The sequence below is a fragment of the Apodemus sylvaticus genome, chromosome 2 (assembly GCF_947179515.1).
Source record: "Apodemus sylvaticus chromosome 2, mApoSyl1.1, whole genome shotgun sequence".
In the NCBI taxonomy this organism is placed as follows: domain Eukaryota; kingdom Metazoa; phylum Chordata; class Mammalia; order Rodentia; family Muridae; genus Apodemus; species Apodemus sylvaticus.
In genome coordinates, this window is record NC_067473.1 from 25,891,975 (window position 1) to 25,964,063 (window position 72,089).

General features: G+C 41.9%; 1 protein-coding gene and 3 pseudogenes across 1 annotated transcript; 2 read left to right on the top strand and 2 right to left on the bottom strand.

Annotated features, from left to right (window-relative positions):
* The first annotated feature begins 1,526 nt into the window (after nt 1–1,526).
* LOC127677790 (disks large homolog 5-like) lies at nt 1,527–13,895 on the top strand (annotated as a pseudogene).
* Nucleotides 13,896–35,191: 21,296 nt separating this feature from the next.
* Nucleotides 35,192–41,381, bottom strand: LOC127677324 (guanine nucleotide-binding protein subunit alpha-12-like; annotated as a pseudogene).
* A 2,833-nt stretch (nt 41,382–44,214) lies between these two features.
* On the top strand, nt 44,215–49,024 carry LOC127677791 (disks large homolog 5-like). The gene is made up of 5 exons (XM_052172791.1): nt 44,215–44,347; nt 45,222–45,381; nt 47,335–47,478; nt 48,113–48,296; nt 48,881–49,024. Exons 1-5 carry the CDS (start codon nt 44,215–44,217, stop codon nt 49,022–49,024), a joined length of 765 nt encoding a protein of 254 aa, XP_052028751.1.
* A 19,892-nt stretch (nt 49,025–68,916) lies between these two features.
* LOC127677325 (guanine nucleotide-binding protein subunit alpha-12-like) lies at nt 68,917–70,148 on the bottom strand (annotated as a pseudogene).
* Between the last annotated feature and the right edge of the window lie 1,941 nt (nt 70,149–72,089).

Sequence of the window (72,089 nt, forward strand, 5' to 3'; positions counted from 1 at the left end):
CACATCTGTGGTCACTTGATCTTTGACAAAAAGTTAAGCCCATCCGGTGGAAAAAGACAGCATTTTCACCATATGGTGCTGGTTCAACTGGCTGTCAGCATGTAGAAGAATGCAAATTGATCCATTCTTTTCTCCTTATACAAAGCTCAAGTCCAAGAGGATCAAGTACATCCACATAAAATCAGATATGTTGAATCTAATAGGGGAGAAAGTGGGGAAGAGCTTCGCAAACCTAAGCATAGGGCAAAATTCTAGAACAGAATACCCATACCTTATGTTTTAAGATCAACTATCAACAAATGGAAGCTCATAAAGCTGCAAGGCTTCTGTAAGCAAAGGACATTTTCAACAGGACAATATGGTAAACTAACAATTGATAAAAGATCTTTACTAACCTCACATCTGTTAGATGTCTCATACTTAAAATATACTATCAAGAATTTAGACTCCAAAAAAACCAAAAAACCCTATCAAAAACTGGAGTACAGAACTAAACAGAGAATCTCAACAAAGGAATCTTGAATGAATGGCTGAGAAGCAGTTAAAGAAATGTTCAACATCCTAAGTCATCAGAGAAATGCAAATTAAAGCAACATTGAGATTTCATCTCACACAAATCTCAATGGCTAAGATCAAAAATGCAGGTGACAGAAGATGTTGGCCAGGTTGCGGGTAAAAGGAAACTCTCTTCTATTGCTTGTGGGACTGCAAGCTGGTAAAACCATTTTTGAAATCAATCTGGCAGATTTTGAGAAAAGGGGAATAGTTTTACCTGAAGACCCAGCTATACCACTACTGGGCATATGCCCAAAAAATATTCCAACATATAACAAGAGCACATGCTGAACTATGTTTATAGCAGCCTTATTTATTATACCCAGAAGCTGGATAGAACCCATATGTCCCTCAACAGAAGAATGGATCTAGAAAATGTGGTTACATATGAAGTAATACTCACAAATTAAAAACAATGACTTGATACAATTCACAGGCCAATGGATGGAACTGGAAATGGTCATCTTGACTGAAGTAACCCAGACAAAAAAAGGAGCACACATGATATGTGTTTAGTGATAATAGATATTTGCCCTAAATTTCACAATGCACATAATATAGCCCACAGCCCATATGGAGCTTATAAGGAAGGGAGAGGAGGGTATGGATGCTCCAGTCCTCCTGCATTGAGGGGGACCAGGATGATCATGGGTGATGGAGGGATAGAGGAGGGGGAGGAAATAAGGGAGCAGTATCATGTAATGGAGAAGTTAGGAGAGAGGAACAGAGAAGGTCAGGAAATTGAGGAAAAATATGTAGGGGGGATGAGGAACTGGGGATCGCTATATGAGTTTTCCCTCTGGGAAAGGAAAAACTCCCTGAGCCCAAAAGGGATGACTTTAGCCAAAGTGCATAGAGAAGGGGAAGATAGAACCCATAAATGTTCCTGAGCAAAGGAAGAACAGGAAAAACAAATGGAGCAGAGACTGAGGGAACGGCCATCCAGGGACTTCCCTACCTGGGAATCCAACATGTCTGCAGACACCAAAACAGACACTGTTGCTCTGATCAAGAACCCCTTGCTGACAGAATCCTCAGGCGTGGCTCATGGAAGGTATGTCCAGCATCTGACAATTGGAACCAGTCAGTAGATTGAGCTCAGGGATCCCAGTGGGTGAGTTTGCAGAAAAGCTGGAGGAACAGGGGGAATTGCAACACGACAGGAAGAAAAACATCTGATGGCAGGGTCAACCATTGCTCCCAGAAGCAATTCAGCAAACTGAGCAAGGTACAGCGAGGGATCTATAGATGCAGATAAATTGTAGCAGATGATGGTCTTGCCTGACAGCAATAGGAGAAGAGGCACTTTGTCCTGTGGAGGTTTGATGCCCCAGTATAGTAAGATGCAGAAGCAGTAGGGCAGGAGAGAGTAGGTGGGTAGGGAAGCACCCTCATTCAGGCAAAGGGGAGGGTGAGAGCAAAAATGAGATTTGAGGGGTCTGTGTGGGTTATCCAGGAAGTGGCTTATCATTTGAGATGTATTACAATGAATAATTTATAAATAAATTTAAAACAATACACATATGCCAGCCATTAAACTTTAACAATGAAGACATAGGATCCAGATGCTGTGGTGAAAACCTGCCAGCTCAGAGAGACAGGAAGAACACCCAGATGACCTTCCTACTCCCCTGACCTCCCAGAGGGAGAGCATTCTTATCCCTCCCCACACTGTCTTACATATCATTCAACTTAGAGACCTTCCTAGTTCTTCCTACTTCTTTACTTATGTTCATTCTCTTCCAACTGCTTACCTGCTCTGCCTCTTGACCTAGAGTTGACCTTCTTTTGGTTTGCAATACAGGTGTGTGCTAGGGCTGAGCCACAGAATAAGAAAGTACAGTAAACAGAAAGCGCTTGGTTAAAGGTCGGTTCTAGGGCTGAGCCACACAAATATTTTTTCTTTTCAGTAAATAACACAATCTTGGGGTTTACAGTGTGAACAAATATCCTGCAACATAAGTTAGCAATGTTCCCTCCACTATAGAAATCAAGCTCTCTGTCAATTGTTCTGCTTGTTTCCAGGAATGTCTGAGTGCATATTCATGAGGACACAATGATCCCAAGGAAGATCAGAACTGGGCTCTTGAAGCTGTTGCACAAGGCCAATAGGGACCAAAAAAGCACCAAGGACACCGCTGATCATTATCACAAGGGATAAACTATCCATCTCTCTTCTCACATAATTTAATCCACGATGTTACCATTCCTGGCCTTGGCTCATTGTCCTAAGTGCTGCAGCATGGAAGGCTTCATGTTCAGGGGTTATCCAACAAACAACAGAAACACGGAATTCAGTTATACATGGATGATTTATTGAAGGCACACCACAAGTTTGACCAATCAGGGCAACAGATCAAAACTGCACTAGATATTTCTCAGCTACAGCTTTGTGTATAACCCCCCAAAGAGCTCATGCAAAAGTGCTGGAAATGCTGCCCTATGAGGACCCTGACTCAAGTTATTTTAGACATAATATTATATACTGGCCTTTAATTTGATGGGTTCTATGGAAAGCATATAGATGTAGAATTTCATAAGATTAACAAACCTCACAACATAGAGAACATAACATGGTCATGATGACCCTGTTCAAATTAAGATGTTTTTCTTTTGATTTATATCCATGACTAGGAGGTATATTACAGTAACAGTATGAAATATATGTCTGCTGAGTGATAAGTATGCTACAGCTATGTTATGGGGGCAAACCTGATCAAAAACAATTTTATCATTAGAAAAATGCATTTGTGTTACCTTACCATGTTTACACAAGTTCTGTGGCCTCAACAATGGCTCCTGTACGCAGAAAAGAAATTTTGTTTTCTACCTGAATGGAGGTGCTAGAGCTGTGTTGCACAGCCTTCTCAGTGCCCATTCCACCTCGCTCTGTCCCTGCAGGTGACACAAAATTGTCACTCCACCTTCCCTGTGAACCCGGTCTAAGCATACTAAGGCCAGGAGACACTGCTGGTGTCCCAGTCCTCATTTATTCTCCATTTTTCACAAATGTGGAAGATCATTTCCACTTCTCCTACTTCCCGGCAAGAAACACTTGTAGAGAGAGAATGTAACTATTCTCCACAGTTAAAGACCTTCTGTGGAAAACAGTATCCCAGACCTCAAGCAGTACTACAGAGAAATAGTGTTAAAAGCTGCATGGCATTGGTACAGTGACAGGCAGGTAGATCAATGGAATAGAACTGAACTCCCAGAAATGAACCCGCACACCTACGGTCACTTGATATTCCACAAAAATGCTAAAGCCATCAAGTGGAAAAAGGGTAGCCTTTTCAACAAATGTTGCCGGTTCAACTGAAGGTCAGCATGACGGAGAATGCAAAATGATCCATTATTTTTTTTATTCAATATAATTTTTTATTTACATTTCAAATGATTTCCCCTTTTCTAGCCCCCCACTCCCCGAAAGTCCCATAAGCCCCTTTCTCTTCCCCTGTCCTCCCACCCACCCCTTCCCACTTCCCCGTTCTGGTTTTGCCGAATACTGCTTCACTGAGTCTTTCCAGAACCAGGAGCCACTCCTCCTTTCTTCTTGTACCTCATTTGATGTGTGGATTATATTTTGGGTATTCCAGTTTTCTAGGTTAATATCCACTTATTAGTGAGTGCATACCATGATTCACCTTTTGAATCTGGGTTATCTCACTTAGTATGATGTTCTCTAGCTCCATCCATTTGCCTAAGAATTTCATGAATTCATTGTTTCTAATGGCTGAATAGTACTCCATTGTGTAGATATACCACATTTTTTGCATCCACTCTTCTGTTGAGGGATACCTGGGTTCTATCCAGCATCTGGCAATTATAAATAGGGCTGTTATGAACATAGTCGAGCATGTATCCTTATTACATGGTGGGGAATCCTCTGGGTATATGCCCAGGAGTGGTATAGCAGGATCTTCTGGAAGTGAGGTGCCCAGTTTTTGGAGGAACCTCCAGACTAATTTCCAGAGTGGTTGTACCAATTTGCAACCACACCAGCAGTGGAGGAGTGTTCCTCTTTCTCCACACCCTCTCCAACACCTGCTGTCTCCTGAATTTTTAATCTTAGCCATTCTGACTGGTGTAAGATGAAATCTCAGGGTTGTTTTGATTTGCATTTCCCTAATGACAAGGAGGGAAACTTCACCCTGGAAAAAGCAAGATAGTAACCTTTCATCAAACCCAAAAGAAGTTAAGCAATCAAATTTAAAAAATAACGTCAAAAATGATAGGTAGTAACAATCACTATTCCTTAATATCCCTTAACATCAATGAACTTAATGCCCCAATAAAAAGACACAGACTAACTGACTGAATACGTAAACAGGACCCTACATTTTGCTGCTTACAGGAAACACACTCAGGGTCAAAGACAAACACTACCTTAGAGTAAAAGGCTGGAAGACAATTTTACAAGCAAATGGTCTCAGGAAACAACCTGGAGTAGCCATTTTAATATCAGATAAAATTGACTTTTAACCCAAAGTCATCAAAAGAGACTCTGAGGTACACTTCTTGCTGGTCAAAGGAAAAATACAACAAGAATAACTCTCAATCCTGAACATCTATGCTCCAAATGCAAGGGCACCCTCTTTCGTAAAAGAAACTTTATTGAAACTCAAAGCACACATTGCACCTAACACATTAATTGTGGGTGACTTCAACACTGCACTTTCCTCAATGGACCGATCAGGAAAACAGAAACTAAACAGGGACACAATGAAACTAATTGAAGCTTTGGACCAAAAATGACCCATTATTATCTCTTTGTATTAAGCTCAACTCCACGTGGATCATGGATCAAGGACCTCCAATAAAACCAGACATACTAAAATTAATAGAAAAGAAACTGAGGAAGAGCAATGAGCACATGGGTGCAGTGGAAAATATCCTAAACAGAACACCAATAGCTTATGCTCTAAGATCAAGAATTGACAAATGGGACCTCATAATATTACAAAGTTTCTGTAGGGCAAATGACATATCAATCAGACAAAATGACAACCAACAAATTGGGAAAAGATCTTCACCAACCTTATATCTGACAACACTAATATTCAATATATACAAAGAACTCAAGAAGTTAGACTCCAGAGAGCCAAATAATCCTATTAAAAATGGGGTACAGAGCTAAACAAAGAATTTTCACCTGAAGAATTTTGAATGGCTGAGAAGCACCTTAAGAAATGTTCAACATAATTAGTCATTAGGGAAATGCAAATCAAAACGTCCCTGAGATTTCACCTCACACCACTCAGAATGGCTAAAGTTAAAAACTCAGGAGTTAGGAGGTGTTGGCGAGGATGTGGAGAAAGCAGAACACTCCTCCACTACTGGTGGGATTGCAAGCTGGTACAACCACTCTGGAAATCAGTCTGGCTGTTCCTCAGAAAACTGGGCATGATACTTCCAGAGGACACTGTTATACCACTCCTGGGCATATACCCAGAGTATTCCCTAACATGCAATAAGGACACATGCTCCACTATGTATATAGCATCCTTATTTATTTTTTTTTATCCCAGGATGCAGGGTTGGTTCAATATACGGGAATCCATCAATGCAATCCACTACATAAACAAACTCAAAGGAAAAAAAAAAACACATGGTCATTTCATTGGATGCTGAAATAGCATTTGACAAAATTCAGCATCCCTTCATGCTTAAAGTCTTGGAAAGAACAGTAATTTAAGGCCCATACCTAAAAGTAGTAAAAGCAATATACAGCAAACCTGTAGCCAGCATCAAACAAAATGGAGAGAAACTTGAAGCAATACCACTAAAATCAGGGACTAGACAGGGCTGCCCCCTCTCTCCTTATCTTTTCAATATTGTACTTGAGGTACTAGCTCGGGCAATTAGACAACATAAGGAGGTCAAAGGGATACAAATTGGAAAGGAAGATGTCAAACTATCATTATTTGCAGATGATATGATAGTCTACCTAAGTGACCCAAAAAACTCCACTAGAGAACTCCTACAGCTGATAAACTACTTCAGCAAAGTGGCAGGTTATAAAATCAACTCAAGCAAGTCAGTAGCCTTCCTATACTCAAAGGATAAGTAGGCTGAGAAAGAAATTAGGGAATTGACCCCCTTCACAATAGCCACTAACAGTATAAAGTATCTTGTAGTCACTCTTACCAAACATGTGAAATATCTGTATGACAAGAACTTCAAGACTCTGAAGAAGGAAATGGAAGAAGACCTCAAAAAATGGGAAAACCTCCCATGCCCATGGATCAGAAGGATCAATATAGTTAAAATGGCCATTTTGCCAAAAGCAATATACAGATTCAATGCAAAACCCATCAAAATCCCAACTCAATTCTTCACAGAGTTAGAAAGAGCAATTATCAAATTCATCTGGAACAACAAAAAACACAGGATAGCTAAAACTATTCTCAGCAACAAAAGAAAATCTGTGGGAATCAGTATCCCTGACCTCAAGCAATACTACAGAGCAATAGTGTTAAAAACTGCATGGTATTGGTACAGTGACAGGCAGGAGGATCAATGGAACAGGATTGAAGATCCAGAAATGAACCCACACACCTATGGCCACTTGATCCTCGACAAAGGGGCTGAAAACATCCAATGGAAAAAAGATAGCCTTTTCAACAAATGGTGCTGGTTCAACTGGAGGTCAGCATGCAGAAGAATGCGAATTGATCCATCCTTGTCTCCTTGTACTAATAAGCTCAAATCCAAATGGATCAAGGACCTCCGCATAAATCCAGCATCCTTATTTATAATAGCCAGAAGCAGGAAAGAACCTAGATGTCCCTCAATGGAGGAATGGATACAAAAAATGTGATATATTTACACAATGGAATACTACTCAGCAATTAAAAATAAAAAATTCATGAAATTCTTAGGCAAATGATTGGAACTGGAAAACATCATCTTAAGACATGAAATGCTGTCACTGATAAGTGGATATTAATTAGCTCAGAAGCTCTGAATTCCAAGACACATTCACATATCAAATGATTCCCAAGGATAAGGAAGGAGAGGGCCATGGTCCTGGAAAGTCTTGACGCAGAAATGTAGGGGATTACCTGTACAGAAGAGTCGGGGGGGGGGGGGGTTGTTTAGGGAATGGGTGGAGGGAAGAGGGCTTATGGAATTTATGCGGGGGGGGGGGGGGGAGAACCAGAAAAGGTTTTTTTTTTTTTTTAATTTCCTCTGCCAACTGATTTCCAGACGCTTGCCAACACTATGATGTGGGCAACTCTTTCTCTGCTGACATCTTGAGGCAACTTAAAATGCTAAGAAGAAGACTTTGTGAGTGTAGCCCCTAACATTCATCCACATATTAATTTGCCCTGCAGGCTCTGGATGTGATTTCATGCACCTGTACATAAGACAGGAAACGTTTTGACTGCATATTAAAACTTGAGTGATATCTCAGTAGATAATCTGAGATGTTAATGTCTCATATTGCTGATTGAGGGAAATGTGAGGCAGGATGATACATTTCTGAGAAGGGTTTGAAAAGAAAATCCTCAGTTAAATGCACAGGGATTCCTGAGGTTATGTCAATCAAGCCTAGAGCAAACCCTGGCTTTGTAAGGATGATGGGCTCAAAGGCTATTACCCAGGAGAGTCTCCAGGAAAGGGCACCTCAGCTTCCTGTTAAGTAATGGAAGAAAATTAGTGGGGAGCAGAAGGCTATAAGCCATAACATCAGCAGTCCCTTCTTGAACATTCTATTGTCTCCTGGAGAGTTCTTGGCATGAGCTGTGATGTCACCAGTGTTGTAGCAACAGCACAAGTCCTGCGGTTTCTCAATCAGTGTCTAGAGCATACATTGATAGACATGTTTGCCTGAATCAGAAAACTTTTTCGGAGAACCAATGTGGACGCAAGAGAGATAAGAGAGAGGAGGAAGGAAGCTGGCCTTTCATCTGAGAGTAATAAAGGACAAAGGAGGTGGTCATGGAGGATGTGGAGTAAGTACTGGGAAGTGGATATTGAGCTTCCTACCAGGGTGGTGTGAGCTGGCCTTTCTAGCAAAACGACAAAGGAATTGAAGCTTCTTGAAAGCAAAAGAGATTCCAGGATTTTCACAACTCTTGAACATTAAGGATATCAGAACATTATTTTTCCATCTCTTAAAGCAGGATATGGCAAGATCAAAGCTGGAATGATGTGAACTCCAATTTTTCTCTTTCACTGGGTATTATGGTTGTTACTTGGGGGCAGAATGAGACCATCAGGAGTCACAGAGGATCTAACCTACACCAATTTAGGTGCAGGGCATCAATGCCTTCACTACCATGCTTCTTTTAGCTTCAATTTCTCTCTGACAGTAGTACAAGGAAGAGAGTTGTGCCCCCTGGCCATCACCTCTTGTTCTCAGAACTACTCTGACCTCCTCTCCCTCAAAGTTCCCCTTAGCTTATCATTGGTTGTGAGTGGCAGGTATTATTGTACTGTAACTACACCCAGACAGAGACTCCACCCTCTGGCCACTGCTGGAGTGTTTGGTGTTTCAGTAGAGGAAATAATTGGTCAGTGTGTTAGCCATGTTCTCCCCATGTAGGACATTTTAAGGCCATGTTCTGGGCCAAGAGTAACAGGGTAGGAGATCTGAACATCATGAATTCATCATGTAACTTGAGAAACCACAGAACTGAGAACTCTGAGGACAAGTTGCACTCTGTGTATTTGTTAATAAGCCAGGAGAAGCCATCTCTGTGGTCATCATAAGAATACATAGGGAGACAGAGGACACACATGGCTTCTGACATCTCCTAGTCTCTATAGAGTGATGGGAGAACTGAGATCCACTGAGGATGCATCTAAAGCCTGAACGAAACTCTGTGTGGTGTCATGGGGTTCTAGGCCTGTGGTCTACTTTATAGGCCTCAGCGTAGACTGTCTGCATTCTATGCATTCCCAACATTTAAGTTCACTTGTGTTCTTTTACCTATAGGGTCTGGCAGGCAGACATCATCCCCTGCAACTGTCCTGAGCAAGAAACAGGCCAAGGAGGAAGAGGAGAGGCTGACCAGAGAGCTGCAGCTTGTTACCCAAGAGAGAAATGATCTGAGAGATCGCTTGATCTATGTCACAGAGGGAGCCATGAACAAGAGGTATGCATTGCTCCAAATGCTGTGGTGTTTGTATGGAGTCCAAAATGCCACACTTGTCTTTTTAAGATGGTAAATCATAGGAAGATGTATTTTCATGATATCCCTGGGCAAAACCTCATGTCCCTAAACCCTTATTGGAGGAGAGGCAGAACCTGCAGTTTTCACAGGAGTAAGATGGGAAATGGAATCCTCTGCATCCTCCAGGTCAAAAGTGGGACTTGCTGTCTGAGTGAAGATTCAGGGATACAGAAAATGGAGAGTGAGTTCCCAGAAAGCATTTTGAAAGCCCTTGAAAGGAGGTGCTTTTGTGAGGTTTTAGGAGCTGAGAGTTTGCTGTGAGTGTTTGTACTGGACTGGTAGGTGACTGACTGCTGGAAACTGCTAGATGCAGAAGGCGGGGCCTAGTCCCACATTGTTCATCTCAGTTCTTGACTAGATGCCTGAGGATCTGCCTGTTCCTCTTTTTCTGTGTGTCTTATACTCTGAGACAGTAATGTTGTATTTCTTCTGCATATCATTGTGTTCTCTCTGCTTCTGTCTCAGATTCACTCTCTCTCATTCTGTGACTGTGTGTAATTTTCTCCCTCTCATGTTTATACATGTCTGTTTTTTTGTGTGTACATGTGTGGGGGTGCACATGATTGTGTTATCTCCTGAGAATGAATTTTTGAATGTTTATATTCCTCTCTACTCTTTGAAATTCAGGGATCTGTGAAATCCAGGATACTCTGAGACAGTAATGTTGCATACACTTCTTCTGAATCTCATCCTATTCTCTCTGGTTCTGTCTCTGTCTTTATTTCTCATTCTGTGGCTCTCTGTCCTTTTCGCCTAATTTGTGTGTGCCAGTCTATGAGTCTGTTTGCTTCCACATGTACATACATGTGCTTCTGTTTTGTGTGTTTATATTTACCTCCACACTTAGGAATCTTGGGCTCTGTGTTTTGGACTGAGGATTTAAATGCTGTTTCAAGATGATCTGAGTCCTGATGTCTGGGAGCCCCCACTTTAAATAGTTCTGGTCAGGCCAGGCAGAGGTAGCATATGGCTTTAATCCAATCACTTGGGAGGGAGAAGCAGGCAGATTTCTGAATTGGAAGCCAGCCTGGTCTACAGAGTGATATCCAGGACAGCGAGGGCTACACAGAGAAACCCTGCCTCAGAAAAAAATAACGAGAGAGAGAGAGAGAGAGAGAGAGGAGAGGAGAGGAGAGACGAGAAGAGGGGAGGAGAGAAGAGGGGAGGGGAAAAAAGAAGAGAAGAGGGGAGGGGAGAGGACAGGAGGAGAGGAGAGGAGAGGAGGGGGGAGGGGAGGGGAGGGGAGGGGAGGAGAGGAGAGGAGGGGGAGGGGAGGGGAGGGGAGGGGAGGAGAGGAGAGGAGAGGAGAGGAGAGGAGAGGAGAGGAGAGGAGAGGAGAGGAGAGGAGAGGAGAGGAGAGGAGAGGAGAGGAGAGGAGACAGATATTCTTGTGGTTAAAGTAGGAATCAAATTAAATAGCATTGATCCTTCCCTTCATGGGCACACTTATGCATACAGTTGCATCTCTTGGGCAGATTATAAAGAGGTCATTATGTATGGTATCACCTCAAGAATTATGTGTAATGTCTGCCTCTGAAGTATTAGTTATCCAGTAATTACAATCCCTGTTGTCAAAACAGGGAAAATATAATCACAGGTGTCTAGTTGGCAACAACCTGTGGCCTAGGCTCTTGAGAGCACAAGGGGCTAGACTGCCCCTCCAGAGCTAATGAGTAAACACAGGGAGCCAGGGCACCCTCCATCAGGATACATAGCTTATGCTGTCCTTGGGAAAGGATAAAAAGTTTCCCAAGTTGAAAAAGCATGTAGAATCCAGGAACTGACCTTCCTGTTCTGGGAGTACAAGACCCAGTCTGTATTCATGTGTTCTTAGAACAGAGGAGTGGCCCCTGGTTATGGAAAACAGTAGCAGAATGGGGCAATACCAGAACAGGGAAGTGGGAAGGGGTGGATGAGGGAGTTGGGGGAGGGAAGAGGGCTTGTGGGAGTTTTGAGGAGTGGTAAGCCAGAAAAGGGGAAAACATTTGAAATGTAAATAAAAAAATACATCGAATAAAAAAAAAACACATTTTCAGCCAGGCCATGGTAGCACACACCTGTATTTCCAGCATTTGGGAGGCAGTGGCAGATGGATTTCTGAGTTTGAGCACAGCCTTGTCTACACAGTGAGTTGCAGTACAGCCAGGGCTACACAGAGAAAACTTGTCTCAAAAATACAAAAAAACACAATATATATATATAATATATATATTATATATACATAATATGTATAATATATATATTATATATATATAATACTTATATGTATATGTGTCTTGGTTTCTGAAAAGGTGTTTTAAAAAAACACATGTTCATGGAGTTCTATCTTCCTGGGGACAGGCCATACTACAGACCAAATCCGTTATATGAAAAACTGAAGTTAAAGGAGAAGGAGATTATGACATTTCTACACACCTTAGAGAAGGAGAACATTGAGGCCAAACAGACCTTCCAGGATCTCAAGAAGGAGATTAACTTCTATCGGTAAGTACTGTTCATGGAGGTCACCAGGTGTGGAATGGCCATTTCTGAATTCCTTGTTCCTGGACTGGAGAGTCTGCAGGTCTGATTCTATCCCTCTGCCTTTTAGCCATCACTGTGCCTTGGGACTTCTCCTGTCAGTTTCAAAGTTTGTAAGAGACTGTTACTCATCCTAACATTGTCCAGGCATCATCAGGAGCCTCTCATTAGAAGAGTGATTCAGATCATGAGAGGGTTATGGTACAGTTCTAGGTCTGTGGGGCTCAGGGATGGTTTTACAGAGCTAAATGTGATATAACAAAAGGATACAATGCCCTCCTCTTGGTTCTACTGACTGCATTGAGGGTATCTGCAACCTACTAATTGATGTTGCTGAAATGCTTTGGGCTGTCATGGATAGTTTCAGATTCCACGTTCTTTTGGAGAGACGTACAACCTTATTGGTGTTAGGGCTGTAGCAATCATTTTTTTCTTCCCTCAAGTTGCTATTTGCTGTTTGTGTACCTCTCAAGAATGTATTGAGATGTATTGCATTAGGTATTCCTGGGAACCTAGGTCCTGGTGGGGTTAATGAGACCTTGATGTAGGAATGGGAGGAGGAGCCTGCAGGATCTTACCATGAAGATTGTGTCTCTAGCAACCTGCACAGCCGGCTCCTGCTGCAGAAGAACATTATGAATAAGAGATTGGTTACACTGAAGCAGGACAACAAGGAAGTACATGCTGATTGGACCATCATTCAGCAATACCTGATTGACTTGAACCTGAATGTAAAAGATGAACAGGACAAGACCAGCATCCTCCAGGGCCAACAACATCAGGTAGGTACAAGCAGCTCAGCCTGGCTTATACTGACTGATAACATTTTCCCACTGCATCCATCTTTGCTTTCACACAGCACCATTCTAATGCACAGTCGCAAGCAGCCACCCACCTCATGAAATGTAGTTGGTCATTTCTAGGTCTTTTGACATTCTGGGTAGTGAACCTCTTGAGATAAGCTGAAATATGGCAAGTATACCTTTCTACTCCTCTTTATTATGAAGACCAGTAAGGGTGATAGATCAATATCCTACAGCATTCCTACACCTGCTCATGATAGGTGGGCTGCTTTGCAGAGCTTTGAGTAAGTTCTGGGTCCTGTGACAGAGGGCATGTAAGGGTCATATGACTTCCCAAGTGGTTAGCACCTTGCAAGATTTAAAATTCAAACACTAATAAGAAATATGTTATTCTCCTTGTCTTTGATCTGTGTGGCATGTGGCATTTTTCCTTTCCTCCAGTAACCCAGTGATGTCTCTTCCAATTGCCCATTTCTTGGTGTGCCCTGATAAAAATGAGTAGCAGCTTGTCAATCCATGTAATAGGTTGATGTTGCTGGATATTTTGCTGTGCCTGCACTTATATCAGCAATGGTGTCAGTTAAAAGATCAATGATAACATTCCTGTTGAGATGTTGAGAGGCAGCAGCCTGACAGCTGACATTTAGATTCCCAACAAGCCTCTGTCTTAATAACTGCCTTCCTCTTCTAGGATGCAGAGAGTGTAGCAAGAGCTGAAATTTCCACAGCCCAGGAAGAGGGCTTCCTGCAGAATGAGTTGCCACTTCCGGAAGCCCCTGATGAGCTCCATCCTCAACAGTCACAAAATTCCTTGGATGAGTCTTCTACCACATAATTCACTTCCTCAGGTTGAATAGGCACTAACTACCTAGCCTGTGAGTCAATCAATTCAGGAATTTATTCCCTTTCCTGCACAAACAATACCCCTTGGGGGAGAACTGAGGTGACTGCCCTGCAAACACATGTCCAAGAGAAGAAACAGACTGTATGTCCCTGTTGTTGAAGGTGCAGTGAGAGAACTCTGGTTCATATAATTTACTGTTAGAGGTTTGGTTGCTGTTTGGTTTTCTTGCTGTTTTTATGTTATTGGATATTATATATTATTTTTATTGCTTTTTTCCTTATGCTTTTCACTGTTTATAGTAATTATCTTTAAAAGCCTGTTTTTGAAATGTATTTCTCATGAATAAAAATTTATTTGTAACTCCTCATTTTTGAGACCATTTTGCTTATTCAGGTTTTCTGTCCTATCCTGTAGACATAGACCTCACAACCACAGATGGATCTCAGTCAGCCCCAGGAATCCTGACTACAGACTGATTTCAAAGCCCACTAGGGTATGCAAGAAAATGGTCTTTTGTATGAATAATGTGGCTTCTCCCATGGATACACACTTTAGTGTGTAATCACTGACATACTCGCTCCATGCTGTCATGTATTCTCCTACCCCTAAAGTATAGAACTCTATTAGAATGGAGACTGCAGCTCCTATCTATTTAATATAGCCCATGAATTTCTACCTAGAGCAATCAGACAACAAAATGACATCAAGGGCATACAAAATATAAGGGGAAATGTCAAAGTATTGCTATTTACACATGATATGATAATATGTTTAAGTGATTCCTAAAGATGTACAAAATAACTATACCTGATAAACACCTACAGGGAAAGTCTCTTGATTCATAATGAACTTAAAAAAGTCAGTAGCTCTTTTTATTGGAAGGATAAAGAAGCTGAAAAAATTAGGAAAGCCACAACATACAGCACCCAGAATTAATAAACTGTATCTTGGTATAAGTTTATGCAAGCAATGAAAGACCTATAAGACAAGATTTTCAAATCTACACTCCAAATGCAAGTGCACCCTCATTCGTCAAAGAATCTATACTAAAGTTCAAATCACACATTGCACCTGACACAATAGTTGTGGGTGACTTCAACACCCCACTCTCCTCAATGAACTGATCAGGAAAGCAGAAACTAAACAGGGACACAGTGAAACAAATTGAAGTTTTGGAGCAATTGGATTTAACAGATATATATAGAGAGAACATTTTATCCTAAAGCAAAAGAATATATATTTTTCTCAGCACCTCATGGTACTTTCTCAAAAATCGACCATATAATTGGTCACAAGACATACCTCAACATATATAAGAAGATCAAAATAATCCCATACCTCCTATCAGATCACTATGGAGTAAGAGTTGTCCTCAATAGCAACAAAAACAACAGAAAGCCCACATACACAGGGAAGCTGAACAATACTCAATGACACCTTGGTCAAGGAAGAAATAAAGAAATCAAAGACTGTTTAGAATTTAAAGAAAATAGAGGCACAACATACACAAATTATGGGACACAATGAAAGCAGTGCTAAGAGGAAAACTCATAGCCCTGAGTGCCTCCGAAAAGAAACTGGAAAGAGCATACATTAGCACCTTAAGGACACACCTGAATGGCCTGGAACAAAAAAGTTAATTCACCCAGAAGCAGTAGAAGACAGAAAATCATCAAACTCAGGGCTGAAATCAATCAAGTAGAAACAAAGAGAACCATACAAAGAAAAATCTGGAAAAAATTATCATGAGAAGGAAAGAGCTCCCATGGTCAGAGTTAACAAGGATTACCATAGAGAAAATGGACATCTGAGGAAAAGCAACTTACAGATACAATACATTCCTTTCAAATCCCAACACAAATACAGGTCTTGATAGATCCCTTCTTCTGTTCATATGGATAAACAAAAAGCACAGTGTCTTAGTTAAGTTTTCCTTTACTGTGAAAAGACACAACGACCAAAGCAACTTTGTTATAAGAGGCAACATTTAATTGGGGCTGGGTGTCAGGTTCCGAGGTTCAGTCCATTAGTCCATTATCATCATTGAGAATAGAGCAGAGTCCAAGATGGTATGGCACTGGAGGAGCTGTGAGAAGGAGCTGTGTCTTCTTCTGCATGCAAACAGAAGACTGTCTAGTTTATAGCTACATGGAGGGTCTCAAAGACCAATATCACTGTCACACACCTACTCCAAGGAGGCCACAACTTTTAACAGTGGTATTGGCTTGGTCAAACTTATTGAAACCACATATTCCACTCCCTGGCTAACATACGCTTGATCAAATGGGTGAGTCTATTGTTTCCATACCTATCCAGAGCATAACAGAAAATATTCTTAATCCAACTCAGAGGTCCCATAGATCATAAGAGGTTCAAAAATATTAAAAGTCCAAAAATTCAAAGTCTCTTCTTACATAAGCACAATCTCTAAAGTGTAATCCCCTATAAAATCAAAAGATGTAAATCACAGGCATCTAATATAACAAGATATATATATCACCATTTAAAAAATGTCATACTGAGAAAGTACCAGATTAAAGCAAGACAAAAACACAGCCTCTCAAACTGCAACTCTAAGTTTTCCTGGGTTAACATCTATGTTACAAATGAATAGGCACCCACATTCATAAAATAAACTTTACTAAAGCTCAAATCATGCATTGCATCTCACACAATAATAGTGGGAGACTTCAACACCACATCCTCATCATTGAACTGATCATGGAAACCCAAACTAAACAGATACAGAATGAAACTAACAGCAGTTATTGACCATGTTATAACAGATATCAAAAGAATATTTTATCATAAACCAGAAGAATATATCTTCTAAGCACCTCATGGTACCTGCTCCAAAGTTGACCATCCTCTCCATCACAAAACAAGCTACACCTGATACAAGAAAATTGAAATAATTCCATGTATCCTATTGTATCACCACAGTCTAAGGCTGGTCTACAATGGCAATAAAAACAACAGAAATCCCACATACACGTGTTAGCTGAATTATACCCTACTCAATGATAACTTGGTCAAGGAAGAAATAAGAAAACATTTTAGAATTTAATGAACATGAAGACACAACATCCCCAAACTTATGGGACACAATGAATGCAGTCCTAAGATGAACACTCAAAGCTCTGAATGTATCCATAAAGAAACTGAAGAGAGCATACACTAGAAGCTTGACAGTACACCTGAAAGCTCTAGAATAAAAAGAAGCAAATATATCCAAGAAGAGTAAATAGCAAAATCACACTTGAACTAGCAAAAGACTCATTATCAGTGAACATCTTTTGTCCCCCACCCCATTGCCTTTTATCCCCAACTTGTTTAGTTTTGGATGCAGGGTCTCAATACACTGTAGCCCTGGCTGGCCTGAAACACTGAGATCCATTGCCTCTGCCTCACAAATGCTGAAATCATAGGCATGTGCCACCATGGCCAGCTCCAAGTTGTATTTCTATGTTTACTTTTTATGTGTATGAGTGTTTACCTGTATGTATGTATGTATGTATGTATGTATGTATGTATGTATGTATGTACACTGCATAAGGGGCCTAGTTCACACAAAGAGCAGAAGAGGCACCAGATTCCCTGAAACTGGTTCTGGGAACTAAACTCATGTCCTCTACTAGACCAACCTGTGGTCTTAGCAGCTAAGCTGTTCCTGAAGCCCACTCCAACATGAATTTTTATAACTTAGTAGTAGGATGAATAGGGACTTTAAGGACTTTAAGAAATACAAAGAGGAAAATTCATAGCCCTGAGTTCCTCCATAAAGAAATTAGAGAGATCTTACTCTAGCAGCTTAACTGATCATCTGAAAGCTCTAGAACAAAAAGGAGCAAATACACTCAAGAGGAGTAGATGGCAGGAAATAATGAAATTCAGGATGCAAATCAACCAAGAAGAAAGAAACAAAATTATACCAAGAATCAACAAAACCAGGAGCTGGTTCTTTGAGAAAATCAACAAGATAGATAAATCCTTAGCCAGACTAACTAGAGGGCATAGAAACACTATCGAAATTAACAAAATAAGAAATGAAATGGAAGAAATAAAAACAGAAACTGAGGAAATATAAAAAAAAATTCTACTCAGATTCAGATTCTACTTAAAAGGAATGTATTCAAAAAAAGTGGAAAATCTGGATGAAATAGAAAATTTTTCTCGACAGATACCACTTACTAAAATTCAATCAGGATAAACCATCTATATAGCACCATACCCCCCACCAAAGAAATAGAAGCAGTCATTAGAAGTCCTGCATGCAAAAATATCCCGGGACAGATGATTTTAGTGCAGAATTCTATCAGAACTTCAAAGAAGATCTACTACCAATACTTATCAAATGCTTTCAAAAAAAAGAAACAAAAGGAAACAAAAGAACATCATCGAATTCAGTCTATGAAGACACATGTATACTGATTCCAAAACCATAAACAGAGCCAAAAAAGAAAGAAAACTTCAGACCAATTTCAGTTATGAATATCAATGCAAAAAATACTCAATAGAATTCTCACAAACTGAATCCAGGACCACATCAAAACAGTCACTCACCTTGATTAAGTAGGCTTCATCCAGGAATGCAGGGATTGTTCAATGTATGGGAATCCACTCTATAAACAAACTCAAAGATAATAACCACATGATTATCTCATTAAATACTGAAAAAGCACTGGACAGAAGAAAAACCCATTCATGTTACAAGTATTGGAGAGAACAGGAATCCAAGCTTCATACCTACATATAAGAAAAGCAATATAACGCAAACCAATAGCCAACATCAAACTAAATGGGGAAAAGCTCAAAGCAATCCCATTAAAATTAGGGACAAGGCAAGGCCCTACCTATTTAAAATAGTACTTGAAGTTCTACCCAGAGCAATAAGACAACAGAAGGAGGACAAAAGGATACAAATTGGAAAGGAAGAAGTCAAAATATCACTCTTTGCAGTTGATATGATAGTATACTAAAGGGACCCCAAAATTTCTACCAGAGAGATCCTGCAACTTCAGCAAAGTGGCTGGATGTAAAATTAATTCTACTAAATCATCAGCCACTCCTCTACTCAGAGTATAAATTGGCTGAGTAAGATATTAGGGAAATTATACCTTTCACAATAGTCACAAATAATATAAAATATCTTGTTATGACTCTAAACCTCTAATGAAGCAAGTGAAAAATCTGTTTGGCAAGAACTTCAAATCCCTGAAGAAAGAAATCAAAGAACTAAAAGATGGAAAAATGTCCCAAGCCCGGGGATCAGCATGATTGACAGAGTAAAATGACATCTCACAATCTTGCAATCTACAGGTTTACTGCAAACTCCAGGAAATTCCAAGTCAATTCTTCAGAGTTAGAAAGAGAATTTCTCAGATTAATTTGGAATAACAAACACAGACACACACACACACACACACACACACACACACACACACACACACACACACACAAGATAATGAAAACTGTTCTCAACAATAAAAGAACTTCTGGTGGAATCACTATCCCTGGCCTCAAACTATGCTATAGAGCAATATTGACAAAAAATGCATGGCATTGGAACAGGCACAGGCAAGTAGTTCAATGGAATAGAATTGATGATCCAGAATTGAACCCACACACCTATGGTCACTTGATCTTTGACAAAGAAGCTAAAACAATCCAGTGGAATAAAGACAGCATTTCCATAAAATAGTGCTGGTTCAAGTGGAGTTAAGAATGTAGTAGAATGCCAATTCCTCCATTTTTCCCCTCGCCCCCTCCCCTGAGTCCCACCCCCCTCACAGAGATATTTTATTAGACATAAATTACTTGGTCAAGAGTTTGAATCATTAACTGCTCAGACTAGTCCAACCTGCTGCTTAGAGCAGCTATGAATACAGAGCAAACACAAAACTGTAAAATCTTAACTTACTTTAAGCGATTTTGTTCTCCAGGGTGAAGTTATCAGTCACCAACATCAAAAGGTTGCGCCAAGAATCCTCTGCCTCCTCTATGCCCAGAGCCTTAATGGGACAGGGAGGAGCCTGGAAGCAGCAGGGAGCTACACTAGGGTTGGGGAGCAGTGGCTGATGGTGCCTTCCTGACCTTCTGGCACTAGGCAGGTCCCTAGGCCATTGGAACTGGGGACAGGGGAGGGTAAAAAGGACCAGACCTGTGTCTTCCTCCAAAGAGGCCTGCTGCTGCCTCCTTCTCCATGGAGATTACCACACTATGGATTCCTGGGATACCTGTCAGAAGCTGTGATCTTGGCAAGGACACAGGAGGCTGGGCATAAGTGATGTCCAGGCAGCTTCCATAGAGCTCCAGGACCCACCCACAGCTCAGGAACCAACCAATCACTTCTGCATGCAGAACGTCCTGGTTGGCTGTTTGCTTGCCACTTTTCCAGGTTGAATTCATGCTACTTAGCATGGGAGCACAGCTGGCTTTCCTTAAGTAGGTTTCCATGAGTAAAAATGGAAATACTACTATTCCAACGAGTAGCACCTTTACTCACTGGAATCCGAGATTCTCTTCTACTGCTGTCCAACAAGGCCAACCTCTGCTACATATGCTGCTGGAGCCATGTGTACTCTTGGGTTGTTGGTTTAGTCCCTGAGAACTCTGGGGGCACTGGTTGATTCATACTGATTTCCTTCTATGGAGCCGCAAACCCCTTAAGCTCCTTGGGTCCTTTCCATTGGGGACCCTATGAGAACCACTACTTCAGAGACAAGAACTCAGTGGCTACTCAGTCCACAGAGTTGGATGTCTCAGCACTGAAGACACAAGACACAAGGCTCTCCTCCCTCCCTCACCCCACTCCCCACAAGTGTCTCTGATCCTTTATATTGAGATCATGTTGGAAGGCTGAAGAACCTTGAGTAAAATATTGGGGGAGCATGGCAAAAGTAATGATAGATGCACTCAGGAAAAACTGAAGGTTGGCAGGCACACATTGGGCTTTCCTTGAGCCTCTCTACATATGGGCTGCCTATTAGATGGGGCCACCCAATCTGAGGATGGACGTTCAGCTAATCTCTGGAAACATTCTCACAAACACAATCAGAAATATATTTTTCAGGTCATTCTAGATCCCATTAAGTGGGTAATGGAGACCACCCATCACATGCTTTCCCCTTTGACACCCAACCACTTCCTATGTTACACTTAATTTCCAAATAAAAACAATAAAAGTGCTTGGAATGTAACTGGGAGGTGCTTGCCTGGCAGGTATGAAGTCCTGGTTTGAGGCCCAGCCCCACGTAAGTTGGTCATGATGGTACACAGATGTAGTGCTTAAAGTTGGGATGTTTACTAAGCAGTTCAGAAGTTCAAAGCTATCCTGAGCTACATATTTACTGATCCTTTCTTATATAAAACAAGCTGGGTATCTATGAGAACCTGTCCTAAAACAAACAAAAAGACAACGGTATTGTAATTTTTCCTAACATGATATAACTATCCCCATACAACCTAAACACATTAATTATTCTCCAAGAAAAAAATAGTGAAGCCCCTTTTGGAATGTTTACAGTTTAAATATACTAATATAGATTAAAAACTTAAGTACTCATATCAACTCAATGCTATGTTATATAATAAAAGGAAAGCAAGGAAAACATGGATGTTATATACAAGAAGACACACATAGGCACACATAGACATCTATCCTATGTATACATGTACAAATGTATCCTTAACAAAATGGGACAAAATCACTCATGACATTTATAGTCCTCATTTCTGTAAATGGTCCTATGGCCACAGCTGGTATTATCTCCTTATAGCTTAATTTTTTGTTTTCTTGTTTTATTCTTTATTTGTGAATGTGAGTGTAGGCACACATGTGCCATTAAAAATATGTGGTAGAAAGAAGACACAACAATGGGACACAACCTCTGGCTCATCTTCTACCTTCTTTGAGACAGGCTCTCTTGTCACCTGCTGCTCTGTGTGCCAGGCTGGCTGATCCATAAGTCTTCAGGGACTCTCCTGTCTCTGCCAGCTTCCTTTCGGTAGGAGCACTGGGGTGTAGATGCCCACAAGCACACTCAAGCCTTTGTGGATTCTGGCATCTGAGGTTCAAATCATCATGCTTGTATGCAGTTCTCCTTCTTCCCACACATCTTTAAGAATTTGCACCAAGTCCTGCTGTTTGGACTCAACCCATTGAGTCCTTTCTGCAAGTCTACACATTTCCTTCAAGTATGTTTTAGGTGTTACTTAAACAAAGATGGCTTTCCTGTAATGGCCTCTAATTTCTGTGAGTATCTGAATTTAATCTGCAAATGATCAACACCTGAACAGGAACTAAGAATAATGATAGAGTGAAGTGCTAGCCTGAGATGTTTGAGGTAATTCTACATCTAATAGACAATACCATGTCTCAAACATAGGAGAAAAACCTGGCCTATCTAGGTGATTGAAGCTATGGGGGCTAGTAAAATCTTTCAGGCCAATGCACAGAGGGAGAAGACAGGAGGAAGACATGGGGCACAGATTTGAAGAAAATTACCAACATGAGAAATCAGGACAGGCAGACCTGTTATAACCTGATAATATCTGTTTAATGTGTATTTCAAAGCATTAAACAGGTATGTATATCTGGGATCTTGGGAGATACTAATATTTAGAGGGTGGTCCAGTCCACAGTGGTTCACATGAAGGCATTTTGGGGGTTGACCACACCCACATTTGAATTTTTTCTAGCCTACTTGAAATGCTGTTGCATTCAAGATTCCACCATCTGTCAGATGTAGGGTATGTGAAGATCCTTTCCCAATTTGTTGGTTGCCATTTTGTCCACTTGACAGTCTCCTTTGCCTTACAAAACTTTGTAATTTTATGAGGCCCCATTTTTCGATTCTTGATCTTATAGCATAACCTATTGGTGTTCTATTCAAGAACATTTCCCCTGTGCCCATGTCCTCAAGGGTCTTCCCCAGTTTCTTTTCTATTAGTTTCAGTGTGTCTGGATTTATGTGGAGGTCCTTGATCCACTTGGAGTTAAGCTTAGTACAAGGAGATAAGAATGAATAAATTTGCATTCTTCTGCATGCTGACCTCCAGTTGAGCCAGAACCATTTGTTGAAAAGGCTATCTTTTTTCCACTGGATGGTTTCAGGTCCTTTGTCAAAGATCAAGTGACCATAGGTGTGTGGATTCATTTCTGGGACTTCAGTCCTTTTCCATTGATCTACCTGCCTGTCACTGTACCAGTACCATGCAGTTTTTCACACTATTGCTCTGTAGTACTGCTTGAGGTCCAGGATACTGATTCCCACAGAAGTACTTTTACTGTTGAGAAAAGTTTTAGCTATCCTGGGTTTTTTGTTATTCCAGATAAACTTGAGAATTTCTCTTTCTAACTCTATGAAGAACTGAGTTAGGAATTTGATGGGGATTGCATTGAATCTGTAGATTGCTTTTGGTAAGATGGCTATTTTTACCATATTAATCCTGCCAATCCACGACCATGGAAGATCTTTCCATTTTCAGATGTCTTCTTCCATTTTCTTCTTCAGAGACCTGATGTTCTTCTCATACAGATCTTTCACTTGCATGGTTAGTCACACCAAGATACTTTATATTGTTTGTGTCTATTGTGAAGGGTGTCATTTCACTAATTTCTTCCTCAGCCTGCTTATCCTTTGCATATAGGAAGGCCACTGATTTGCTTGAGTTGATTTTATAACTCCAGAGAGCCAAATAACCCTATTAAAAATGGGGTACAGTGCTAAACAAAGACTTTTCACCCAAAGAACTTCCAATGGCTGAGAAGCAACTGAAAAAAAATGTTCAACCTCATTAGTCATTAGGGAAATGAAAATCAAAACAACCTTGAGATTTCACATTATACCCATCAGAATGGCTAAGATTAAAAACTCAGGAGACAGTAGGTGTTGGTGAGAATGTGGAGAAAGAGGAAAACTCCTCCACTGCTGGTGGGAATGCAGCTTGGTACAACCACACTGGAAATCAGCCTGGCGTTTCCTCAGAAAACTGAACATAACACTTCTGGAGGACCCTGCAATACCACTTCTGGGCATATACCCAGAGGATTGCCTGGCATGCAATAAGGACACATGCTCCACTATGTTCATAGCACCCCTATTTATAATAGCCAGAAGCTGGAAAGAACCCAGATGTCCCTCAATGGAGGAATGGATACAGAAAATATGGTATATTTACACAATGGAATACTACTCAGCAATTAAAAACAATGAATTCATGCAAGTCTTAGGCAAATGGTTGGAACTGGAAAATATCATCCTAAGTGAGGTAACCCAATCACAAAAGAACACACATGGAATACAGTCACTGATAAGCAGATAGCTCAGAAACTCTGAATACCTAAGACAAAATTCACATATCAAATGATGCCCAAGAAGAAGGAAAGAGATGTCCCTGGTCCTGAAAATTCATTGTAGGGGAATACCAGGACAGAGAAGTAGGAGGGGGTTGATAGGAGAATGGGTGGAGGGAACAGTGCCTAAGGAACTCATGGGGAGGGGGGAACTGGGAAAGGGAAAATCATTTTGAATGTAAACAAAGAATATTGAAAATAAAATATTATATACATATACATACATATATATACATATATATACATACATATATATATATATATATATATATATATATATATATATATATATATATATATATATATATATATATATAAAGAAGTTTCCACCAGCCCATCTTAACAGTTATCACAGCAACCCAAGACCTAGTATACTTTTAGTCTTTACACTTTTCCTTTTTCTACTTTGTTTATTAGATATATTCTTCCACTTACATTTCAAATGTTATCCCTTTTTCTCATTCTCCACCCCCTGCAAGTCTCATAACCCATCATCCCTCCCCCCTCTTCCCAATCAACCCTCTACCATTTGCCTGTCCCAGCATTCTCCCACATTGAAGCATCTAGTCTTTCGAGGCCCAAGGGCCTCTTCTCCCTTTGATGTCCAACAAGGCCATCTTCTGCTTCCTCTGTGTCTGGAGCCAGGGGAAACTCCATGTGCACTCTCTGGTTGATGGTTTTGTCCCTGGGAGCTCTGGGCGTACTGGGTGGCTCATATCATTGCTCCTCCTATGGCGCTGCAAAACCCTTCAGCAACTTGGATCCTGTCTGTAGCTTTCCCATTGTGGACCCTGTGCTCAGTTCAATGGCAGGCTGAAAGTCTCCCCCCTCTGTATTTGTCATGCTCCAGCAGAGCCTCCCAGGTGACAACTATATCCAGCTCTAGTCACCAAGCACTTGTTGGCATCCACAATAGTGTCTGGGTTTTGTATCTGTATATGGGATGGATCACTAGGTGGTGTAGTCGCTAGTCTTTCCCTCAGACTCTGCTCCACACTTTGTATCTCCTTCTGTGGAAATTTTGTTCCCCCTTCTATGAAGGTCAAGAGTATCCATACTTTGTTCTTTCTTCTTCTTGAGTATCATTTGATAATGTGAATTATGTCTTGGGGATTTCAAGCTTCTAGGCAAATATCCTCTTATCGGTGGGTGCATAGCATATGTGATCTTTTGTGATTGGATTACCTCACTCAGGATGATGTTTTACAATTCCACCCATTTGCCCCAAAATTTCATGCATTCATTGATTTTAATAGCTGAGTAGTATTCCATTGTATAAATATACCACATTTTCTGTATCCATTCCTCCATTGAGGGACATCTGGATTCTTTCCAGCTTCTGGCTATTATAAATAGGGCTTCTATGAACTTAGTGGAGCATATGACCTTATTACATGGTGAAGAATCCTCTGGGTATATGCCCAGGAGTGTTATAAATGGGTCCTCTGCTAGTATTATACCCATTTTTCTGAGAAACTGCCAAACTGATTTCCAGAGTGGTTGTATCCTAGCCAGCACCTAATGTCTCCTGAGTATTTTTTCTTAGACATTTTGATTGGTGTGAGGTGAATTCTCAGGGTTGTTTGGATGTGCATTTCCCTAATGACTAATGAAGTTATACATTTCTTTAGGTGCTTCTCAACCATTCAATATTCCTCAGGTGAAAATCTTTTGTTTACCTCTGTACCCCATTTTTAAGGGGAAATCATTTGAAATGTAAATAAATATATCAATAAATTTTTTAAAAAAAGAATCCTGAGGTGTTGTTTGCTTGCTTTCTTATTTTTGTGAGACAGTGTCTCTTTTTTTACTTAAGCTAGAATTTAAAAAAAGTGGGGGGGGGGTGATATTTGTCTCTCTGGAGTCTACCATCTTGAGTTTTTTGTATATCTTGGATATAAGCCCTCTGTTGGATATAGTGTTGGTAATGATCTTTTCCCAATTTGTTGGTTGTCATTTTGTCCTTTTGACAATGTCCTTTGCCTTACAGAAACTTTGTAATACAATTCTTGAATTTAGAGCATAAACAATTTGTGTTCTGTTTAGGAAATTTTCCCCTGTGCCCATGTGCTCAGGGCTCTTCCTCAGTTTCTTTTCTGTTAGTTCAGTGTGTCTGGTTTCATGTGGAGGTCCTTGATCCACTTGGACTTGATTTTTGTACAAGGGGATAAAAATGGATCAGTTTGCATTCTTCTGCATGTTAGCCAGCAGTTGAACCAGCACCATTTGTTGAAAAGGCTATCTTTTTTCCACTGGATGTTTTTCCGCTTCTTTGTCAAATATCAAGTGACGGTGGGAGTGTGGCTTAATTACTGGGTCTTCAATTCTGTTCCATTGATCTACCTGCCTGTCACTGTACAATGGCCAAGTCCTAGTGATCCAAGCATCTCAACATTAAACCACATACACTGCATCTAACAGAAGAGAAAGTGGGTAAGAGCCTCGAACACATAGGCAAAGGGGAAACCTTCCTGGACAGAGTACCAATGGCTTATGCTTTAAAATCTAAGACAAATGGCACCTCACAAAATTGCAAAACTTCTGTAAGGCAAAGGACACTGTCAATAAGACAAAACAGCAACCTACAGATTGAGTAATTTTTTTCCAACCCTATATCTGATAGTCGGCACATACATAAAATATACAGAGAACTCAACAAGTTAGACTCCAGAGAACCAAATAGCCCTATGAAAAAAGAGGAGTACTGAGTTAAACAGAAATCTCAGAGAATTCCTGAGAAGTACTTAAAGAAATGTTCAACATCCTTGATCAACGGGGAAATACATATCAAAACAACTTTGAATTCACCCCAGATGCTGGGGTGAAAACCTGCCAGGTCAGAGTGGCAGGGAAAGCCCTCAGCTGACCCTCCCACTCCACACTGTCCTCAATATCTTACAACTTAAAGACCTTCTTTTGGTTTACTTATATTCATTCCCTTTCAAGGGTTACTTGCTCTGGCTCTTGTCCTGGAGTTGACCTCCTTTTGCTTTGCAATACAGGTGTGTGCTAGGGCTGAGCCACAGGACAAGAAAGTAAAATAAACAGAAAGCTCTTGGGTTAAAGGTCTGTGCTAAGGCTGGGCTAAACTGTAAAATCATTTGTTTGTTTGTTTGTTTTCAGTAAATAACATACTCTTGTAGTTTACAATCAGAACAAATATCCTGCAACATAAGTTAGCAATGTTACCTTCATTATAGAAATCCAGCTCTCTGTCAATTGTTCTGGTTGTTCCCAGGCACGTCTGAGTGCATCATCATGAGAACAAAATGATCCCAAGGAAGATCAGAACTGGGCTCTTGAAGGTGTTGCACATGGCCAATAGGCACCTAGAAAGCAGCAAGTACATCCCTGATCCTTATCACAACGGATAAATCACCCATCCTACTGTCACACAATGTATTGTAAGATGTCACCATTCCTGACCTTGGCTCAGTGTCCTAAGTGCTGCTAAATAGAAAGGTTCATGTCTAGGGGTCACTCAACAAACCAAACAAACACTGAATTCAGTTAAACAGAAATGGTTTGTTGAATGCATTTCTCAAGACTGACCAATCAGATCAATAATATGCACTACCTATTTCTCAGGGCCAGCTCTGTGTTAAAACCACAAGAGCTCATGAACAAGGGCTGGAAATGCTGCCCTATGTGGACCCTGACTTGAGCTATTTTAGACATAATAGTAATACTGACCTTGAATTTGATGGGTCTATGGGATGTACATAGATGTGGAAATTAATAAGATTAACAAACCTCACAACATGCAGAACATTACATAGTACGTGGTCAGTATGACCCTGATCTGAATCAAGATTTTATTTTATTTTGTTTTACATCCGTGACTGGTAGGCATATTACAGCAACATTATGAAATACATGGCTGTGGTGTGACAAGTTTGCTACAGATTTGCAAGGGGGAAAGGCTTATCAAGAAGAATTGTACCATTAGGAAAGATATCTGCATGACCTCCCATGTTTAGATAAGTTCTGTGGCCTCAACCTGAGCTATTGAAAGATCATAGAATGTGTTTGTTACCTGAAAGGAGGGGCCTGAAGAGTGTTGCTCAGTCTTCGCAGTCCACATTCCACCTCACTCTGTCCCTGCAGGGGAACCCCAAGTGTCCTTCCACATTTCCTGTGAACCAGGTCTAAGCACACAAATACCAGGACACAGTGCTGGTGACCCCCTCATCACTTATGCTCCATTTTCCATGACTGTACATGTGTAAGCAAATGCAGTGTTCTCACTTGTTATTGATGCTCTTCACATCTTACCGAGGGCAACAATTGCTTGACTACACCCAATTCTCTACAAGACGTGGGCTCAGGGGAAATGTATTAAGATAAATCTGGGATAGAGGTGCATGAACTCTGCCCTGGACTGAACTAAAGAACGTGAGGTGGGAGAAAGATGTATATTTAAATAGCCCACTAAGTTCACATTGTGTCTGCTTGAATTAATCTCAGGACAAGGAAGTGGAGTATCTCTGATAGCTTCTCTCTAGCCCCTTGAAAGGTTCACTTGGCTGTAGCCTCAGCACCTGATACTTCATAATGGGGCACCAGCACTCAGGGAAGCTAGAGATTATCATTGGCACAGTATCATGCTAGAGGCAGTGCATATTACACAGTTGTTCAGAACTTTCATTTGTTCTTAATGTGGACCTAGGGAAAGAGAGAACAAAATCTTTAGAAAAGAAAGATCATCTCCACTTCTCCATCCTCCCAGAATGAAAGACTCCTAAGGAGAGAATGGTAAGTTCTTTATAATAGACAAGGATTCATAGCCGAGGGCTTGGATGTATGGTATTTTTCAGTTTTGTTTCCTGAAACAGGCTCCCAAATATTCCATGTGGACCTCTACCTGGCTTCCCAGGTTAACCTTCAGCTCAAATATTCCTGTTTCCACTTTCTAATGTGTAGGTTTACAAGTGGGGCTCCTAGGACTCTTAGGTCAGCCCTAGTCACTGAGAGAGACCTGGGTTTTCTAATGCTGAGGCCTGTACTCACCAGTATAGCTACAGCCATTTTGTTCCATGTCTGCCCCCTATTTCAGATTGTTGCTGAAATATGCAATAATTGACACAGAAAAAGTAACTTGACTCATAGCAAGGTCATGGTGATCTCATCCTGTTGTGCTCTGTATGATGTTTGTTAAATTTATAATGCTTTAAAAATCTTTACATGGGACCTAACAAATTAAGAGGATCTGAGTTCAGATCCCAGCACCCGCATGGCTGGCTCACAACGAAGTCCAGTTCTGAGGAGCCTGATGCCCTCTTGTGAACTCCATGTACAACTGAACACATGTGGCAAATCAACACACACACACACACACACACACAGGAGCTAAAAGCAATCCACCCGGCATGCATGAAGCAACATGAATATCAAACCCAATAGTAACACAATGCTAAGTATCCTGTTTGCTAAAGAACACATAGGAAGCAGCAAAACTATTGAGATATAGTTTCCATTTTTTATTTGATATATTTTTCATTTACATTTCAAATGATTTCCCCTCTTCTGGCCCCCCACTCCCCAAAGGCCCATAAGCCTCCTTCCCTCCCCCTGTTCTCCCACCCACCTGAGATATACTTTCTGACAATAGAGGGCAAAATAATTTTTAAAATAGGCATGGATTTAACGTAACACCCATGATGATGACATCTCCAAAGGGAAAAAGATCCTGTGGATGCCAAGGCTCACTGGCCTGCCAGTCTAGCTAAAATGGCAGGCTACAGCTCCAAAGAGAGACCCTGTGTCTAAAGGGAAAGTGGGCGTTATAGAGGGAGCCCAACATGGACTCTGTCTTCACATGTGTGTGTGCACATGCATACGAGACAGAAACAAAGGGACAGAGAACAAATAAATTCTTTCCTAAAACAGTCGATAAAAGGGAATTGGTAGTGGATGAACAAGATCTGAAGGCAGTGGCAGTCACTATAAATACAGGGGCAAAAATGTCAGCACAGTAAGAAGCAATGAATCAAAGTTAGAGAGGACAAGTCTATATTGCCTGTGTCAGAAAAATGATGTCAGGAATAAAGGAAGCTTATGAGAAGGTGGAGCAACCCAATTAATATTTAAACTTGCCTTGTTAGATGGAAATTTATACTCACACTAATATAAAAAAGAAAATAGTATGTTAATCCAGTGACCACAGAACTGTGACAAAAACCCACTTCAAAAGGAAGTTTTAATAAATTCCAAAGCGATTTATCACTCTGATCACATTCTTTCATCAAGATGAAACAAAAGTGAAAGGATAGTGTCTAAACACTAGCATCTGCTTGACAGTCTCTCATTGGCTCTCCTTGGTAACCTCTGATTGGCTCCTAAAGCAGGAAGAATGGACTCTCCCCCTTCCAGGGTTGCTTAACTGTTTACAGAACCTGGGAATCAGAGCAGAGGTTCAGCTTGGCTTCAAATGGTGGCAGTGACACAATTGGCCACTAGATGGCAATGGTACTTCTTTTTTTTTTCTTTTTAATTTTTTTTCTTTTTTTTTCTTTTTTTTATTCGATATAATTTTTTATTTACATTTCAAATGATTTCCCCTTTTCTAGCCCCCCCACTCCCCGAAAGTTTTTTTAAAATGTTTCTATATTATTTGTTTACATTCTGAATGCTTTCCCCTTTCCAGGTTCCCCCTTCCCCCATCAGTCTCATAAGCCCTCTTCCCTCTGCCCATTCCCCAATCACCCCCTCCCATTTCTCTGTCCTGGTACTCAGATCCAGATTGCTGGATCAAGTCTTTTCAGAACCAGGGCCCTCTCCTTTCCTCTTCTTGGGAATCATTTCATATGCTAATTGTGTCTTTTTTTCATTTACATTCTTATTGCATTTGTTTTTTATTTTTTATTTTCTTATTTTATTTTATTATATATATTTTTTATTTCCATTTCAAATGATTTCACCTTTTCTGGTCCCCCACTACCCGAAAGTCCCATCAGCTCCCTTCCCTCCCCCTGTTCTCCCACCCACCCCTTCTCACTTCCCTGTTCTGTTTTTGCCCTATACTGCTACACTGAGTCTTTCCAGAACCAGGAGCCACTCCTCCGTTCTTCTTGTACCTCATTTGATGTGTGGATTATGTTTTGGGTATTCCAGTTTTCCAGGCTGATATCCACTTATTAGTGAGTGCATACCATGATTGATCTTTTGAGACTGGGTTACCTCACTTAGTATGATGTTCTCCAGCTCCTTCCATTTGCCTAAGAATTTCATGGATTCATTGTTTCTAATGGCTGAATAGTACTCCATTGTGTAGATATACCACATTTTTTGCATCCACTCTTCTGTTGAGGGATACCTGGGTTCTTTCCAGCATCTGGCAATTATAAATAGGGCTGCTATGAACATAGGAGAGCATGTATCCTTATTACATGGTGGGGAATCCTCTGGGTATATGCCCAGGAGTGGTATAGCAGGATCTTCTGGAAGTGAGGTGCCCAGTTTTTGGAGGAACCGCCAGACTGATTTCCAGAGTGGTTGTACCAATTTGCAACCCCACCAGCAGTGGAGGAGTTTTCCTCTTTCTCCACACCCTCTCCAACACCTGCTGTCTCCTGAATTTTTAATCTTAGCCATTCTGACTGGTGTAAGGTGAAATCTCAGGGTTGTTTTGATTTGCATTTCCCTGATGACTAATGAAGTTGAACATTTTTTAAGATGCTTCTCTGCCATCTGAAGTTCTTCAGGTGAGAATTCTTTGTTTAACTCTGTACCCCATTTTGTAATAGAGTTATTTGTTTTTCTGCGGTCTAACTTCTTTAGTTCTTTGTATATATTGGATATTAGCCCTCTGTCTGATGTAGGGTTGGTGAAGATCTTTTCCCAATTTATTGGTTGCCAATTTGTCCTTTTGATGGTGTCCTTTGCTTTACAGAAACTTTGTAATTTTATGAGGTCCCATTTGTCAATTCTTGATCTTAGAGCATAAGCTATTGGTGTTCTGTTCAGGAACTTTTCCCCTGTACTGATGTCCTCAAGGGTCTTCCCCAGTTTCTTTTCTATTAGCTTCAGAGTGTCTGGCTTTATGTGGAGGTCCTTGATCCATTTGGAGTTGAGCTTAGTACAAGGAGACAAGGATAGATCAATTCCCATTCTTCTGCATGCTGACCTCCAGTTGAACCAGCACCATTTGTTGAAAAGGCTATCTTTTTTTTCCATTGGATGTTTTCACCCCCTGCTGAAAAAGCATTTGACAAAATTCAGCATCCTTTCATGCTTAAAGTCTTGGAAAGAACAGGAATTCAAGGCCCATACCTAAACATAGTAAAAGCAATATACAGCAAACCCGTAGCCAGCATCAAACTAAATGGAGAGAAACTTGAAGCAATCCCACTAAAATCAGGGACTAGCCAGTGCTGTCCCCTTTCTCCTTATCTTTTCAATATTGTACTTGAGGTACTAGCTCGGGCAATTAAACAATATAAGGAAGTCAAAGGGATACAAATTGGAAAGGAAGAAGTCAAACTCTCAGTATTTGCAGATGACATGATAGTCTATCTAAGTGACCCGAAAACCTCCACCAGAGAACTCCTACAGCTGATAAACAACTTCAGCAAAGTGGCTGGTTATAAAATCAACTGAAGCAAATGAGTAGCCTTCCTATACTCAAAGGATAAGCAGGCTGAGAAAGAAATTAGGGAAATGACCCCCTTCACAATAGCCACAAACAGTATAAAGTACCTTGGGGTGACTCTTACCAAACATGTGAAAGATCTGTATGACAAGAACTTCAAGACTCTGAAGGAAATGGAAGAAGACCTCAAAAAATGGAAAAACCTCCCATGTTCATGGATCAGCAGGATTAATATAGTTAAATTGGCCATTTTGCCAAAAGCAATATACAAATTCAACGCAATATCCATCAAAATCCCAACTCAATTCTTCACAGAGTTAGAAAGAGCAATTCTCAAATTCATCTGGAATAACAAAACACCAGGATAGCTAAGACTATTCTCAGCAACAAAAGAACTTCTGGAGAATCAGTATCCCAGACCTCAAGCAATACTACCAAGCAATAGTGTTAAAAATGGCAATAGTACTTCTTATTTATCTTCATTTACCAGAGAACTTCAATTGTTCCATTAGTCCCTATGCAACATAAAGACTAGCTTTTCTTTTCTTTCTTTTCTTTCTCTTTTTTTATTTTTAGGACATTTATTGTCACATTATTTAATTTTTTTGCAGTAATAGATGAGGTAAAAATACCTCCTGCTTTTCAACATAGCAACAAAAAAGACAATAGTCAAGGTAACAGTGAAATTAAAATTAAAAAATATGTATACAAAATCCTAACGTCTGGGAGAAAATCTGACTACAATCTACATGTAGAAACATGCAAATGACCCCAGCCTTGTCTTCGGATTGCACCACTTCACAGATCACAGAGTGGGGTGTCCTGGCACAGGGGACTCAGCCAGGAAAAGCTCCAGGGGTGGTGGCCTCCACCCATTCACATTGATTCTGCTCAGCTGAGGTTCACATCTTACTACTCACATGCTGCCGGTTTTCAGAGACTGGTACATATGTGCATATGCTTCTTCCTAGTCAGAGCACTGCAATAAAGCAGACTCTAAGAAGTGGTCCCATTCTGTCTCCTAGCTTGTCATGAGATGCAATAGGGATCAAGTGTCAGGAGCAGTTTAGTTGCAGACAGGGCCCTTATATGTGTTAGTGAGCTAAAGAACACTCTGGAGAAGTTATAATTCACACCCAAGCTCCCAGAAAATAATTAATGTACAGAGGGGCAGGCCTGGAATGCAATATATTAAAAAACAGTGGGATGACTGCCAGGAGGCTGGACAGGACAGGCCAAGTCTTAGGAGGTAACGCTGAGGTCCCCAGCCTTCTGCACCCTCATGGACCAGGGCAAGGAGGGTGCCAACTGGCTTTGTATGCACAGCAACAGAATGCAGCCTGCCAGACTGCTCTGAGAGCAGAGCATGCTGTGTGAAGGCAATGGTGAGGATGGTGTGCAGAGCCCAGGGCTGCTCCTGAACGGCCAGAGGCTGGGGCCCTCAAAGAAGCCAAGACTGAAGATGCTCTAGGCCTACAGAGAATCTCTGGCCACTGTAACAACCCAGGGCAGTGGACACTACATGCCACCATCAAGTAAGACAACCTACAAGGCCACTTGGTTATGTATCTTTGCCATGGGCTGTGGAGAGACAGCTGAAGGAGTAGAGAGGACCACTATGTGTGTACAGACTGGCCAGAGCTGCTTCAGAGGGCACCTGAGTGAGTGGCTGCCGGGGCACTAAGGCAGGGACACAGCTACCACCTGTCTACAGTAGGTAGTGTGAACCCCAGACCCGGCCTCTATGCTCATCCTGAAATGCCTGAGAGCAGAGCCTTGGAAGTCGTTGGCACAATCTTAAGGGAGGTGTGTTCACTTTGGGAGATGGCACTGAGGCCTGAGCTTGGCCACTCTGAGCTTAGCTGCATCGCTTGCCCCTCTACAGACTAATGTGAAGCCAAGCTTCCAAGTTCCTGTGTCTCAGTGAGAACCTGCATGTCAGAGGGAAGAGTCGTCTGCAAGATCAGCTGGGGTTGTGTTTCATTAATGGGAGCACAGGTGTGTGTCTATGCAAACCTGAACCTTGGTTAAGTTGTGTCAGCAAGGAAGAGTTCCTGAAGGGAGGGAGGAAGCTGTGTTCCAAGGTTTTACAAATCAATACCAGAGCTATGGAGTGGATTCAGTGGTTTTGCAGTCCCTGACACAGTAGCTCACACTGACTCACCTAAGTCCTTCTGCCAGGAGTTCGCTGTTGTGGCTGCTAGTCCAGTATTCTAGGGTCAGGTATTGGATGGCATACATTTGAGACAAACACTGCAGGTCCATGTAGGAGGCAGACACATCAGAGACACGAGGCCACAAGCCAAGGAAGCTATGAGAGGACGGCAGAGGGACTGTCTCTCACTGCAACATGATGTCTTTCAGGTTCTCCTGCAGGATCATGTCCTTCACAGCATGAAACAGGACAGGATGTTCTTGGTGTCTATGGCAGTGGTGAAGTGGTGGAACAGGGGTTGCTCAGATCCTGAGCTTCCTGTCAAAGCACTGCACTAGGTAGTGCTGGACATCCTCCAGCCATGTGGGGTCACACTTGAAATCAGGGAAGAGCTTCTAAATGCTCACCAACTTCACCTTCTCCACCAGGAGGTCCATCGTGTTGAAGAGGAGGATGATAGAAACATTGAAGAAGAGCTTGTTGTTGATGATGGTCTTGAAGATGTTCATGGACTCCATCAGTAGGATGGTGCACCTGATCTCCATGAGGACCTGGTCGTACTCACTCGAGGACTCCATGAACAGGATGGATGTGATCCCATGAAAGCACTGGAAACACTTCTGGCGCTGCAACCTCTGGCTGCCCACATCCACCATCTTAAATGAGATTTTCTTTATAATAAAGTCATGTTCCACGATTCCCTTGGTGGCCTTTCTAGCCAGCAGGATGTCTTGTTTACTGGGGAAGTAGTTCAGTTGGCCAATCCAATCTAAGTTATCCAGGAAGTACTTCACTGATTCACCCAGCTGTAACTCACTTTTGCGGCTGAAGGCTTCCCTGATCCCCGAGTCTCTCCAGAGTGCACGCAGCACTGGCACATGGAGCTGGAAGGTGGCAGGCTCCACAGGCAGGCCTGCCTTGTTCTCAAGGCCATCAGAAACATCGCTGCTTCTCCTTCTCGGAGTGCTGCCAGGGAATGCTGAGCTTGTCCCGAGGGTCTACAAGCATCCTTGGGCCTCGCCATCAAGTTTGCAGCCAGTGCATACCTCCTTGTCTGTTCTGGCATGAGGGTCTCGATTCTCAGGACCACAGCTAGAATCTTCTGAGAGGAAAGCCTCAGTTGGGAAACTGCAGAGATCAAAGTAATCTTTTTTTTTTATTCGATATAATTTATTTACATTTCAAATGATTTCCCCTTTTCTAGCCCCCCGACTCCCCGAAAGTCCCATAAGCCCCCTTCTCTTCCCCTGTCCTCCCTCCCACCCCTTCCCACTTCCCCGTTCTGGTTTTGCCGAATACTGTTTCACTGAGTCTTTCCAGAACCAGGGGCCACTCCTCCTTTCTTCTTGTATCTCATTTGATGTGTGGATTATGTTTTGGGTATTCCAGTTTTCTAGGTTAATAAACACTTATTAGTGAGTGCATACCATGATTCACCTTTTGAGTCTGGGTTACCTCACTTAGTATGATGTTCTCTAGCTCCATCCATTTGCCTAAGAATTTCATGAATTCATTGTTTATAACGGCTGAATAGTACTCCATTGTGTAGATATACCACATTTTTTGCATCCACTCTTCTGTTGAAGGATACCTGGGTTCTTTCCAGCATCTGGCAATTATAAATAGGGCTGCTATGAACATAGTAGAGCATGTATCCTTATTACATGGTGGGGAATCCTCTGGATATATGCCCAGGAGTGGTATAGCAGGATCTTCTGGAAGTGAGGTGCCCAGTTTTCGGAGGAACCGCCAGACTGATTTCCAGAGTGGTTGTACCAATTTGCAACCCCACCAGCAGTGGAGGAGTGTTCCTCTTTCTCCACATCCTCTCCAACACCTGCTGTCTCCTGAATTTTTAATCTTAGCCATTCTGACTGGTGTAAGATGAAATCTTAGGGTTGTTTTGATTTGCATTTCCCTAATGACTAATGAAGTTGAGCATTTTTTAAGATGCTTCTCTGCCATCCGAAGTTCTTCAGGTGAGAATTCTTTGTTTAACTCTGTACCCCATTTTTTAATAGGGTTGTTCGGTTTTCTGGAGTCTAACTTCTTGAGTTCTTTATATATATTGGATATTAGCCATCTATCTGATGTAGGATTGGTGAAGATCTTTTCCCAATTTGTTGGTTGCCGATCTGTCATCTTGATGGTGTCCTTTGCCTTACAGAAACTCTGTAACCTTATGAGGTCCCATTTGTCAATTCTTGCTCTTAGAGCATACGCTATTGGTGTTCTGTTCAGAAACTTTCTCCCTGTACCGATGTCCTCAAGGGTCTTCCCCAGTTTCTTTTCTATTAGCTTCAGAGTGTCTGGCTTTATGTGGAGGTCCTTGATCCATTTGGATTTGAGCTTAGTACAAGGAGACAAGGATGGATCAATTCGCATTCTTCTGCATGCTGACCTCCAGTTGAACCAGCACCATTTGTTGAAAAGGCTATCTTTTTTCCATTGGATGTTTTCAGCCTCTTTGTCGAGGATCAAGTGGCCATAGGTGTGTGGGTTCATTTCTGGATCTTCAATCCTGTTCCATTGATCCTCCTGCCTGTCACTGTACCAATACCATGCAGTTTTTAACACTATTGCTCTGTAGTATTGCTTGAGGTCAGGGATACTGATTCCCCCAGATTTTCTTTTGTTGCTGAGAATAGTTTTAGCTATCCTGGGTTTTTTGTTGTTCCAGATGAATTTGATAATTGCTCTTTCTAACTCTGTGAAGAATTGAGTTGGGATTTTGATGGGTATTGCATTGAATCTGTATAGTGCTTTAGGCAAAATGGCCATTTTAACTATATTGATTCTACCGATCCATGAGCATGGGAGGTTTTCCCATTTTGTGAGGTCTTCTTCCATTTCCTTCTTCAGAATCTTGAAGTTCTTGTCATACAGATCTTTCACATGTTTGGTAAGAGTCACCCCAAGATACTTTATACTGTTTGTGGCTATTGTGAAGGGGGTCATTTCCCTAATTTCTTTCTCAGCCTGCTTATCCTTTGAGTATAGGAAGGCCACTGATTTGCTGGAGTTGATTTTATAACCTGCCACTTTGCTGAAGTTGTTTATCAGCTGTAGGAGCTCTCTAGTGGAGTTCTTTGGGTCACTTAGGTAGACGATCATGTCGTCTGCAAATAATGATAGTTTGACTTCTTCCTTTCCAATTTGTATCCCTTTGACCTCCTTATGTTGTCGAATTGCCCGAGCTAGTACCTCAAGTACAATATTGAAAAGATAAGGAGAAAGGGGGCAGCCTTGTCTGGTCCCTGATTTCAGTGGGATTGCTTCAAGTTTCTCTCCATTTAGTTTGATGCTGGCTACCGGTTTGCTGTATATTGCTTTTACTATGTTTAGGTATGGGCCGTGACAGATACCAAATACCAAAATTAAATCAGGACCAACTAGACCATCTAAACAGTCCCATAATGCCTAAAGAAATAGAAGGAGTCATAGAAAGTCTTCCAACCAAAAAAAGCACAGGACCAGATGGCTTCAGTGCAGAATTCTACCAGACCTTCAAAGAAGAGTTAACACCAATACTCTTCAAACTATTCCACAAAATAGAAACAGAAGGAACACTACCCAATTCCTTCTACGAAGCCACAATTACGCTGATACCAAAGCCACAAAAAGATACAACAAAGAAAGAGAACTTCAGACCAATTTCCCTTATGAACATAGATGCAAAAATACTCAATAAAATTCTTGCCAACCGAATCCAATAACACATCAAAACGATCATCCACCATGATCAAGTAGGCGTTATCCCGGGAATGCAGGGTTGGTTCAACATACGGAAATCCATCAATACAATCCACTACATAAACAAATTCAAAGAACAAAACCACATGGTCATTTCATTGGATGCTGAAAAAGCATTTGACAAAATTCAGCATCCTTTCATGCTTAAAGTCTTGGAGAGAACAGGAATTCAAGATCAAAGTAATCTTATGGAAGTTGTTGAAGATGGATGGTGTAGAGGAACTCCAGCAGCGCCTTCTGGTGGAACTCCAGGCCCTGGATGATGTGCATCTGCTTGAGGAAGGTGGACTCGCTGCTCTAGCCTGCGCCCAGCAGCAGGATCTTGACCAGCCGCCACAGCTCAGCATTGATGTCTCAGTTGTGCCACCAGGCCTGGTGCTTGAGTCATGCACTGTGCCTGCCCTGCGCTCTCAGTCTAAGGCCTCTAAAGGCAAGAAGCAGCTGCTGAGGGTCTGCACTATCTGGACACGGCCTTCCTCAGGCCTCGACCGTGACCCACTGGGGGCCTCACGCCATGCACACCCCTCAGCTGGCACAGCCCTCCCTGGCCAGGCTCTTCCCTGTCCTCCTCTCCGTCATGCTGTGTCCACCTTCACCGCTGCTGCCCAGAGGCTTTCACTCACCTGGCCAGCTGAGGGGCGGAGGGGAAGGCGAAGACTAGCTTTTCAGATTCAATTCTGGGCCCTTCAGGGTTTGTCTCAAATAGCTAATAATGAGAATATGATATTTATGGTTAATAATTTGTCTCATAAATATAATATTCCTTGTTTATTCTTTCAGATTGCTAAAGCACTTATGGGTCCTTTAAGAGATATGGGCAAGACATTTGCTGTATGCTAAACTGTTAGGGGAAAAAATTGAAGCATTCTAAGGTGACCCAAGGGGGAGGATTTTAGCCTTAATGTGCAGAAAGGGGAAATAGAACCTGTAGAGACCACCTCCATGGGATAGGTATACCTCCACACACTCAAACAACCCTGTGACCCCCCTCCTTAAAGGGATTATGCCACACACTCATTTTGAAATTTTAACCCATAAATGTTCCTTAGCAAAGGAATAACAGGGACAACAAATGGAACAGAAACAGAAGGAAGGGACATTCAGGGGCTGCCCTACCTGGGAATCCATCATAATTGCAGACACTGATGGTGTGGTCAAGAGGTGTTTGCTGACAGGAACCTCTTGAGAAGGTTCTTAGGGAAGTCCAGCAGGCAACTTACCCTTGGTGCCACCCATTAGACTGAGGTCAGGGAAACTGGTGGGGAAGCTAGGGGAAAAGCTGAAGGGTCAAGGGGAATTGCAACCCCATTGGAAGAACATCTATTGCCAGGATCACCCAATGTTCCCAGTGAGTAGACGATAAACAGAGGAGTGTACAGGGAGGGATCTTTAGCTCCAGATACATTGTAGCAGAGAATGGCCCTGCCTGACAGCAATGGGAGGAGAGGCCCTGAGACCTGTCCAGGATTGATGCCCCAGGGTAGTAGAATGCTGAATCTGTAGGGCAGGAAAGGGTGAGTGGGGGAGGCCCTCATACAGGCAAAGGGGAGGGGGAAAGGGAAGATGTGGTTTGAGGGGTTGTTAGAGGAATAACCAGGAAGTAGTATATCATTTGAGATGTATTCGAAGGGAATGATTAATAAATACATTTAAAACAATACACATATGCCAATCATTTAATTTTCACAATGAAGACTCAGGAGCCAGATGCTGGGGTGAAAACCTGCCAGGTCAGAGAGGCAGGGAAAGCCCTCACCTGACTTTGCTACTTCACTGACCTCCCAGAAGGAAAGCATTCTTTAACCCTCTCCACATTGTTTTAAATATCTTTCAACTTAAAGACCTTCCTTTTGTTTAGTTATATTGATTCCATTTCAACTGGTTCCTTGCTCTGCCTCTTGTCCTGGAGTTGACATTCTTTTGCCCTGCAATAAAGGTGTGTACTTGAGCTAAGCCAAAGGACAATAAAGTACTTGTTTACAGTAAACAGAAAGCTCTTGGGTTAAAGGTCTGTGCTAGGTTTGAGCTACACCATAAAAAAAATGTATTCTGTAAATAACACAATCTTGGGGTTTACAATGTAAATGAATAAACTGCAACATAACTTAGCAGTGTTCTCTCTGCTATAGAAATCATGATGGGAACACCATGGTCCCAAAGAAAATCAGAACTGGACTCTTGAAGCTGTTGAACATGACCAACAAGGACCTAAACAGCACCAAGGAGACTCCTAATCCTTATCACAAGGGATAAATTACCCATTCCTCTTGTCACATATTTTAGGCCAAGATATCACCATTCCTGGCATTGGCTCTTTGTCCTAGGTGCTGCTGAAGGGAAGGGTTGGTGTCCAGGGTTCACCCAACAAACCACAGGAACACTGAATTAAGTTAAACAGTGAAGGTTTGATGAATACACACCCCAAGATGGAATGAGGGCAACAGCTCATGCCTGAGCAGAAGACATTGCAGCAGGGAATGGCCTTGACTCAACAGGTGGGAGACCCTTAGTCCCATAGAAGATTGAACCCTAGTGGAGTGGAGTGCTGAAGCAGTAGGGGAGGGGAAGGCGCATGGGTGGGGGAGCACCATCATACAAGCAAAGGGCCCTGACTCCAGACATTTTAGATGTAATAGTACATATTGTCCTTGAATTTGATAGGTACTAGGTGAAGGATATAGATGTGAAATTTCCTGATTAAAATCCTCACAACATACAGTACATAACATGGTACATGGACAGCAAGACCCTGGTCTCAGTCAAGATTTTTTCTTTTGTTTTACATGAAGGACTTGGAGGCATGTGACAACAACAGTATGAAATAAATGGCGAGCAATTGACAAATTTGCTACAGTTATGCAATGGCACAAAAAATTATCAGAAAAAATGTATCATTATGAAAAATTTCTGCATGACCTTATCATGTTTAGACAAGTTCTGTGGCCTCAACAGGTGATCCTTAGAAGTAGAACAGAAAAGGTGTTTGTTGCCTGAAATGAGGGGCCTGAGCAGTGTTGCTCAGCCTTCTCAGTGACAATTGCACCTCACTCTGTCCCTGCAGGGGATCCCAAACAGTCCTTCCAACTTCCCTGTGAACCAGTCTAGGCACACAAAGGCCAGGAACCAGTGCTGGTGTCCCACTCCTCACTTATGCTCCATTTTCAACAATGTACATGTAGAAGCAAATATAGCATGGCCACTTGACATTGATACTCTTCACATCTTGCTGAGGGCAGCAATTGCTTGACTACACCCAAATCTATAAAATATGTGGGCACTAGGGAAGTATATCAAGATAAAGCTAGGAGAGAGGTGCATGAACTCTGCCCTGGATTGAATGCAGAAATGTGGGGGTGGGAGACACATGTATGGTTAAATATCCCACTGAGTTCACATTGTATCTTCTTCATTAACTCTCAGGGCAAGGAAGTGTGGTATCTCTGATGGTGTCTGTCAAGTCCCATGAAAAGTTCACTGGCTTTTGGCCTCAGCACTTGATATGTGGTGATGTGGCAGTGGCACTCAGGAGAGCTAGAGATTGTAACTGCACTGTATCATGCTAGCAGCAGTGGATAATATTCAGTTGTCCAGATGGTGATACACACTCTCATTATTTCTTTTTTTTAATATTTTTATTTTCTATATTCTTTGTTTACATTCCAAATGATTTCCCCTTTCCCAGATCCCCCCTCCCCATATGTCCCATAAACCTTCTTCATTTTTTAATGTGAACCCAGGGCAAAAGAGAACAAAATCCTTAGAAAAGAAAGAACATTTCCCCTTCTCCATCTTCCCAGCAAGAAACACTTGTAGAGAGAAAATGGTAATTTCATTAAAACAGACAAAGATTGGTAGGTGAGGCCTTGAATGGAGGATGTGTTTCAGTGTTTTTCTCTGAAACCCAGTCTTAAAAATTCCATTTCATCCTCTACCTGGCCTCCTAGGCTAACCTTCACCTCAGATAATCCTGCTTCCACTTTACTGTTAGGCTTACAAGTGGGGCTCCTAGGAATGGTAGGACAGGACTAGTCACTGACAGAGACCTGGGTTTTCTAATGCTGAGGTGTGTACCCACAAGTGTAGCTACAGACATTTTGTTCTATGTCAGCTCCCTAGTTCAGATTGCTGCTATAATGTGCCTGCCAAATCACTGACACAGAAAAGTAACTTGTCTCAGAGGAAGGTCATGTTGACACATACTCTTATGTTCTTTATGACATTTGTTAAACTTATCATGGTCAACAAAATTTACACAGGACCCATCAAATTAATGGTCAATATACAATCTTATATCTAAAATGACCTGATCAGAAATGAGCCCTGGACACTTCCAACAATTTCAGAGAAGCTAAGTGTACTTTGGGTTTGTTTGTTTGTTTGTTTTTGTTTTTTGCTTTAGAAGTTGATGAATATAGATGTTTGTAGCCATGGCTCAGCTCCCAAAATCTAATATGTGGTCCTGTTCAATCAGTATTATGGTCTGCATTAATTAATCCATCCCTGTTTGATTGAGAAAGATGTTTTTTCTGGTTTGTGGGGCCAATGATGAACCCAAGCACAAGATGTTAGGCCCTTGCTCTGTGCACTAACATACATCTATTATATTTTCATACACCCTTACCAATTTTGACTATTTTATTTTGTTCTGACATAATCTCATTGTATAGATTATAGAGGGCTATAAGCAATCCTCCTGTGGTGACACTGGTGCAGAAATGAGACTCTGCCTGAGGGTCTTTCCATTGGTGGCTCCAATATTTTACTTTCCTCTGCCAACTGATCTCCTGACACTTGCCAGAACCATGAGGACTGCAACTAGCTCTCTCTCTCTCTCTCTCTCTCTCTCTCTCTCTCTCTCTCTCTCTCTCTCTCTCTCTGTTAAGTCATCTTGGGGCAGCTTTAAAAAAGCTAAGCACAAGATATCATGAGTGTAGCCCCTAACACACATCCACATATTACCCTGCCCTGCAGGCTCTGCCTGGATGTAATTTCATGCACCTGTACCAAAGACAGGAGAACTTTTGACTGCACTTTAGAACTGGAGTTATTTCTCAGTACATTTTAAAGGTTTATATTGCTGAATGAAGAAAATTTGAGAAAGGATGAGACATTTCTGAGAAGCATTTGAAAAGGAAACCCTCAGTTAGAAACACAGGGATTACTGGGGTGATGGCAATTAAGCCTAAGTAAACCATGGCCTTGGAAGGAAGATGGGCTCAGTGGCTATGCCCCAGGAGAGTCTTCAGGAAAGAGCACTTAAGCTTCATGTTCAGTACAGGGGGGGAAATTAGCAGAGAGCCAAGGCTGTATGTAACCCATGACATCAGCAGTCCCTTCTTGAACATTGTATAGTCTTCCAGAGAGTTCTTGGCATGAGCTGTGATGTCACCAGTGTTGTAGCAACAGCAGAGCATTGAGGTTTCTCAGTCAGTGTCTAGAGTATATACTGATAGACATGTTTGCCCGACTCAGAAAACTATTTCGCAGAACCAATATGAATGGGAGAGAGACTAGAGAAAGGAGGAAGGGGGCTGGCCTTTCATCTGAGAGTAATGAAGGACAAAGGAGGTGGTCATGGAGAATGTGGAGTAAGTACTGGGAAGTGGATTTTGAGCTTCCTGGCAGGGTGGCCCGAGCTGGCCTTTCTAGCAAATTCCAATTCTTCACTTTCACTGAGTATTGTGGTTGTTACTTGGGGACAGAATGAGAGCATCAGGAGTCACAGAGGATCTAACCTACACCAATTTAAGGAAGGGCATCACTGCCTTCACTACCATGCTTCTAGCTTCAGCTTCTCTGACAATAGTACCAGGGAGAGATTTGTGCCCCTGCTGATAACCTCTTGTTCTCAGAACTACTCTGACTTCCTCTCCCTCAAAGTTCCCACCTTAGCTTTCCCACTGGTTGTGGGTGGCAGGAATTATTGTACTGTAACCAAAGACCTATCAGAGTTGATAAACCCAGCAGAGATTCCATCCTGTGGCCACTTCTGGAGTGCTTGTTGTTTCAATAGAGGAAATAAATCAGTGTGTTCTCCCCCTGCAGGATGTTTTAAGGCCATTTCCTGGGCCTAGAGTAACAGGATAGGAGATCTGAACATCATACAGCACTCAAGTACTTGTGAATAGTGAATTTAGAGTGTGACTTGTGAAACCAGAGGACTAAGGACTCTGAAGCCAAGTTGTACTCTGTGCATTTGGTAATAAGCCAGGAGAAGCCATCTCTGTGGTCATCATAAGAATACATAGGGAGACAGAGGACACACATGGCTGCTTACATCTCCTAGTCTCTATAGAGTGATGGGAGAACTGAGATCCACTGAGGATGCATCTAGAGCCTGGACGAAACTCTGTGTGGTGTCACTGGGTTCTAGGCCTGTCGTCTACTTTATAGGCCTCAGAGTAGACTGTCTATACTCTATGCATTCCCAACATTTAAGTTCACTTGTGTTCTTACCTACAGGGGCTGGCAGGCCAACATCATCCCCTGTAACTCTCCTGAGCAAGAAGCAGGCCAAGGAGGAAGAGGAGAGGCTGACCAGAGAGCTGCAGCTCGTTACAAAAGAGAGAAATGAGCTGAGAGATCGCTTGATCTATGTCACAGAGGGAGCCATGAACAAGAGGTATGCATTGCTCCAAATGCTGTGGTGTTCATCTGGAGTCAATGCCACACTTGTCTCTTTAAGTGGTTGATCATAGGAAGGTGTATCTTCATGATATCCCTGGCTCAAACCTCATGTCCCTAAATACTTCTTAGAGGAGAGGCAGAACCTGAAGGTTGGTCAGGAGGGAGATGGGAAATGGACTCTTCTGCTTCCTCCAGGTCACAAGTGGGACTTGTGGTCTGAGTGAAGAATTCAGGGATAGAGGCAATGGTCAGTGAGTTCCCAGAGTGCTTTTGGAAAGCCCTTGAAAGGAGGTGCTTTTGTGAGGTTCTAGGAGCTGAGAGTTTGTGGTGAGTGTTTGTACTGGACTGGCAGGTGACTGAGTGCTGTAAACTGCTAAATGCAGATGGAGGGGCCTGGTCCCACATTGTTCATCTCAGTGCTTGACTAGATGTCTGAGGCTCTGCCTGTTCCTCTTTCTCTGAGTGACTTATACTCTGGTACTGTAATGTTGCATGCATTTCTTCTGAATCTCGTGTTCTCTATGCTTCTGTCTCTGATTCACTCTCTCTCTCTGTTTCTCTGTCTCTTTTTTCCCTTACATGTGTGTACACATGTGTGTATACTGTTTCCGTGTGTATGCATGTGAGTGTGCACATGATTGTGGTGTCTCTTGTGAATTAATTTTTTTACATGTTTATATTTCTCTCTACTCTTTTAAATTCAGGGATCTGTGACATCCAGTGTACTCTGAGACCATATTGTTGCATACATTTCTGCTGATTCTGATTCTATTCTCTCTTGTTCTGTCTCTGTCTTTATTTCTCATTCTCTGGCTCTGTGTCCTTTTCTCCAAATCTGTGTGTGCCAGTCTATGAGTCTGTTTGCTTCCAGGTGTGCATACAAGTGCTTCTGTTTTGTATGTTTATATTTACCTCCCCACTTTGGAATCTTGTGGTCTGTGTATTGGACTGAGGATTTACATGCAAGTTCAAGGTGATGTGAGTCCTAATGTCTAGGAGCCCCCACTTTAAATAGCACTGTTCCTTCTCTTTATGGGAACATTTATGTAAACAGTTGGACCTCTTGGGCAGATTATAAAACATTGGTTATGTCTGGTCTCATCTCAAGAATTATGTGTAATGTCTGCCTCTGAAGTGTTAGTTATCTAGGAATTATAATCCCTGTTGTCAAAACAGGGAAAATATAATCACAGGTGTCTAGTTGGCAATGACCTGTGGCCTAGGCTATTGAGGGCACAAGGGACTAGACTGCCCCTCCCGAGCTAATGAGTAAACACAGGGAGCCAGGGCACCCTCCATCTGGATACATAGCTTATGCTGTCCTTGGGAAAGGATAAAAAGTTTCCAAAGATGAAAAAGATCCCAGCATGTAGAATCCAGGAATTGACCTTCCTGTGCTGGGAGTACAAGACCCAGTCTGTGTTCATGTGTTCTTAGAACAGAGGAGTGGCCCCTGGATATGGAAAGCAGTAGCAGTATGGGGCAATACCAGAACAGGGAAGTGGGAAGGGGTGGATGAGGGAGTAGGGGGAGGGAAGAGTGCTTATAGGACTTTTGGGGAGTGGTAATCCAGAAAAGGGGAAAACATTTGAAATGTAAATAAAAAAAATATATCGAACAACAAAAAAAAAAAAAAAAAAAGAAACACATTTTCAGCCAGGCCATGGGAGCACACACCTGTATTCCCAGCATTTGAGAAGTAGTGGCAGATGGATTTCTGAGTTTGAGGCCAGCCTTGTCTATACAGTGAGTTGCAAGACAGTGAGGGCTACACAGAGAAACCTTGTCTCAAAAATACAAAAAAATATATAAATATAAATAAATAAATATAAATAAATACATGAATAAATAAATACATAAAATACTTAGATGTATATGTGTCTTGGTTTCTGAAAAGGTGTTTTTAAAAAAAGAACATGTTCATGGAGTTCTATTTTCCTGGGGACAGGCCATACTACACACCAAATCCATTATATGAAAAATTAAAGTTAAAGGAGAAGGAGATTATGACATTTCTACACACCTTAGAGAAGGAGAACATTGAGGCCAAACAGACCTTCCAGGATCTCAAGAAGGAGATTAACTTCTATCGGTAAGTACTGTTCATGGAGGTCACCAGGTGTGCAATGGCCATTTCTGCCTTCCTTTGTTCCTGGACTGGAGAGTCTGCAGGTCTGACTCTATCCCTTCTGCCTTTTAGTCATCACTGTGCCTTGGGACTTCTCCTGTCAGTTTCAAAGTCTGTAAGAGACTGTTACTCACCCTAACATTGTCCAGGCATCATCAGGAGCCTCTCATTAGAAGAGTGATTCAGATCATGAGACGGTTATGGTACAGTTCTAGGTCTGTGGGGCTCAGGCATGGTTTTACAGAGCTAAATGTGATCTAACAAAAGGATACAATGCCTTCCTCTTGGTTCTACTGACTGCATTGAGGGTATCTGCAACCTACTAATTGATGTTGCTGAAATGCATTGGGCTGTCATGGATAGTTTCAGATACCGTGTTCTTTGGAGAGACATGCAACCTTATTGGTGTTTGGGCTGCAGCAATCATTTATTTCTTCCTCAAGTTGCTATTCTCTGTTTGTGTACCTCTCAAGAATGTATTGAGATGTATTGCATTAGGTATTCCTGGGAACCTAGGTCCTGGTGGGGTTAATGGGACCTTGATGTAGGAATGGGAGGAGGAGCCTGCAGGATCTTACCATGAAGATTGTGTCTCTAGCAACCTGCACAGCCGGCTCCTGATGCAGAAGAACATTATGAATAAGAGATTGGTTACACTGAAGCAGGAGAACAAGGAAGTACATGCTGATTGGACCATCATTCAGCAATACCTGATTGACTTGAACCTGAATGTTAAAGATGAACAGGACAAGACCATCATCCTCCAGGGCCAACAACATCAGGTAGGTACAAGCAGCTCAGCCTGGCTTATACTGACTGATAACACTTTCCCACTGCATCCATCTTTGCTTTCACACAGCACCATTCTAATGCACAGTCCCAAGCAGCCACCCACCTCATGGAATGTAGTTGGTCATTGCTAGGGCTATGCACATTCTGGGTTGTGAACCTCTTGAGATAAGCTGAAATATGGAAAGTATACCTTTCTACTCCTCTTTATTCTGAAGACCAATAAGGGTGATAGATCAATATCATGCAGCATTCCTACACCTGCTCATGATAGGTGGACTACTTTACAGAGCTTTGAGTAAGTTCTAGGTCCTGTGTCAGAAGTCACGCAAGGGTCATGTGACTTCCAATTGCCCATTTTTTGGTGTGCCCTGATAAAAATGAGTAGCAGCTTGTCAGCCCATGTAATAGGTTAATGTTGCTGGATATTTTGCTGTGCCTGCAGTTATAACAGCAATGGTGTCAGTTAAAAGATCAACGATAACATTCCTGTTGAGATGTTGAGAGGCAGCAGCCTGACAGCTGACCTTTACGTTCCCAACGAGCCTCTGTCTTAATAACTGCCTTCCTCTTCTAGGATGCAGAGAGTATAGCAAGAGCTGAAATTTCCACAGTCCAGGAAGAGGGCTTCCTGCAGAATGAGTTGCCACTTCAGGAAGCCCATGATGAGCTCCATCCTCAACAGCCACAAAATTCCTTGGATGAGTCTTCTACCACATAATTGAACTCCTCAGGTTGAATAGGCACTAACTACCTAGCCAGTGAGCCAATCAATTCAGGAATTTATTCCCTTTCCTGTACAAACAATACCCCTTGGGGGAGAACTGAGGTGACTGCCCTGCCAACACATGTCCAAGAGAAGAAACAGACTGTATGTTTCTGTTGTTGAAAGTGTAGTGAGAGAACACTGGTTCATATAATTTACTGTTAGAGTTTTGGTTGCTGTTTGTTTTTGTTTTTTGGTTTTTTTTTTTTTTTTTTTTTTTTGCTGTTTTGTTACTTGTTATGTTATTGGATATTATATATTATTGTTATTGCTTTTTTCCTTATGCTTTTCACTCTTTAAAGTAATTATCTTTAAAAGCCTGTTTTTGAAATGTATTTCTGATGAATAAAAATTTATTTGTAACTCCTCACTTTTGAGACCATATTAATTATTCAGATTTTCTGTCCTATCCTGAAGACATAGACCTCACAACCACAGATGGATCTCGGTAAGCCCCAGGAAGCCTGGCTAAAGATTGATTTCAAAGCCCACTAGGGTATACAAGACAATGGTCTTTTGTATGAATAATGTGGCTTCTCCCATGGATACACACTTTAGGATGTAATCACTGACATACTCTCTCTATGCTGTCATGTATTCTCCTACTCCTAAAATATAGAACTCTATTAGAATGGAGACTGCAGCTCCTACCTATTTAATATAGCCCATGAATTTCTACCTAGAACAATCAGACAACAAAATGACATCAAGGGCATACAAAAGATAAGGGATAATGTCAAAGTATTGCTATTTACACATGATATGATAGTATACTTAAGTGATTCCTAAAGATGTACAAAAGAACTATACCTGATAAACACCTACAGGGAAAGTCTCTTGATTCATAATGAACTTAAAAAAGTCAGTAGCTGTTTTTATTGAAAGGATAAAGAAGCTGAAAAAAATTAGGAAAGCCACAACATACAGTACCCAGAATTAATAAACTGTATCTTGGTATAAGTTTATGCAAGCAATGAAAGACCTATAAGAAAAGATTTTCAAATCTATGCTCCAAATGCAAGTGCATCCACATTCGTCAAAGAATCTTTACTAAAGCTCAAATCACACATTGCACCTGACACAATAGTTGTGGGTGACTTCAACACCCCACTCTCCTCAATGAACTGATCAGGAAAGCAGAAACTAAACAGGGACACAGTGAAACAAATTAAAGTTTTGGACCAATTGGATTTAACAGATATATATATAGAGAGAGAGAACATTTTATCCTAATGCAAAAGAATATATATTTTTCTCAGCACCTGATGGTACTTTCTCCAAAACCGACCATATAATTGATCACAAGACATACTTCAACAAATATAAGAAGATCAAAATAACCCCATACCTCCTATCAGATCACTATGGAGTAAGAGTTTTCCTCAATAGCAACAAAAACAACAGAAAGCCCACATACACAGGGAAGCTGAACAATAATCAACGACACCTTGGTCAAGGAAGAAATAAAGAAATCAAAGACTGTTTAGAATTTAAAGAAAATAGAGGCACAACATACACAAATTATGGGACACAATGAAAACAGTGCTAAGAGGAAAACTCATAGCCCGGAGTGCCTCCAAAAGAAACTGGAAAGAGCATACATTAGCACCTTAAGGACACACCTGAATGGCCTGGAACAAAAAAGTTAATTCACCCAGGAGCAGTAGAAGACAGGAAATCATCAAACTCAGGGCTGAAATCAAGCAAGTAGAAACAAAGAGAACCAAACAAAGAAAATTCTGGAAAAAATTATCATGAGAAGGAAAGAGCTCCCATGGTCAGAGTTAACAAGGATTACCATAGAGAAAATGGACATCTGAGGGAAAGCAACTTACAGATACAATACATTCCTATCAAAATCCCAACACAATTAATTACAGGTCTTGACAGAGCCCTTTTTCTGTTCATATGGATAAACAAAAAGCCCAGTGTCTTAGTTAGGTTTTCCTTTACTGTGAAAAACACAATGACCAAAGCAACTTTGTTATAAGCGGCAACATTTAATTGGGGCTGGGTGTCAGGTTCCAAGGTTCAGTCCATTAGTCCATTATCATTATTGAAAATAGAGCAGAGTCCAAGATGGTATGACACTGGAGAAGCTGTAAGAAGGAGCTGTGTCTTCTTCTGCATGCAAACAAAAGACTGTATAGTTTATAGCTACATGGAGGGTCTCAAAGACCAATCTCACTGTCACACACCTACTCCAAGGAGGCCACAACTTTTAACAGTGGTATTGCCTTGGTCAAGCTTATTTAAACCACACATTCCACTCACTGGCTAACATAAGCTTGATCAAATGGATGAGTCTATTGTGGCCATACCAATCCATAGCATAACAGAAAATATTCTTAATCCAACTCAGAGGTCCCATAGATCATAAGAGGTTCAAAAATGTTAAAAGTCCAAACTTCAAAGTCTCTTCTTACATACACACAATCTCTAAAGTGTAATCCCCTATAAAATCAAAAGATGTAAATCACAGGCATCTAATATCACAAGATATATACCACCATTTAAAAAATGTCATACTGAGAAAGTACCAGATTAAAGCAAGACAAAAACACCGCTTCTCAAACTGCAACTCTAAATTTCCCTGGGTGAACCTATATGTTACAAGTGAGTAGGCACCCACATTCATAAAATAAACTTTACTAAAGCTCAAATCATGCATTGCATCTCACACAATAATAGTGGGAGAATTCAGCACCACATCCTCATCATTGGACAGATCATGGAAACCCAAACTAAACAGATACAGAATGGAACTAACAGCAGTTATTGACCATGTTATAACAGATATCAAAAGAATATTTTGTCATAAACCAGAAGAATATATCTTCTCAGCACCTCATGGTACCTGCTCCAAAGTTGACCATCCTCTCGATCACAAAACAAGCTACACCTGATACAAGAAAATTGAAATAATTCCATGTATCCTATTGGATCACCACAGTCTAAGGCTGGTCTTCAATGGCAACAAAAACAACAGAAATCCCACATACACATGGAAGCTGAACTATACCCTACTCAATGATAACTTGGTCAAGGAAGAAATAAGAAAACATTTTAGAATTTAATGAAAATGAAGATACAACATCCCCAAACTTATGGGACAAATGAATGCAGTGCTAAGATGAACACTCAAAGCTCTGAGTGCATCCATAAAGAAAATGAAGAGAACATACACTAGAAGCTTGACAGTACACCTGAAAGCTCTAGAACAAAAAGAAGCAAATACATCCAAGAGGAGTAAATGGCAAAATCACACTTGAATTAGCAAAAGGCTCATTATCAGTCAGCATCTCTTGTCCCCCACCCCATTGCCTTTTATCCCCAACTTGTTTAGTTTTGGAGGCAGGGTCTCAATACACTGTAGCCCTGGATGGCCTGGAGCACTGAGATCCATTGCCTCTGCCTCACAAATGCTGGAATCATAGGCATGTGCCACCATGGCCAACAACAAGTTGTATTTCTATTTTTACTTTTTATGTGTATGGGTGTTTACCTGTATGTATGTATATATGTACACTACATATGGGACCTAGTGCACACAAAGATCAGAAGAGACACCAGATTCCCTGAAACTGGTTCTGGGAACTAAACTCATGTCCTCTACTAGACCAAACTGTCGTCTTAGCAGCTAAGCTGTTCCTGAAGCCCACTCCAACATGATTTTTTATAACTTAGTAGTATGATGAATAGGAACTTTAAGGACTTTCAGAAATGCAAAGAGGAAAATTCATAGCCCTGAGTTCCTCCCTAAGGAAATTAGAGATATCTTACTCTAGCAGCTTAACTGATCATCTGAAAGCTCTAGAACAAAAAGAAGCAAACACACTCAAGAGGAGTAGATAGCAGGAAATAATGAAATTCAGGGTGCAAATCAATCAAGGAGAAAGAAGCAGAATTATACCAAGAATCAACAAAACCAGGAGCTGATTCTTTGAGAAAATCAACAAGATAGATAAATCCTTAGCCAGAATAACTAGAGGGCACACTATCCAAATTAACAAAATAAGAAATGAAATGGAAGAAATAACAACAGAAACTGGGGAAATACAAAAAAATTCTACTCAGATTCAGATTCTACTAAAAAAGAATGCATTCAACAAAAGTGGAAAATCTGGATGAAATAGATAATTTTTCTCGACAGATACCACTTATTAAAATTAAATCATGATAAACCATCTATATAGCACCACACCCCCACCAAAGAAATAGAAGCAGTCATTAGAAGTCCTGCAAGCAAAAATATCCAGGGACAGATGATTTTAGTGCAGAATTCTATCAGAACTTCAAAGAAGATCTACTACCAATACTTATCAAATGTTTTTAAAAAAACAGAAACAAAAGGAACATCACCGAATTCAGTCTATGAAGACACATTTATACTGATTCCAAAACCATAAACAGAGCCAAAAAAGAAAGAAAAGTTCAGACCAATTTCAGTTATGAATATCAATGCAAAAATACTCAATAAAACTGTCACAAACTGAATCCAGGACCACATCAAAACAATCACTCACCTTGATTAAGTAGGCTTCATCCAGGAATGCAGGGATGGTTCAATATATGGGAATCCATCAATGTAATCCACTCTATAAACAAACTCAAAGATAATAACCATATGATTATCTCATTAAATACTGAAAAAGCACTGGACAAAAGATAATACCCATTCATGTTAAAAGTATTGGAGAGATCATGAATTCACGCTTCATACCTAAATATAAGAAAAGCAATATAAAGCAAACCAATAGCCAACATCAAACTAAATGGGTAAAAGCTCAAAGCAATCCCATTAAAATCAGGGACAAGGCAAGGCCCTACCTATTCAAAATAGTACTTGAAGTTCTAGCTAGAGCAATAAGACAACACAAGGAGGACAAGAGGATACAAATTGGAAATGAAGAAGTCAAAATATCACTCTTTTCAGTTGATATGATAGTATACTAAAGGGACCCCAAAATTTCTACTAGAGAGATCCTGCAACTTCAGCAAAGTGGCTGGATGTAAAATTAATTCTACCAAATCATCAGCCATTCCTCTACTCAAAGTATAAATTGGCTGAGTAAGATATTAGGGAAATTGTACCTTTCACAATAGTCACAAATAATATAAAATATCTTGTTATGACTCTAAACCTCTAATGAAGCAAGTGAAAAATCTGTATGGCAAGAACTTCAAATCCCTGAACAAAGAAATCAAAGAACTAAAAGATGGAAAAATGTCCCAAGCTCGAGGATCAGCATGATTGACAGAGTAAAATGACATCTCACAATCTTGCAATCTACAGCTTTAATGCAAACCCCATCAAAATTCCAAGTCAATTCTTCAGAGTTAGAAAGAGAATTTCTCAGATTCATTTGGAATAACACACACACACACACACCAAAAGATAATGAAAACTATTCTCAACAATAAAAGAACTTCTGGTGGAATCACTATCCCTGGCCTCAAACTATGCTATAGAGCAATATTGACAAAAACTGCATGGCATTGGAACAGGCACAGGCAAGTAGTTCAATGGAATAGAATTGATGATCCAGAATTGAACCCACACACCTATGGTCACTTGATCTTTGACAAAGAAACTAAGACCATCCCGTGGAATAAAGACAGCATTTCCATAAAATAGTGCTGGTTCAAGTGAAGTTAAGAATATAGTAGAATGCCAATTGATCCGTTTTTCCCCTCACCCCCTCCCCCGACCCCCACCCCCTCATGGAGATATTTTATTAGACATAAATTACTTGGTCAAGAGTTTGAATCATTAACTGCTCAGACTAGTCCAACCTGCTGCTGAGAGCAGCTACGAATACAGGGCAAACACAAAACTCTAAAATCTTAACTTTCTTTATGTGACTTTGTTCTCTACGGTGACTTAGCAGTCAACAACGTCAAGAGGTTGCACCAAGAATTCTTTGCCTCCTCAATGCCCAGAGCCTTGAAGGGACAGGGAGGAGCCTGGAAACAGCAGGGAGCTAAGCTAGGGTCTGGGAGCAGTGGCTGATGGTGCCTTCCTGACCTTCTGGAACTAGGCGGGTTCCTAGGGCAGTGGGACTGGGGACAGGGGAGAGTAAAGAGGACCAGACCTGTGTCTTTCTCCAACGAGGCCTGCTGTTGCCTCCTTCTCCATGGAGATTACCACGCTATGGAATCCTGGGATCCAACGGCTCTCCCTGCCAGAAGCTGTGATCTAGGCAGGGGCACAGGAGGCTGGGCATAAGTCATGCCCTGGTATCTTCCATAGAGCTCCCGGACCCGCCCACAGCTCAGGAACCAACCAATCACTTCTGCATGCAGAACGTCCTGGTTGGCTGTTTGCTTGCCACTTTTCCTGGTTGAATTCATGCTACTTAGCATGGGAGCATAGCTGGCTTTCCTTAAGTAGGTTTCCATGTGTAAAAATGGAAATACTACTATTACAATGAGTAGCACCTTTACTCATTGGAATCCTAGATTCTCTCCTCCTGCTGTCCAACAAGGCCATCTTCTGCTACATATGCTGTTGGAGCCATGTGTACTCTTGGGTTCTTGCTTTAATCCCTGGGAACTCGGGGGGAGGGGGGGTACTGGTTGATTCATACTGATGTTCCTCCTATCGAGCTGCAAACCCCTTCAGCTCCTTGGGTCCTTTCCATTGGGGACCCTATGAGAACCACTATATTAGAGACAAGAACTCAGTGGCTACTCAGTCCACAGAGTTGGATGTCTCAGCACTGAAGACACAAGACACAAGGCTCTCGTCCCTCTCTCACCCCACTCCGCACAAGAGTCTCTGATCCTTTATATTGAGATCATGTTGGAAGGCTGAAGAGCCTTGAGTATAATATTGGGGGAGCATGGCAAAAGTAATGATAGATGCACTCAGGAAGAACTGAAGGTTGGCAGGCACACATTGGGCTTTCCTTGACCCTCTCTACATATGGGCTGCCTATTAGATGGGGCCACCCAACCTGAGGATGGACGTTCAGCTAATCTCTGGAAACATTCTCACAAACACAATCAGAAATATATTTTTCAGGTCATTCTAGATCCCATTAACTGGGTAATGGAGACCACCCATCACATGCTTTCCCCTTTGACACCCAACCACTTCCTATGTTACACATAATTTCCAAATAAAAACAATAAAAGTGCTTGGAATGTAGCATAACTTGGAGGTGCTTTCCTGGCAGGTATGAAGCCCTGCTTTGAGTCCCAGCCCCACATAAGTTGGACATGATCGTACACAGATGTTGTGCTTAAAGTTGGGATGTTCACTAAGCAGTTCAGAAGTTCAAAGCTATCCTGAGCTACATAGATACTGATCCTTTCTGATATAAAAAAAAACTGGCTATCTATGAGAACCTGTCCTAAAACAAACAAAAAGACAAAGGTATTGTAATTTTACCTAACATGATATAACTATCCCCATACAAGCTAAGCACATTAATTATTCTCCAAGAAAAAATAGTGAAGTCCCTTTTGGAATGTTTACAGTTTAAATATGCTAATATAGATTAAAAACTTAAGTACTCATATCAACTCAATGCTATGTTATATAATAAAAGGAAAGGAAGAAAAACATGGATGTTATATACAAGAAGACACACATAGGCACACATAGACATCTATCCTATGTATACATGTACAAATGTATCCTTAACAAAATGGGACAAAATCACTCATGACATTTATACTCCTCATTTCTGCAAATGGTCATATGGCCACAGCTGGTATTATCTCCTTATAGCTTAGTTTTTTGTTTTCTTGTTTTATTCTTTATTTGTGAATGTGAGTGTAGGCACACATGTGCCATTACACATATGTGGTAGAAAGAAGACACAACAATGGGACACAACTTCAGTCTCACCTTCTACCTTTTTGAGACAGACTCTCTTGTCACCTGCTGCTCTGTGTGCCAGGCTGGCTGATCCATAAGTTTTCAGGGACTCTCCTGTCTCTGCCACCTTCTTTTCAGTAGGAACGCTGGGGCTGTAGATGCCCACAAGCACATTCAAGCCTTTGTGGATTCTGGGATCTGAGGTTCAAGTCATCATGCTTGTATGCAGTTCTCCTTCTTCCCACCCTTCTTTAAGCATTTGCACCAAATCCTGCTGTTTTAGAATGGTCAACCCATTGAGGCCTTTCTGCACATCTACACATTTCCTTCAAGTATGCTTTAGGTGTTACTTAAACAAAAATGTCTTTCCTGTAATGGCCTCTCATTTCTGTAAGTATCTGAATTTAATCTGCAAATAATCACCACCTGAACAGGAACTAAGAATAATGAGAGTGAAGTGCTGGACCTTAGATGTTTGAGGTAATTCTACATCTAACAGACAATACCATGTCTCAAACATAGGAGAAAAACCTGGCCTGTTTAGGTGATTGAAGCGATGGGGGCTAGTAAAATCTTTCAGGCCAATGCACAGAGGGAGAAGACAGGAGGAAGACATGAGCCACAGATTTGAAGAAAATTACCAACATGAGAAATCAGGACAGGCAGACCTGTTCTAACCTGATAATATCTGTTTAATGTGTATTTCAAAGCATTAAAGAGGTATGTATATCTGGGATCTTGGGAGCTACTAATATTTAGAGGGTGGTCCAGTCCACAGCGGTTCACATGAAGGCATTTTGGGGGTTGACCACACCCACATTTGAATTTCTTCTAGCCTACTTGAAATGCTGTTGCATTCAAGATTCCACCATCTGTCAGATGAAGGGTAGGTGAAGATCCTTTCCCAATTTGTTGGTTGCCATTTTGTCCACTTGACAGTGTCCTTTGCCTTACAAAAACACTGTAATTTTATGAGGTCCCATTTGTCGATTCTTGATCTTACAGCATAAGCTATTGGTGTTCTATTCAAGAACATTTCCCCCTTGTGCCCATGTCCTCAAGGGTCTTCCCCAGTTTCTTTTCTATTAGTTTCAGTGTGTCTGGATTTATCTGGAAGTCCTTGATCCACTTGGAGTTTAGCTTAGTACAAGGAGATATGAATGGATAAATTTGCATTCTTCTGCATGCTGACCTCCAGTTGAGCCAGAACCATTTGTTGAAAAGGCTATCTTTTTTTCCACTGGATGGTTTCAGGTCCTTTGTCAAAGATCAAGTGACCATAGGTATGTGGATTCATTTCTGGGTCTTCAATCCTTTTCCATGGATCTACCTGCCTGTCACTGTACCAGTACCATGCAGTTTTTCACACTATTGCTCTGTAGTACTGATTGAGGTCCAGGATACTGATTACCCTGGAAGTACTTTTACTGTTGAGAGAAGTTTTAGATATCCTGGGTTTTTTGTTATGCCAGATAAACTTGAAAATTTCTCTTTCTAACTCTATCAAGAACTGAGTTGGGAATTTGATGGGGATTGCATTCAATCTGTAGGTTGCTTTTGGTAAGATGGCTATTTTTACTATATTAATCCTGCCAATCCACGACCATGGAAGATCTTTCCATTTTCAGAGGTCTTCTTCCATTTTCTTCTTCAGAGACCTGACGTTCTTCTCATACAGATCTTTCACTTGCATGGTTAGTCACACCAAGATACTTCATATTGTTTGTGGCTATTGTGAAGGGTGTCATTTCACTAATTTCTTCCTCAGCCTGCTTATCCTTTGCATATAGGAAGGCTACTGATTTGCTTGAGTTGATTTTATAACTCCAGAGAGCCAAATAACCCTATTAAAAATGGGGTACAGAGCTAAACAAAGACTTTTCACCCGAAGAACTTCCAATGGCTGAGAATCAACTGAAAAAGATGTTCAACCTCATTAGTCATTAGGGAAATGAAAATCAAAACAACCTTGAGATTTCACCTTATAGCCATCAGAATGGCTAAGATTAAAAACTCAGGAGACAGTAGGTGTTAGTGAGGATGTGGAGAAAGAGGAACACTTCTCCACTGCTGGTGGGAATGCAGCTTGGTACAACCACACTGGAAATCAGCCTGGTGTTTCCTCAGAAAACTGAACATAACACTTCTGGAGAACCCTGCAATACCACTTCTGGGCATATACCCAGAGGATTCATTGGAATGCAATAAGGACACATGCTCCGCTATGTTCATAGCACCCCTATTTATAATAGCCAGAAGCTGGAAAGAACCCAGATGTCCCTCAATGGAGGAATGGATACAGAAAATGTGGTATATTTATACAATGGAATACTACTCAGCAATTAAAAACAATGAATTCATGAAAGTCTTAGGCAAATGGTTGGAACTGGAAAATATCATCCTAAGTGAGGTAACCCAATCACAAAAGAACACACATGGAATACAGTCACTGATAAGCAGATAGCTCAGAAACTCTGAATAGCTAAGACAAAATTCAGACATCAAATGACGCCCAAGAAGAAGGAAAGAGATGTCCCTGGACCTGAAAATTCATTGTAGGGGAATACCAGGACAGAGAAGTAGGAGGGGGTTGATAGGAGAATGGGTGGAGGGAACAGTGCTTAAGGAACTCATGGGGAGGGGGGAACTGGGAAAGGGAAAATCATTTTGAATGTAAACAAAGAATCTTGAAAATGAAATATTATATATATATATATATGTGTGTGTATATATATATATATATATATATATATATATATATATATATAAAGAAGTTTCCACCAGCCCATCATCTTAACAGTTATCACAGCAACCCAAGACCTAGTATACTTTTAGTCTTTACACTTTTCCTTTTTCTACTTTGTTTATTAGATATATTCTTCCACTTACATTTCAAATGTTATCCCCTTTTCTCATTCTCCACCCCCTGCAAGTCTCATGACCCATCATCCCTCCCCCCTCTTCCCAATCGACCCTCTACCACTTGCCTGTCCCAGCATTTTCCCACATTGAAGCATCTAGTCTTTCGAGGCCCAAGGGCCTCTTCTCCCTTTGATGTCCAACAAGGCCATCTTCTGCTTCTGATGTGTCTGGAACCAGGGAAAACTACATGTACACTCTCTGGTTGATGGTTTTGTTTCTGGGAGCTCTGGGCGTACTGGGTGGCTCATATCATTGCTCCTCCTATGGCGCTGCAAAACCCTTCAGCAACTTGGATTCTTTCTCTAGCTTTCCCATTGTGGACCCTGTGCTCAGTTCAATGGCAGGCTGAAAGTCTCCCCCCTCTGTATTTGTCATGCTCCAGCAGGGCCTCCCAGGTGACAACTATATCCAACTCTAGTCACCAAGCACTTGTTGGCATCCACAATAGTGTCTGGGTTTTGTATGTGTGTATGGGATGGATCACTAGATGGGGTAGTCACTGGATGATCTTTCCCTCAGATTCTGCTCCACACTTTGTCTTTGTATCTCCTTCTGTGGTAATTTTGTTCCCCCTTCTATGAAGGTCAAGAGTATCCATACTTTGTTCTTTCTTCTTCTTGAGCATCATTTGATAATGTGAATTGTGTCTTGGGGATTTCAAGCTTCTGGGCAAATATCCACTTATCGGTGAGTGCATAGCATATGTGATCTTTTGTGATTGGATTACCTCACTCAGGATGATGTTTTCCAATTCCACCCATTTGCCCCAAAATTTCATGCATTCATTGATTTTAATAGCTGAGTAGTATTCCATTGTATAAATATACCACATTTTCTGTATCCATACCTTCATTGAGGGACATCTGGGTTCTTTCCAGCTTCTGGCTATTATAAATGGGGCTTCTATGAACTTAGTCGAGCATGTGACCATATTACATGGTGGAGAATCCTCTGGGTATATGCCCAGAAGTGTTATAAATGGGTCCTCTGCTAGGATTATGCCCATTTTTCTGAGAAACTGCCAAACTGATTTCCAGAGTGGTTGTATCCTAGCCAGCACCTAATGTCTCCTGAGTTTTTGATCTTAGACATTTTGACTGGTGTGAGGTGAATTCTCAGAGCTGTTTGGATGTGCATTTCCCTAATGACTAATGAAGTTATACATTTCTTTAGGTGCTTCTCAACCATTCAATATTCCTCAGGTGAAAATCCTTTGTTTAACTCTGTACCCCATTTTTAGGGGAAATCATTTGAAATGTAAATAAATATATCAATAAATTTTAAAAAAAGAATCCTGAGGTGCTGTTTGCTTGCTTTCTTATTTTTGTGAGACAGTGTCTCTTTTTTTACTTAAGCTAGAATTTAAAAAAAAAGGGGAGGGGGGATATTTGTCTCTCTGGAGTCTACCATCTTGAGTTTTTTGTATATCTTGGATATAAGTCCTCTGTTGGATATAGTGTTGGTAAAGATCTTTTCCCAATTTGTTGGTTGTCATTTTGTCCTTTTGACAATGTCCTTTGCCTTACAGAATCTTTGTAATTTTATTAGGTCCCATTTGTCAATTCTTGATCTTAGAGCATAAGCTATTAGTGTTCTGTTCAGGAAATTTTTCCCTGTGCCCATGTACTCAGGGCTCTTCCTCAGTTTCTTTTCTGTTAGGTCAAAGTGTCTGGTTTCATGTGGAGGTCCTTGATCCACTTGGACTTGATTTTTGTACAAGGAGATAAAAATGGATCAGTTTGCATTCTTCTGCATGTTAGCCAGCAGTTGAACCAGCACCATTTGTTGAAAAGGCTATCTTTTTTCCACTGGATGTTTTTCCGCTTCTTTGTCAAATATCAAGTGATGGAAGGAGTCTGGCTTAATTACTGGGTCTTCGATTCTGTTCCATTGATCTACCTGCCTGTCACTGTACAAAGGCCAAGTCCTATTGATCCAAGAATCTCAACATTAAACCACATACACTGCACCTAACAGAAGAGAAAGTGGGTAAGAGCCTCGAACACATAGGCAAAGGGGAAACCTTCCTGGACAGAATACCAATGGCTTATGCTTTAAAATCTAATTCAGACAAATGGCACCTCATCAAATTACAAAACTTCTGTAAGGCAAAGGACACTGTCAATAAGACAAAACAGCAACCTACAGATTGAGTAATTTTTTTCCAACCCTATATCTGATAGTGGGCACATATCTAAAATATACAGAGAACTCAGCAAGTTAGACTCCAGAGAACCAAATAGCCCTATGAAAAAAGAGGAGTACTGAGTTAAACAGAAATCTCAGAGAATGCCTAAGAAGTACTTAAAGAAATGTTCAACATCCTTGATCAACAGGGAAATACAAATCAAAACAACTTTGAAATTTGACCACACAGGTTACAGCAAATGATAGCCAGGCTGTGGGTAAAAAGGAACAATCCTCCATTTTTGGTGGGACTGCAAGCCAGCAAAACAACTTCAGAAATCAATCTGTCAGGGCCTAACAATATTAGAAATAGTTTTACCTGAAGACCTAGCTATACCACTACTGGACATATACCCAAAAAATATTTCAACACATAACAAAGACACATTTTTTACTATGTTCATAGCCGACTTATTTATAATGGCCAGAAGCTAGAAATAACTCAGATGTCCCTCTACAGAAGAATGAATACAGAAAATATGGTTCCAGAATGCAGTACTACTAAGCAATTAAAATAATGACTTCATACAGTTTGCAGGCTAATGTATAGAACTAGAAAATATCATCCTGAATGAGGGAACCCAGACACAAAGTAACATACATGTTATGTGTTTACTGATAAGTGGATATTTGCTCTAAACTTCACAATGCCCATGATACAACCCACAGACACTATGGAGCTTAGAAGGAAGGGAGACCAGGACATGGCTGTTTCAGTCCTGCATTGTGGACATAACAGGATGATGGTGGGAGGAGGAGGATGAGGAGACCTGGGAGGGAGGGAGAGAGGAGGGGGAGGATATAAGGGGACAGTGTCAGGTACTGGTGAGGATAAGAGGGAGGTACAGAGGGTCTGGAAATAGAACAAAAATATATAGCACGGAGGGTGAGGAACTGGGCATAGCCACCTGAGGGACACAGACAACAGGTAAACATGAGGCTCCCAGGACCCAAAGCGGATGACTTTAGGTGAAATGCACAGAGAGTAGAGATAGATCCTGTAGAGACCACCTCCTAGGAACACCTCCCCACACTCCCACGATCCCCAGGGACCACCCTCCTTCAAGGGATGGTGTCACCAACTCATTTCAAAATGTGCAATCCAGAAATGTTCCTGAGCAAAAGAAGAGCAGGGACTACACATAGTCCAGAGACAGAAGGAAGTGCCATCCCGGCACTGCCCTACCTGGAGATCCATTATGTCTGCAGACACCAAACCAGACACTGTTGCTGTGGTAAAGAGGTGCTTGCTGACAGTATCCTCTCGTGAACGTTCTTAGAGAAGTCTGTCCAGCAACTGACCATTGGAGCCAACCATTAAACTGAGCTCAGGGAACCTGGTGGAGGAGCTGGCAGAAAATCTGGAGGAGCAGAGGGGAATTGAAACACTGTTAGAAGAACAACATCTGTTGCCAGGACCACCCAGTGCCCCCAGTGACTAGACCACAAACCAGATACATTGTAGCAGAGGATGGCCTTACTTGACAGAAATGGAGGAAAGGCACTTAGTACTGTGGAGCTTTGATGCTCTGAAGCAATAGGGCAGGAGAGGGTGGGTGAGTGGGGAAGCGCCCTCATACAGGCAAAGGGGAGTGGGAAAGGGCAGATGTTGTTTGAGGGGTTGTTGGAGGGGCAAGCAGGAAGTGGTATATTATTTCAGATGTAATCAAATGGAATAATTAATAAATACATTTAAGAAATACACATATGACAGCCATTTAAATTTAACAATGAAAACTCAGGAGCCAGATGCTAGGGTGAAAACCTGCCTGGTCAGAGTGGCAGGGAAAGCCCTCAGCTGACCCTCCCACTCCACACTGTCCTCAATATCTTACAACTTAAAGACCTTCCTCTGGTTTACTTATATTCATTCCCTTTCAAGGGTTACTTGCTCTGGCTCTTGTCCTGGAGTTGACCTCCTTTTGCTTTGCAATACAGGTGTGTGCTAGGGCTAAGCCACAGGACAAGAAAGTAAAATAAACAGAAAGCTCTTGGGTTCAAGGTCTGTGCTAGGGCTGGGCTAAACTGTGAAATCATTTGTTTGTTTGTTTGTTTTCAGTAAATAACACACTCTTGTAGTTTACAATCAGAACAAATATCCTGCAACAGAAGTTAGCAATGTTACCTTCATTATAGATGTGACAGGTTTGCTACAGATTTGCAAGGGGGAAAGGCTTATCAAGAAGAATTGTACCATTAGGAAAGATATCTGCATGACCTTTCCATGTTTAGATAAGTCCTGTGGCCTCAACCTGAGCTCCTTGAAAGAACAGAGACTGTGTTTGTTACCTGAAAGGAGGAGCCTGAGCAGTGTTGCTCAGCCTTTGCAGTCCCCATTCCACCTCACTCTGTCCCTGCAGGGGGTCCCCAAGTGTCCTTCCACATTTCCTGTGAACCAGGGCTAAGCACACAAATTCCAGGACACAGTGCTGGTGACCCCCTCATCACTTATGCTCCATTGTCCGTGACTGTACATGTGTAAGCAAATGCAGTGTGCTCACTTGTTATTGATGCTCTTCACATCTTACTGAGGGCAGCAATTGCTGGACTACACTCAGTTCTCTAAAAGACGTGGGCTTGGGGGAAATGTATTAAGATAAATCTGGGATAGAGGTGCATGAACTCTGCCCTGGAGTGAACTAAAGAACGTGAGGTGGGAGAAAGATGTATATTTAAATAGCCCACTAAGTTCACATTGTGTCTGCTTGAATTAATCTCAGGACAAGGAAGTGGAGTATCTCTGATGGCTTCTCTCTAGCCCCTTGAAAGGTTCACTGGGCTTTAGCCTCAGCACCTGATACTTCATAACGGGGCACCAGCACTCAGGGAAGCTAGAGATTGTCATCGGCACAGTATTATGCTAGCAGCAGTGGATAATACTCAGTAGTTCAGAAGTTAATGCCCACTTTCATTTGTTATTAATGTGGTCCCAGGGAAAGAGAGAAAAAATCTTTAGAAAAGAAAGATTACCTCCACTTCTCCATCCTTCCAGAATGAAAGACTCCTAAGGAGAGAATGGTAAGTTCTTTATAATAGACAAGGATTCATAGCCGAGACCTTGGATGTATGGTATTTTTCAGTTTTGTTTCCTGTAACAGGCTCCCAAATATTCCATGTTGTCCTCTACCTGGCTTGCCAGGTTAACCTTCAGCTCAGATATTCCTGCTTCCACTTTCTAATGTGTAGGTTTACAAGTGGGGCTCCTAGGGCTCTTAGGAGAGCACTAGTCACTGAGAGAGACCTGGGTTTTCTAATGCTGAGGCCTGTACCCACCAGTATAGCTACAGCCATTTTGTTCCATGTCTGCCCCCTATTTCAGATTGTTGCTGTAATATGCAATAATTGGCACAGAAAAAGTAACTTGACTAAGAGTAAGGTTATGGTGATCCCATCCTGTTGTGCTCTGTATGATGTTTGTTAACTTTATAATGTTCTAAAAACCTTTACATGGGACCCATCAAATTAAGAGGACCTGAGTTCAGTTCCCAGCATCCACATGGCTGGTTCACAAGAAAGTCCAGCTCTGAGGAGCCTGATGCCCTCTTCTGAACTCCATGTACAACTGAACACATGTGGCAAATGGTCACAAAGACACACATACACACACAAAAAAAAACACACAAACACACACACACACACACACACACACACACACTAAAAGCAATCCACCCCAGAAGCATGAAGCAGCGTGAATATCAAACTCAACAGTTACACAATGCTAAGTATCCTGTTTGCTAAAGAACAAATAGGAAGCAGCAAAACTATTGAGATATAGTTTCTGACAAGAGAATGCAAAATAATTTTTTAAATAGGTGTGGGTTTAACATGACACCCATGATGATGACATCTCAAGGGGAAAATGTCCCTGTGGATGCCAAGGGCTCACTGGCCAGCCAGTCTAGCTAAAATGGCAGGCAATAGCTCCAAAGAGAGACCCTGTGTCTAAACGGAAAGTGGGTGTTATAGAGGGAGCCCAACATGGATTCTGTCTTTGCATGTGTGTGTGCACATGCATACGAGACAGAAACAAAGAGACAGAGACTAAGTAAATTATTTCCTGAAACAATCGATAAAAGGGAAATTGGTAGCAGATAAACAAGATCTGAAGGCATTGGCAGTCACTGTAAATACAGGGGCAAAAATGTCAGCACAGTAAGAAGCAATGAATGAATGTTAGAGAGGAAAATCTATGCTGCCTGTGTCAGAAAAATGATGTCAGGAATAAAGGAAGCTTAAGAATTAAAATTTAAACTTGCCTTGTTAGATGGAAATTTACACTCACACTAATATAAAAGAGAAAATAGTATCTTAATCCAGTGACCACAGAACTGTGACAAAAACCCACTTCAAAAGGAAGTTTTAATAAATTCCAAAGCGATTTATCACTCAGATCACATTCTTTCATAAAGATGAAACAAAGGAGAAAGGATAGTGTCTAAACACTAGCATCTGCTTGACAGTCTCTCATTGGCTCTCCTTGGCAACCTCTGATTGGCTCCTAAAGCAGGAAGAATGGACTCTCCCCCTTCCAGGGATGCTTAACTGTTTACAGAGCCTGGGAATCAGAGCAGAGGTTCAGCAAGGATTCAAAGGGTGGCAGTGACACAATTGGCCACTAGATGGCAATGGTACTTCTTATTTATCTTCATTTACTAGAGAGCTTCAATGGTTCCATTAATCCCTATGCAACATAAAGACTAGGCTTTCTTTTCTTTCTTTTCTTTCTTTTCTTTCTTTTTTTTATTTTTAGGACGTTTATTGTCACATTATTTAATTTTTTGCAGTAATAGATGAGGTCAAATACCTATTTTTCCAACATTGCAACATAAAAGACAATAGTCAAGGTAACAGTGAAATTAAAATTAAAAAATACATATACAAAAATCTAAGGTCTGGGAGGAAACCTGACTACAATCTACATGTAGAAATGTGCAAATGACCCCAGCCTTGTCTTCGGATTGCACCACTTCACAGATCACAGAGTGCGGTGTCCTGGCACAAAGGACTCAGCCAGGCTCAGCTCCAGGGCAGGTGGCCTCTGCCCATTCACATGGGTTCTGCTCAGCTGAGGTTCACATCTTGCTACTCACGTGCTGCCGGCTTTCAGAGACTGGTACATATGTGCAGGCTATCAGAGGACAGCGCTCTCCCTGGCAACCCCACACTCACCTCGGTCACTGTGGCCCAGCAGTGGCTGGGAACAGGTTGTCTGTTTGAAGTCTCAGCACTGAGATACAGGGGGCACTTGGCGAGGGCTGCTCACTGTGTGTGGACCTGAAACCCCCAAGGATCCCTGAAAGGTTGCTGGTCCCTGGTACTAACCTGGCCACACCCCTCAGCTTGTGAAGACTTGGTGAAGCAGGCAGACAGCTGTTCTCTCCTCACAGGAAAGAGCCAGAAGCTCAGCAAGCACTGATATAAACCGTTGAGCACAGAGGGGAAGCAAGTGAGCGAGAGACTGACCGCTACTTCCTAGTCAGAGCACTGCAATAAAGAGGGCTCTAAGAAGTGGTCCCATTCTGTCTCCTAGCTTGTCATCTGCTCTAAGAATCCTGTGTGTCTGGTGGCTGAAATGAGATGCAATAGGGATCAAGTGTCAGCAGCAGTTCAGTTGCAGACAGGGCCCTTATATGTGTTAGGGAACTAAAGAACACTCTGGAGAAGTTATAATTCACACCCGAGATCCCAGAAAGTAATTAATTTACAGAGGGGCAGGCATGGAATGCAATATATTAAAAAAAAAAACAGTGGGATGACTGCCAGGAGGCTGGACAGGCCAGGCCAAGTCTTAGGAGGTAACGCTGAGGTCCCCAGCCTTCTGCACCCTCATGGACCAGAGCAAGGAGGGTGCCAACTGGCTTTGTGTGCACAGCAACAGAATGCAGCCTGCCAGACTGCTCTGAGAGCAGAGCATGCTGTGTGAAGGCAATGGTGAGGATGGTGTGCAGAGCCCAGGGCTGCTCCTGAACGGCCAGAGGCTGGGGCCCTCAAAGAAGCCAAGACTGAAGATGCTCTAGGCCTACAGAGCATCTCTGGCCACTTTCAGAGCCCAGGACAGGGGACAGTACAGGCCACCATCAAGTAAGACAACCTACAAGGCACTTGGTTATGCATCTTTGCCATGGGCAGTGGAGGGACAGGAGAAGGAGTAGAGAGGACCACTATGTGTGCACAGGCTGGCCAGAGCTGCCACCTTCCCACACTGTGACCTGCTGGGCATGGAGCCATGGAGAGTGGCTGCCGGGGCACTAAGCAGGGACACTGCTCCCACCTGTTCTCTACAGTAGGGAGAGTGAACCCCTCACCCGGCCTCTTTGCTCATTCTGAAATGCCTGAGAGCAAAGCCTTGGAAGGCGATGGCACAATCTTAAAGGCGGTATGTTCACTTTGGGAGGTGGCACTGAGGCCTGAGCTTGGCCACTCTGAGCTTAGCAGCATCGCTTGCCCCTCTACAGCCTAATGTGAGGCCAAGCTTCCAAGTTTGTGTGTTTCAGTGAGAACCTGCATGTCAGAGGGAAGAGTCGTCTGCAAGATCAGCTGGGGTTGTGTTTCTGTCATTAATGGGAGCACAGGTGTGTGTCTATGCAAAGCTGAACCTTGGTTAAGTTGTGTCAGCAAGGAAGAGTTTCTGGAGGGAGGAAGCTGTGTTCCAAGGTTTTACAGATCAACACCAGAGCTATGGAGTGGATTCATCAGTTTTGCAGTCCCTGACTCAGTAGCTCACACTGACTCACCCAAGTCCTCCTGCCAGGAGCTCGCTGATGTGGCTGCTAGTCCAGTATTCTAGGGTCAGGTATTGGATGGCATACATTTGAGACAAACACTGCAGGTCCATGCAGGAGGCAGACACATCAGAGACACGAGGCCACAGGCCAAGGAAGCCATGAGAGGACGGCAGAGGGACTGTCTCTCACTGCAACATGATGTCTTTCAGGTTCTCCTGCAGGATCATGTCCTTCACAGCATGAAACAGGACAGGATGTTCTTGGTGTCTATGGCAGTGGTGAAGTGGTGGAACAGGGGTTGCTCAGATCCTGTGCTTCCTGTCAAAGCACTGCACTAGGTAGTGCTGGACATCCTCCAGCCATGCGGGGTCACCCTTGAAATCAGGGAAGAGCTTCTAAATGCTCACCGACTTCACCTTCTCCACCAGGAGGTCCATCGTGTTGAGGAAGAGGATGATAGAAACATTGAAGAAGAGCTTGTTGTTGATGATGGTCTCGAAGATGTTCATGGATTCCACGAGCCAGCTGGTGTGCCTCACCTCCATGAGGACCTGGTTGTACTCACTGGAGGACTCCATGAACAGGATGGATGTGATCCCAGGGAAGCACTGGAACCACTTCTGGCGCTGCAACCTCTGGCCACCCACATCCACCATCTTAAATGAGATTTTCTTTATAATAAAGTCAATTTCAATGATTCCCTTGGTGGCCTTTCTAGCCAGCAGGATGTCTTGTTTACTGGGGAAGTAGTTCAGTTGGCCAATGCAATCTATGTTATCCAGGAAGTACTTCACTGATTCACCAATCTGTACCTCACTTTTGCGGCTGAAGGCTTCCCTGATCCCCGAGTCTCTCCAGAGTGCACGCAGCACTGGCACAAGGAGCTGGAAGGTGGCGTGCTCCACAGGCAGGCCTGCCTTGTTCTCAAGGCCATCAGAAACATCCCTGCTTCTCCTTCTCGGAGTGCTGCCAGGGAATGCTGAGCTTGTCCCAAGGGTCTACAAGCACACTTGGGCCTCGCCATTAAGTTTGCAGCCAGTGCATACCTCCTTGTCTGTTCTGGCATGAGGGTCTCGATTCTCAGGACCACAGCTAGAATCTTCTGAGAGGAAAGCCTCAGTTGGGAAACTGCAGAGATCAAAGTATTCTTAAGGATGTTGTTGAAGATGGATGGTGTAGAGGAACTCCAGCAGCTCCTTCTGGTGGAACTCCAGGCCCTAGATGATGTGCATCTGCTTGAGGAAGGTGGACTTGCTGCTCTAGCCTGCGCCCAGCAGCAGGATCTTGACCAGCCGCCACAGCTCAGCATTGATGTCTCAGTTGTGCCACCAGGCCTGGTGCTTGAGTCATGCACTGTGCCTGCCCTGCGCTCTCAGTCTAAGGCCTCTAAAGGCAACAAGCAGCTGCTGAGGGTCTGCACTATCTGGACATGGCCTTCCTCAGGCCTCGGCCCTGACCCACTGGGGGCCTCATGCCATGGACACCCCTCAACTGGCACGGCCCTCCCTGGCCAGGCTCTTCCCTGTCCTCCTCTCCGTCATGCTGTGTCCACCTTCACCGCTGCTGCCCAGAGTCTTTCACTCACCTGGCCAGCTGAGGGGAGAAGGGGAAGGCGAAGACTAGCTTTTCAAATTCAATTCTGGGCCCTTCAGGGTTTGTCTCAAATATCTAATAATGAGAATATGATATTTATGGTTAATAATTTATTGTCTCATAAGCATAATATTCCTTGTTTATTCCTTCAGATTGCTAAAGCACTTATGGGTCCTTTAAGAGACGTGGGCAAGACATTTGCTGTCTGCTAAACTGTTAGGGGAAAAAATGAAAGCATTCTAAGATGTTTCTAATTTGAATATGTAATAAACTGCCCCATGTAAACAACACAAGGATATAAATTCACAAAGTAAGTCTTGAAAAAATCTATCTTGTGTATTTAATTTCAGGTAATAGAAAAAAACAGAAACAAAAACTGACAAATGGGAAGCAACTCTATTTTTAAAGATTCTATGGAAGGAAACCATCAGTCAGGAAGTTGCTCCTGTTCCAAATCCCCCTGGTGAAGTGTAAGCCCACTCATTTAGGACAGGCTTCCTGGGAGGATGAAGACCATCTGCAGATGTGGACTGTAACACCCTGGCATCCTGGGGTGTGCATCTGAGGCTCCCAGTCAGAGAAGTGCAAGCCATCTCTGGTAAACCAACAGAATAGTTCCAGAGCTGTCAGAGAAAGAAGCTCTCAGATAAAAGGATGATGCACAGAGATGTGAGCATGTGCACAACTTAAGGCCAACTAAAACGTGTTTCTAGTATTGCTCATCCTAGTAATCTTTCCCACTAGTTCCTTCTGACAGCATACACATGCTTCCTAAATCACAAGGATGCTTCCAAAGTCAACAGTGGATTCCACTTCTGAATAAGAAGAAAACAATTTGGTTGTTCCAAAGAAAACTGGAAATGGTTTTACCTGAAGACCCAGCTATACCACTTCTGGGAATATACCCAAAAATGTTGTGACATATAAAAAGGTCACATATTCCACTATGTTCATAGCAGCCTTATTCATAATAATCAGAAGCCAGAAAGAACCCAGATGTCCCTCTATGGAAGAATGTATACAGAAACTATGGTTAAAGAATGGAGTACTACTAAGTAATTAAAAAACCAATGACTTCATACAATTTGCAGGCAAGTGGATGATCTAGAAAATATCCTGAGTGAGGTAACCCAGACACAAAGGAACACACATGGTATTTGTTTACTGAAAAGTTGATATTTGCCCTAAAGTTCACAATGCCCATGATATAACCCACAGACACTATGGACCTTAGAAGAAAGGGAGACCAGGGCATGGCTGCTTCAGTCCTGCATTGAGGGGATATCAGGATGATGGTGGGAAGTAGAGGTAGAGGAGACCTGGGAGAGACAGAGGTGATGGAGGAAATAAGGGGCAGTATTAGGTACTGGAGAAGATAGGAGAGAAGGAAAGAGGGTCTGGAAATGGAACAAAAATGTGTAGCAGGGGGGATGAGGAACTGGGTTAGCCACGTGAGGGACCCAGACACCAGAGAAACGTGAGGTTCCCAGGACCCAAGGGGGAGGATTTTAGCCCTAATGTGCAGAAAGGGGAAATAGAACCTGTAGAGACCACCTCCATGGGATAGGTACACCTCCACACACTCAAACAACCCTGATACCCCCCTCCTTAAAGGGATTATGCCACACACTCATTTTGAAATTTTAACCCATAAATGTTCCTTAGCAAAGGAATAACAGGGACAACAAATGGAGCAGAGACAGAAGGAAGGGACATCCAGGAACTGCCCTACCTGGGGATCCACCAAATCTGAGGATGGACGTTC

Bases quoted from the DNA above. Each gene is read 5' to 3' on its own strand.
- LOC127677791 (XM_052172791.1), top strand. From the start codon at position 44,215: ATGTTTGCCCGACTCAGAAAACTATTTCGCAGAACCAATATGAATGGG. The intron at 45,382-47,334 runs GTATGCATTGCT...TCCTGGGGACAG, and splicing joins GAGGGAGCCATGAACAAGAG to GCCATACTACACACCAAATC. The intron at 47,479-48,112 runs GTAAGTACTGTT...TTGTGTCTCTAG, and splicing joins AAGGAGATTAACTTCTATCG to CAACCTGCACAGCCGGCTCC.